The sequence below is a fragment of the Trifolium pratense genome, linkage group LG5, assembly GCF_020283565.1.
Source record: "Trifolium pratense cultivar HEN17-A07 linkage group LG5, ARS_RC_1.1, whole genome shotgun sequence".
Taxonomy (NCBI): Eukaryota; Viridiplantae; Streptophyta; class Magnoliopsida; order Fabales; family Fabaceae; genus Trifolium; species Trifolium pratense.
The window spans coordinates 14,329,053-14,396,701 of record NC_060063.1 but is presented as its reverse complement, the minus strand read 5'-3'; the positions used below and the strand labels follow the sequence as shown (position 1 = coordinate 14,396,701).

The 67,649-nt window shown below is 35.3% G+C and overlaps 1 protein-coding gene, 1 long non-coding RNA gene and 1 pseudogene across 3 annotated transcripts; 1 reads left to right on the top strand and 2 right to left on the bottom strand.

The window, feature by feature from the left end:
- Window positions 1-19,706: 19,706 nt before the first annotated feature.
- LOC123885719 (protein Brevis radix-like 4) lies at window positions 19,707-29,878 on the bottom strand. Of its 2 annotated transcripts, none has more exons than XM_045935034.1 (5): window positions 29,727-29,878; window positions 28,928-29,552; window positions 21,899-22,034; window positions 21,154-21,557; window positions 19,707-20,075 (listed from the first exon to the last, which is right to left on the bottom strand). In XM_045935034.1, the coding sequence occupies exons 2-5, from the start codon at window positions 29,383-29,385 to the stop codon at window positions 19,997-19,999; spliced, it is 1,077 nt and encodes a 358-aa protein (XP_045790990.1). In that variant the 5' UTR covers window positions 29,386-29,552; window positions 29,727-29,878; the 3' UTR covers window positions 19,707-19,996. The 2 variants fall into 2 exon arrangements, with proteins under 2 accessions (XP_045790990.1, XP_045790989.1); XM_045935033.1 differs by having other exon boundaries at window positions 28,928-29,529; window positions 29,727-29,803.
- A 5,515-nt stretch (window positions 29,879-35,393) lies between these two features.
- On the bottom strand, window positions 35,394-36,431 carry LOC123882929. The gene is made up of 2 exons (XR_006800033.1): window positions 36,394-36,431; window positions 35,394-35,762 (listed from the first exon to the last, which is right to left on the bottom strand). It is a non-coding gene; the product is annotated as an uncharacterized LOC123882929 (long non-coding RNA).
- A 28,957-nt stretch (window positions 36,432-65,388) lies between these two features.
- LOC123886083 overlaps window positions 65,389-67,649 on the top strand; it is a 6,095-nt pseudogene continuing 3,834 nt past the window's right edge.

The following is a 67,649-nucleotide window of genomic DNA, read 5'->3' as shown; positions in this document are numbered from 1 at the left end:
TTGTTCTGCTGCATCATAGCTTCCAAAATCTTAGTGGTTTCTCTCTTGGTTTTGGAAACATCCTTCTCCATTTTGGTTTTCTTAGGTCTGGTACTAGGACCAGCAGCATCAGGATTATCAGCATGTGGAGCAGAATCTTCAATGTTTTGACCAGAGGAGCAAAAGGATTTAAGTGACCCAAAGTGTGGTGGAAAGGAGGGTAAGGAATTACCAGCAGAGTACAAAGGAATTTGAAGTTGAGAAGGTTCAGGACTTGGAATTTTTAGCAAGCTCTTAAGAAAATCAGAGCTGGATTGAGAATCATAGTATGGTGGAGAGAATAGGGCTTTGTTGGTGAACCTTGGATTGGTGGACAATCCTTTAAGGACATGTGCAGCATTTTGGGAAAGGGTAGGTTGGATGTTTAATCCAAAACTTGAGTCAAAGCCAAGTGAGACATCAAGATCAACAAATGGAACAGAAATTGTTGGAGTGGGTTCCAAGCTTTGATTTGCAGAGGGAGCAAAGTTGAGAACGTTCTCAGACTGTTCTGCAGTTCCAGTGGCAGATAAATTTTTTCCAGCTTCAAAAACTTATCTCTTTCTTTTCTCACCTACATTAGGTACATCAGCTGCTTTCTTCATGTGAGACAAGTTTTTCAAATCAAACACTTTAGAGTTGTTAAAACTCTTTTCCTTCTTGAGTTCTACCTTGCATTCTCTAAAAACCTTAGTCAGATGCATTCCATAGGGTAGTGTGATTTTCTTGGATCCAGATGATGCAACTTCTATCATATTGTGAATGATCACATAAGGAAGGTTCAGCCTTTTTCCAGTTGCCAGATGATGCATAATCATTAAATCTCCATCATAAACCTTCTCTCGAGTTCCTATTCTTGGAAAGATATGGTTTTGGACCATATTGAATAACACCTTGTATTCAGTTTTTAGGTAAGAAGCAGGGGGTTGAGGTAGTTTTGCACCTTCAGCAACAAACATTTCCTGAATTAAATCCTCCTTTTTAACTTGAGCTTCAGAGTACCAAGTGTCTCCAACCAACTTGGCTCCATCAAAGGGTAGATTGAGATACTTTCCTAAGATCTCAGGAGTTAGATTGATTTCAACATTCCTAAGGGTTGACTTAATTTGATCAATCTCAGGATCAACTTTGGCATTAAAATAGAAAGCTTGGACTACTCTAGGGTATACAGTTTCTCTCATTCTAAACAGGTGAGTCCAACCCTGTGATTCAGTAAGCTTCATCACATCTATTCCCCCACTAGCAAGATCTGCAAAATCATAATACCTACAACTAGGGACAGGTTTTATATTCCAGAACAAGTCAAAATCTTCTCTTTCAGAGTAGTGAATGAGAGGGATTACCATATTTTTGGGCAGCAGTTGGGTTAGGGTTGGTTCTTCAATTTCTGGAGATTTTCCTTTTTCTCCATCAACTCCTGGGTTCTTCTCAGCTTCTTCTTCTTCAGAGCTTGAAGTTTTTCCTTTTTCAGCAACATATTTCTCCAAATGGTCAAGGAAAGATTTGCTTGGAGTTCTTGATTTGATAGGAGCAGATTTTGTGGTTTGAGTTGATTTTGTAGGTTCAATAATTTGGGATAGAGGTTTGGTGTGACGAGTAAGAGAGTTGGTTTCCAATTCTTCAGAATCACTGTCATTAACTTCGTAAATGGTGTTGTCTATGACAGGTTTCTTAGTTCCACAACCAGATAACAATCTAGCTGATCTTCTTACTTGAGGGATTTTGGTTGATTTGGATTTGGATTTTGTGTAAACAATGAGTGGTTTTGGAGCAGGGTTAGAAGATTGAGAAATTGATTTTGAACTGTCTTCTTGAGATAGTTTCATGATAGTCTCAGCAATAATTTTCTCAGTGTTTCCTAATTCCACTAAGGGATTTGATGGATTTTGTTGAAAAATCTCTGTATCAGAGTTTGGAGCGGTTGCGAGAGATTCAGAAATGGTTTCAGAGATTGGAGAAGGTGGTGGAACAGGTGGTAGTGACGGTGATTCATTTTCAGAAGTTGGTGGAGGAATGGGAACAGGAAGTCGTCCGGTGTTCTTTGTTCTAGCCATTTGCGAGAAAATGATGAAGAAAATTGTTGAAGGAAATGGATGAGTGATGGAGTAACGGTTACTAAGTGGTTTTAAGGAGAGAAGATAAGAGGGAGAGAGATTGTCTTGAGAATGCTAAGAGTGGAGTAGGTGTACTTGAGTACACTATTTGTCTTGGGACTCTAAGAAAACCTAACTAGCTCTTTCACTAATTGTACTTGTCTACTAATTAACACAGTAAATTAAAGCATGTAGGAAGTACAACCGGTTTTCATAAGTTTATAACCTTCAAATATTTAATTTTTAATTAAAAGTGAGCGAGTGTTTTTTAGACTTAAAACAAAGAACGTTCTAAGACTGTTCTTTAAACAGGGTTTCTTATTATTTTTAATTTTTCTTTAATAAAATTAAAACGTTCTTCTACTAATGGCTTAGTGAAAATGTCTGCTAATTGTAACACCCAAACCCATTGTTTATATATTTCTACCTTTAGTAAGATCTTTTTCAAAATACGCAACGGAAAATCACATTTAATTTATTGAATATTGGTTCGAGTATTACACTCCTCTATCAAAGTAATACTAATGTAATTAATTAGTAAAAATAGTGTTTATACAAATCTTTGAATCAAATAATGTATTTATTGACTATACAAAACAACCTAAATAAGGAGACTCTATATACATATAAAACCCCTTGTCCCGTGTCACAATCAGAGCGGAGCTTCACCAACGACTCGACATCGAATACCACAAAAACCTGCCAATCTGGACCCCCAACGGTCCAGCACATAACACATAAAAGAGAGTTAGATAACATACTCAAAATATACAAGTGTAAGTAAAGGGTACTTAAACACTTCTTCATAAAACATGCATAATCATACATTATACATATTCATCACTATCATTCATGCATATTCATATATCATGCATATACTTCATTTATCACCTAATCAATCATTCACAAAATACACCAAACATATAGTTTCACGTCGTCTCGGACAATACCAAAACATCAACAAATACATTGTTCAGATTATGGTCATGACGGACCCTGCGTTGTTCATTTTATAGTCATGACGGACTCTGCTCCTCACATACGGATTAACAATCAACATTTACCAAGTATGTGTCAAACATCATTTATTATAAAATGCACACATAATCCCTAATGCAATCTAATGCTTCACATTCATGTTATGTCCTCTAGACACCTCTAATGCATGTGGTACCATCGTCTTTATCAGAGTATCTCACCTCCGATATCCTTCTTTATCAAACAAATATAGTTCGATATCCTTCTTTATTGGACAAGCCAATATCCCTAAATATTCATGATGCATGCACTCAAAACTCATGAATATATTCATTAACAATTTTTTTTGGCATATAGCCCATCAACAATAACGTGGAACACTATCCAACGTCCGTCTTTATTAAGATAATCAATACCTTAATATCCGTCTTTATCGAATAACATAATTCGATATACTTCTTTATTAGAATAACATACTCTAATATCCTTCTTTATTAAGTTGATTAAAACCTTAATATACTTCTTTGACATTTTAACAACATCATCAACACAATCAACAACAATTATATTCCACACATATAATCAACAACTATCATCACAATACAATTAATCATGGTTATAAACACCTAATTGCATGTTAGGATACCTTAAATCCATGTTACAAGTGCCTAATTGCACTTAAAACAATTATCAAAAAGTTGCTGTCACAGTGCTGTTCGCTAAGCGAACAGGTAGCGAATAGGTAGCGAACAGGTAGCGAACAGGTGGCGAACACGTTCGCTGTAGCGAACAGGTAGCGAACGCAAACAGACACAAAACCTCAACTGGCGAGCAGTTGGCGAGTATCTGGCGAACACGTTCGCTGTAGCGAACAGGTGGCGAATCACACCAGAAGAACATCTGTTCTTGAGTTTTCAGAAAATGATTTTTCACTCAAAATCACCCAAAATCCCATTTTTCATGTTATAAATCCCAAATGAGTTCACATACAAGTGCAACAAACATGTTTAAGTATAAAAGGACGGCTAGTTTTCCCGATCTACATCGTTATCATCGAAAAAGCAAGGATTTAACATTTATGAGTCTAAAAGCTCAAGAACACATATAATCACTCAAAACATACAAATTCTCATTATTTAACCCATGATTTCGCTCACACTACATGGTAGAAGTATATTGAACATGTTATTAACATTGGGTTTCATTTTCTCGAAGATTAACTCTCCCAAACCAAAACGAAAATGGGGTGGAGGAAGTTCGGGTGAGGAGAAATCGACATTCTCCCCTTCCTCGAGTCACCCACGAATATGAAATCTACTCTCTTACCTGGATTCGAAGAAAACACGACGAAGCTCTCGAATCCCTAGCTCTCCTTCTCGCCCTAGCTCCTCAAGCTCTCTCACCTTTCTCTCAAGAACACAAGGACAAAAGAGAAATGAATTTCTCTTCTCCCTCTCATGGCTATATGGCGCCACACACACACACAAGGCCCATTGGGCCTCAAGCCCAATTGGCTTGGCCCAATAACACGCTAACTCGCTCTACTCGCGCGTTAACTAAAACTCTCGATAAATAACTTAAAGTTACTATCTTACTTAAAAACCACATCACCAAATAATTAAACACTTAAATAGTGAATAATAAATTTGGGTCGTTACACTAATTGATTATGAGTATCCACAAAGGTTAATTCAACTTCCTTTTTATTAACATGATCTCTAATGAAATGGTGTTTTATTTCAATATGTTTTGATCTTGAATGCTGAATAGGGTTTTTTGATAAATTGATAGCACTAGTATTATCACATAAAATTTTAATATTTGTGTACCTTAATGAGAAGTCTTCAAGTTGGTTTTTGATCCAAATCACTTGAGAGCAACAATTTGCAGCAGACACATATTCTGCTTCAGTTGTTGAAAGTGCTATGGTATTTTGTTTTCTGCAACACCAACTTACAAGTGCTTCTCCAAGAAATTGACATGCTCCACTTGTGCTTTTTCTTTCCAATTTATCCCCAGCATAGTCAGCATCACAATATGCTATGAGATCAAAATGTGAACCCTTTTTGTACCACAGACCAGTATCTGGTGTTCCCACCAAGTATCTAAAAATTCTCTTGACAGCAGTGAGATGTGATTCTTTTGGAGATGATTGAAATCTTGCACATAATCCTACTGAGAAGACAATGTCTGGTCTGCTTGCAGTCAAATAAAGGAGTGATCCAATCATTCCTCTATATTCCTTTTCAGATACATCCTTTCCTTTTTCATCTTTGTCTAGACTAGTTGATGGATGCATTGGTGTAGGCATAATTTTAGCCTCATTCATCTTAAACTTTTTGAGGAGATCTTTGACATATTTTTCTTGACTTATAAAGATTCCTTCTTCAAGTTGTTTGATTTGAAGACCCAAAAAGAATCTAAGTTCTCCCATCATACTCATCTCAAATTCACTTTGCATGAGGGTTGAGAATTCTTCACACATTGTTTCATTTGTAGCTCCAAAGATGATATCATCAACATAAACTTGAACTACTAACAGATCCTTTTTGTTTTCCTTTCTAAAAAGAGTGGTATCTATTTTTCCTCTAGAAAAACCATTGTTTAAAAGGAATGTGCTTAATCTTTCATACCATGTTCTTGGAGCTTGCTTAAGCCCATAAAGAGCTTTAGTTAGCTTAAAAACATGATCTGGTCTATGTTGGTCAATAAAACCAGGTGGTTGATGAACATAGACTTCTTCATTTAAAAATCCATTTGTTGGGTTTTTGTAAGTTGGCTACATTTTGCAAAAACATATTTTAGCCAAGTGTTGAGACATATGTGCTAACCCCAAGTGTTGTGACAAATGTTGGTACACTTTGGAACAACACCTGTCTGTGTATCTGCGGGCGCCAGCTAGCTGTTATTATTTTCTACTCAATCTTTTGAAGATCTGTTTGAAGAATTGTTTCAAGGTTTCTTACAGAGGAAGGCGCACGTGTTTAATGTGTTTCAGGAGGCAGCCAAACCCTAGGTTTATTTTCCAAAGGAATTATATTTTTGGAAAATATATTTTTGCGTTTCAAAAATATAACTATTGTTTTCAAAAATATATCACTGCTGCCGCAATTCTAGAAGCCCTAATTTTGTCTTGAAGCCCAAGTCATTCTACTACTATAAATACGAAGGCAAGCATATGGTTTCAAGCATCTAAAATCGTGTTATTACAAAGCGTGAGTTTTAGGGATTTTAGAGTGTTAATTGTGAGCCTTTCTTGTGTCTCATTGATGCAAGCTTAGGACCTGAGTTTATTGAGTTGTAAGTGTGAACTTCTCCTAAGCTATGAAGTACGGAGATTGTTCTATTGTGTTGTGTGGTTTACTCGCAAGCTTTTAAGCAAGAGTGAATCCTAGTTTCTTAGGAGTATGTCTCCACCTGTTGTGATCGTTGAATTGAATAACAACGCTGTCTGTGTTGTTAAGGTGGGAATTGGGACGGGGTCTCATATCTAGGAGTTCCTAGGTAGAAGTGTCATTGGGTAGTGATTAAGTGAGAAGTTGTAAATGGGTGAGTTTAGCTTCGAAGTAATACTGCTGATAGTGGACTTCATTCCTGGATTGGTATCCCCCAGAGTAGGCTTTAGGCTGAACTGGGTTAACAACTCTTGTGTGTTATTTACTTTACTGTTTGTATTGTTTTATGTTATTTACTCTATTCTGTAGACAAGTGTTGGCGCACCGGTAACAACATCTGTCTACAACAGACAAGTGTTGATACACCTTGATCAACACCTGTCCACTGTGTGCCAGGAATTTCACCATTTAGAAAAGCACTTTTGACATCCATTTGAAAAAGTTTTAAACATTTATGAGATGCATATGCAAGTAGTATTCTAATTGCTTCTAACCTGGCCACTGGTGCAAAAGTTTCATCATAGTCAATACCTTCTTGTTGATTATATCCTTGAGCCACAAGTCTTGCCTTGTTTCTTATAACTTTTCCTTCTTCATCAAGTTTATTCCTAAAAACCCATTTAGTACCAATGATTGAACTCTCTTGAGGTTTAGGTACTAGCTTCCAAACTTCAGTTCTTTCAAATTGCAGAAGCTCTTCTTTCATAGCTTCAATCCATGATTCATCTATGATTGCTTCATTTATGGATTTTGGTTCAATTTGAGAAATCATAGCTAAATTATTTTCTTTGTTTTGGGAAGCTCTTCTTGTTCTTACACCATCTGCTGTACTTCCAAGGATTTGATCTTGTGGATGATAATTTACCATTTTCCATGTTCTTGGAGGAGCTTGTGAGGATTCTTCTAGTTCATCAGTTTTCTTTTTCTGATTTGTAGTTTCTTCTTCCTCATCAGCAATTATGGTTGTTTGTTCTTCAAACTCATCAAACTTTACATGCATACTTTCTTCTATGGTTTGAATTCTTAAGTTATAGATTCTATATGCTTTAGAAGTTAAAGAATATCCTAAGAATATTCCTTTGTCTGATTTTGAATCAAACTTTCCCAGATTATCTCTAATGTTAAGAATGTAACAGTAACAACCAAAGATGTGAAAATATGATATGTTAGGTTTTTTGTTCTTCCAGATTTCATAAGGTGTTTTATTCAAAACTTTCCTAATAGTTACTCTATTCAAAATATAGCAAGCAGTGTTTATGGCTTCAGCCCAAAAATACTTTTCCACATTTGATTCATTTATCATAGTTCTTGCCATTTCCTGTAAAGTTCTATTTTTTCTTTCTACAACTCCATTTTGTTGTGGAGTTCTAGGACAAGAAAAATTATGAGAGATACCATTTTCATTAAAAAATGTTTCAAACAAAGTATTTTCAAATTCACCTCCATGATCACTTCTTATGGAGATAATTTTTGTTTCTCTTTCATTTTGAACTTTTAAGCAAAATTTTTTGAAAGCTTCAAAAGAGTCATCTTTATGTTTTAAAAATAACACCCATGTAAATCTGGAATAATCATCTACAATAACAAAACCATAATTCTTACCTCCAAGACTTGTGGTTCTGACTGGTCCAAACAAGTCTATGTGAAGTAGTTCAAGAGGTCTTTTGGTTGAAATAAATTCTTTTAGTTTAAAACTACTTTTTACTTGTTTTCCTCTTGCACATGATTCACATAACTTATCATTATCAAAGCTTATCTTTGGTAATCCTCTTACTAGATCAAGTTTAGAAAGTTTTGAAATGGTTTTCATACTTATATGTCCTGCCCTTTTGTGCCAAATCCACTTGTCCTTTTCAAGAGACACAAATCATGATTCATCAGGGAGTTCATCTAAGTATATGATATAAACATTTTTCTTTCTTGATCCATTGAAAAGAATTTTGTCAGAAGATGAGTGTTTGATTTCACATGTATCAGGTTTAAATATAACCTCAAAACCATTGTCACATAATTGACTAATGCTTATTAAGTTATGTTTAAGACCTTCTACATAATGGACATTTTCAATTTTAGCAGAGTTTATCTTACCAATTGTACCTTTACCTTTGATGGTAGCTGTCTCATTATTGCCAAAAGTAACTGATCCTCCTTCTTTCTTTTCAAAGGAAAGAAAGCTTTGTCTATCTCCAGTCATATGTCTGGAGCAACCACTGTCCAAGTACCATGGCTTCTTCTTGACTGTGAGAAGACATTCCTGCATTTATTTTTAGCATGTTTTTAGGTACCCATATTTTTCTGGGTCCTTGATGGTTAGTGTTATAATGATTCTTCTCATGTTGGTAAGAAGAATTCCTATATGTTTGTTTAAAGGTTGATTTTTTAAGATTGTTCTGAGAACGTTCTAAAAAATATTTCCTATGATAATTTTGTTGTCTAGATTTTCTAAAACAAAAGGGTTCAAGATGTCCTTCCTTATGACAGTATGAACATTTGTATATGGGTTTATTTGGAACAAAAAGTTTCTTGTATAATTTTTTATTGTTATAATTTTCAAAACCTAGGCCTGTTTTGCTAGAACTGCATTTTTGGGATCCTAGAATATTTTCAAAGGTTTTAGTAGACTTTACAAATTTGGTTATGTCATTTTCAAGTTTTGAAATATTTTCAATTAGTATTCTATTTTCTATTTGTATGTTAGGGTTGATTTGTTCCTTCTGATTTTCTCTAAGTTCTTCTAATTTTCTATTATGAGCAATTTCCATGTTTTTGATTATCTCTTTTAATGTCTCATTTTTAGTTTTATATTCATCCTTTTCTTTGGAAATTTTGGTTACTTCTTCCTGAAGCTGATCATATTTTTTATTTAGACTTAAGCTATCATAAAATAAATTATCAAACAGATGTTCAGTTTTTTGACAAGAAGAACAAGTTTCAGCATTTACCTCTTGTGTTTCTGATCTTGTCATAAGGCATACGTTTGCTTCTTGTTCCTCTTCTTCTTCTGGGAGTTCATCTAATTCATCCCAGGTTGCCATCATTGATTTCTTTGCAAAAGGTTTTTTGAGTTTTGGACAATCACTTTTGTAGTGTCCAAATTGATTGCATTCATAGCATTGAATTTTGCCCATGTCAACTTCAGATTTTGCACTATTTCTCTTATTTGGAAATGTTCTTCTCATTTGATTTCTTCTCATCATGAGTCTTTGAATTCTCCTTGAGAGTAGAGCAAATTCTTCTTCATTATCTTCATCAAGCAAGTCTTTGCTGAAAAGAATTTCTTTCTGCTGAAGACATTCTTTTGTTTGAGAGTCCAAAGCAATCATCTTTTTCTTTGGAGATTTATCCTCTTGAAGTATTGCTTCATGAGCTTTAAGAGAACCAATTAAGTCCTCCATTTTAACTTCAGAGAGAGTTTTTGACTCTGTGATGGCTGTTACTATATGCCTCCATTCTTTAGGTAGACATCTTAGTACCTTCCTTACTCTTTCATGTGTGGTATATGTTTTTCCAAGAGAGTTGAGTTCATTTATGATGATGGTGAATCGTCCATACATCTGATCAATGGATTCATCTTCTTTCATCTCAAATAACTCAAACTTTCTTACACCAATATTAATTCTTGTCTCCTTGACACGACTGGTTCCTTCATGGTGAGTTTTGAGAGTTTCCCACATTTCTTTAGCGTTTTTACATTGCATGATTCTATCATATTCTTCCCTGCACAAAGCACTTTTAATAAATAGTTGAGCTTTAGTATTTAAGAGTACCCTATCTGCTTCAGTGGTTGTCCATTCAGCTTGAGGCTTTGGAGTGATGGAGTCTTTTGCCAAAGGTGTGTATTCTCCATTTTCAACCACTGACCACATGTAATTGTCTTGTGATCTTAGGAACAGCTCCATTTTGTCTTTCCAATAGTAGTAGTCATTCCCTTCAAATAGTGGTGGCCTAGTTGATGATCCACCTTCTGAAATAAACTTTGCAGATTTTGACATACTTCCTTCCTGAATCTTTTTCCTCTAAGCACTTGTTAGATGCTCAACCTTTAGAGGCAGAGCTCTGATGCCAATTGAAGTAGCAAAGTTTTTCACAAGGAAGGGGGGGTTTGAATTGTGAACCTTTTTAAAATTAAACTTAAGTCACAAAATAAATGGTTAGTAATAAAATTAATTTTGTGCTCAGTGAGATCGTTCTAAGAATGATCTGTGCTGTGTAAAAACAGATGCAGAAAATAAAATTTTAAGGGAAAGAAGATAAACACAAAGAGTTATCCTGGTTCACCCCTAATCTTTGGGTTACGTCCAGTCCCCACCACCTGTGAGTTTGTCCACTAGAATCACTTAAATGTTACAGATCCAAGACTTACACATTCACCTTGATCTTGACCTAAGATCAACAACTTACCAAAGCTCCTAGAGCTTTGAACTTACCTAGTCACCTTGACCAAACAACACTCAATCAATAGTCACGTATTGACTTGAGCAATTACAATATAGATGATTTGTTTCTAAGCTTAATTTCAGACTCACTATAAAAGAGAAGCTTAGATGAAAGCACTCTAAAGAGGTTTGTACTCAGATTGTATTACAAAAGAGTGACTTCAAAAAGAATATGAGCTAAAGAGATTGAATGAGATTTTATATCACTTGAATTGCTTGAAAACTCTTGCTCTTTCCCTTGGACTTGATTGCCTTTTATAGATGCTTGCTTGAGATTGAAGCTTGGCCTTCAAGTATATCAGTTAGAGAGAAAAATAGAGCTGTTACTCAGTGCTCTATATGCAGCAGACAACTTCTGCATAATTTGCAGATTCTCTGTTCAGTCTTGGAACAGTCTTGATTTCCTTTTGGCTTTGATCCATAAGATCCAAATATGTGTGAGCTGTTACCAAGTACATATGAGTTGTTTCTTACTTCCTTCCACTGTCATGTATCAGATATAGCCGTTTGGATGCTCAGAAAAGGACTCATGACAGTTGGAAATGGTTTTGAAAAACTGTGTGCAGGATCAGTCTTGCATCAGTCTTGAAACAGTCTTGACTGCACCAGCCAAAGTGATGAACCTTCATCCTTCCTTCCTTGTGGTGTGCAGCTGTTAAATAGCTGTAAGGGCTGATCAGTAGTAGCCTTAGCTTGAGAATAAAACCAGCTGGAGTTGTACAAAGTATATAAGACAAAATTGTACTTCTATGACAAGCCATGGAAGAATGTTCCATTTGTGTACTTTGCATAAGTACAATACAACTCATAGTTCAAATCTGGTTGTTCCATTGTGATTGGTCTATGATATTATATCAGATATATTCATTGGTTGGCCAATACCACAATTGATCAAGCTCATGGTTTTCTTCATGATATATGACTAGGAAAGCATATACTTAAATTCCATCACATGTTGTTGATCCCAAAAGAGATTATCTCCTGTAGTGATTTGGTCCAAAAATCAATTGTAAAGTGCTTATTTGTTTTGTTCTTAGTTGACTTGAAAAACCAGAAAGCACTTATTCCAAAACGTGCTTATAGGCAAAACTGCAGTCTGTCTGCTAAGAATGTTCTCAGAATGGTCTTGAAACAGCTTTGCAGGATTTTTACTTTGCAAGTGGTTTGTTAGAATCTATTTAATCTTATGCCACTCAAAAGCACTTGTTAGATAACAAAATGATCAGAATCATTTAAAATATAATTAAAGATGTTTGTAATCTTTAAAACATCAAAGGTGGATTTTGCCTCAACAACCTTTAACATTTATATCTATGTGAAGACTTGATAACTCTTTATCTATGATCCGTGAGATGTGATCATCAGTCTACCAACATAATAGCCTCTATGCTTTAATGTTATCCCATTTCACTTTAAAACTTCACTACGGATGCTTTAAGAATAGTGTTCTTATGTTTAATGGATTCTCACGATTAAGTCATACTTAACGTTCCACTTAACGAACTAACTATTCTAGGGACTTTATTATTTTAACACATAAACATAATAAAGAAGAGCCTTTATTTAATAAATGAATTATTCAATATAAGTATCATGCAATCATAAATAATTGGCCTCTAGGGCTTACACCAACACCAGCAATTCCGCCCAGGCGGCAAAACAGCAGCAGGAAGGCTTTCTAATAGAAATTTTCGCCCCAGGCACTGAAATTTCCGCCTGGGGCGGCAAAACAGCAGACAGGAAGGTTTTCTAATGGAAAATTTCGCCCCAGGCACAGGAATTTCGCTTGGGGCACTAAAAATAGGAACAGTGGCTTATTTTTCTGTATTCTTCAGCTGCTTTCTTCCTTTGCAAATATCTTCAAACTAGTGCATTATTCCTCCATGAAATGGGTTACAATTCTTCTAAAAACACTTGAAATTGATCTTATTTTCATGTAATGATGCATGTCATCAGTACTTAAACACTCCTTCACAATACATGCATATTCATAATTATAAATATACATCATCATCTATCATTCAATTATAATAAGTTATATATCATTATAATCAAACATCAATCCATCGAATAACAATAAGCACACTTAGCAAAATATGTGTCACATAACAATTATCACATAAATGCACACTTATCCTAATGCATTCTAATGCTTCAACTTCATTCAATGTCACTCTAGACATATCTAATGCATGTGGTACCGTTTCGTCTTTATTAGAGTATCTCACCTCTAATATTCGTCTTTATCGGATAAATATAATCTGATATCCGTATTTATTGGAATATCCAATATACATCAACAATTCAGGAATGCATGTTTGTAATTCATGAATTCAAACTCACACAATTAACATTTTGCTCGTCATTTATTAAGTGAATATAATTCAACATACGTCTTTATTAAGATACATCTATCTTAATATACTTCCTTTACATCATCAAACAACATCAACAATCATTAACAATTGCATACAAACACAATTAATGCATGCTATCAACATACATCGATTATCACATACAATGTATTTATTTCGCATTTTAACACAATACCAAAATATAAGTCAATTGTATTAAACATGCATTATCTCCCAAAACAACCTCCGGAATTGGAATCTACGCGAAAAACTAGGTAAAATAGGTTTCGGGTGCATAAACCGTCAAAAGTCAAAAGTCAGCTCAAAAGTCAACAGTCAACACGGGACTGAATGAACCACGCCGGGGGCGTGAAGGGTTCACGCCGCGCGTAAAACAAGGCTATGCCGCGCGTAGAAATGATCACGCCGCGTGTGATAGCCAGCAGGCATTATCACGCCGCGCGTGAACAGGATCACGCCGCACGTAATGGCCCGTCAAAATTCCCAAATAATTGTGTCGGGCATGAAGGGGATCACGCCGCGCGTGATGGTTGGGGAAAAGTCATGCTGGGGACGTGAAAGGCTACGCCACGCGTGACAGATCTGGTGTTCATCATGTTCATACGAAAAATGGTTCGATACTCACTTATTTGACCCAAAAACCCCATTTTACATGTTATAAATCCCAAATAAATTTGTTTTCATGTCTACTACACATACATAAACATAAAAGAACATATTGATTCTCAGATCTACTTCAAAACATACCATAAAGTAAGAGATTCATGTATTTTACTCAAAACTCATAAAAACACAATGTTCTTACATCCAACATCTACAATTTACGTTTTTACTTCTTAAATTCGTTCATACATCATACCAAGAGTATATTAAACATGTTATGAACATAATAATCGATTTCCTTTAAGAAAATCTATCCAAAGTAAAACGAAAATAGGGTGGAGAAAGTTCGGGTACAGAGAAATTGACATTCTCCCCTTTCTCGTATCACCCACGATTACGAAACCTACTCTCATACCTGGATTCGAAGTAAACTCGAAGATTGAATCTTGAATCTCTAAGCTTTCTCTATGCCCTAGCTCCCAAGCTCTCTTCCTTCTCTCTATCTTTCCCAAAAGAACACAAGAATGAACTCTTTCCCTCTCTTCACTAGCCAAATGGGCGCCCCACACACATGGACAAGGCCTATTGGGCCTCAAGCCCAATTAACTTGGCATAACTCACATTAACTCTCACTACACGCTTAATAGCTAATATTCGATAAATAACTAAAGTTATTAACTTATTTAAAATGTCACGTCAATAAACTTTTTTTTTTAACCAAACAAACTTAATTCATATCATTAACTAATAAATGTTTAATACATAATTAAGGGAATAATCTCAAATCTATGGAAACTATCTCAAACATTGGCCGCCCTAGCAAGAGTATGAGCAACCAAATTCGTTTGTCTCATAACAAACTTAACCTCAAAGTTTACATAAGGAGATGACATAAGAAGAATAATGTCGTTCACAATTAAACTAAATTCCGAGTTGCCCCGTCTTCTCGAATGGATAGGGTCAACCAACAACTTTGAGTCACTTTCAAATTGAACTTGCTCAAATCCACGATGGATAGCCTCTTTCATAGCATGTAATAGTGTCAATGCTTCGCCTTCCACTATGGAATAAGACGACTGCTGCCATTGAGTCAAGCCAGCCACAAAATGCCCATTGGTATCGCGAAAGCAAAGACCCATAGAAGTAACACCGGACCCAACTACAAACGCAGCATCAACATTACACTTTATCCATCCCACTCCTGGTTTCTCCCACTGAACCGGCCTAGGATCCCCAACAGGAACAACGTTATGACGCTGTAGTTGGTGGACAGTAAACCACTCATTTCAGACGACGAACGCCATGCTTCCAACTTGGCTTGGGGACTGAATATTGTCATTCCAGATCTTGTCGTTTCGGTTATGCCAAATGCACCAAAATAACGATGCAACCCGTCCTATCATTGCACTATCCTCGTTCCTGCACATTCGAAATACCCTGTCTGCGACAGCCCCATGCTGGTAGGCTGCATTATGCAGCAATTGTGACAGGCCTGCGGCCGACCAACATTCACGAGTTGCTACGCATCCAAAAAACACATGAGTATCATCTTCGACGTCAATAAACATTTAATCACACTAAAACGAATAAGTTAAAATTGGGTCGTTACATTAAGCCTTGACAACAATGGTGCTGTAAGCAAGATTCGGGATGTGGAGAATTATGAATAGCTCAGGGTTTATGCATACCCAATTATTCTATTGAATATGGCTCCACTACACCGTTGCCCATTTGGTGCGCAAGATAGGGCGACAGGATATGATAAAACTATCATATCCTGTTTAAATCCGTTGTTTGATGCACCAAGAGGAAAAAATAAATATAACCTATTACTAATTCTATCTTATTGCTTCTTTGTTATTTTAATCCTTATTTTTTGGTGGGTTAGCAACCGTAGAGTTAACACACGCGTGATTTTCTATTCCTCAAAAAGACCTACTTCGACTCCCATCCTCTACCAACTCGTAGTTTTATTTTTTTCTTTCTTCAACTCCACTGTTATTCATTCTCTGTACCAAGTACCAACATCTTCTCCCAATCCTTCTTTCGTTTGCTGCAAGACCGACCCCACTTTCGTCTGCTTCTCTACAATTGATTCAATTGTCTTTTCTGCACCTTCTTTCATGTTACAATCCTCAATTAATTTGTAACATCCTCTTTTTCTCTCAACTCCACTTAATTTCATGTAACAATCCAAAATTGGTTTGCTTTGTTTTTGTTAATTAGTATTGATGTGCTTCTAATTTCTAATTAGTCTCTAATTTTGTTTTTTGGTTTCTAATTTTGTTCTTCTATTGATTGAAAACAAAAAAATATTGTGTTGTTGTAACCATGAATAAACTATAAATTGTGCTCTGTTCCTACTTTTGAATAATTTTCAATTAATTTTTGTGTTCTAGAAAAATTACATTTTTTTTTTTTTGTTATTGAAAATTTACATTTACTAAAATTGAAATCCAATCACCAGTCGGTCTCACCACTGAACTTAGTAGGGAGGATCGCGGTGCAAGAGCGATTGGGGGAAGACTTAACCACTTGATATCAGAACTGACTCTCGAACCATAATAAACAGGCGGTGAAAACAAAAAAGTATATAAACAATAACTTTATCATTTAAATATAGTAATTTATATTTTATCATGTCAATATTATGTGTGTGCCAAACACATGAAAGCATAAAATAATCGTATCATGTTTATTATCCTATGTGCACCAAACATATGACCGGATATGTGCTTATCTCGTTATTATCTTATGCTATCCTTATCCAGCTTCTTATCATATCCTACCTTTATCCTATCTTGCGCACCAAACGGGCCGTTAGTATCATATCCTGAGCTTGTTAAAAAAAAAGTATCATATCCTGAGTCTAACGTGGGTTGATTGAGTTAAAGGACACGCCAGGACATTCGATTCCTTCAGATTATAGTATGGTTATGTGTCATGGACTTCAGCTTATGTGACCAAAGTTGAGTAAGTGTTATATGACGGTTGATATGAGGCCAGCAGACTTCTTTTACCACCTTACCAATTTTCTCTTGCGTCCTACAAAATTACGAAAATATCTATGTCCGCTATTTAAGTAATGGACATTATAAAAATGAGATATTTGAGAAAAAAACACCCTTCTAACGTGAAAATTTCAAGATTTTACATGTCGCAGAAGGGTAAAATAGAAAACTATAGAAGGGCGCACGAGAAGGTGGGAGGATGGCAAAAATAATTCTTGGATTCCTATAAGGGTGAGATACTTTAAGTGGGTATGAATTGGAGTACCATGACAGTCTTAGACTCTTAGGCTATGTTTGGATTGGTGGTACAAAATGGAATGGAGCAGAATGGAGCATAATGGAATGGAGTGGAACGGAGCGGAATGGAGTAAATATACCATTCCATTGTTTGGATATATTTTATAAATATTCATTTCATTGCATACACCCCAATTTGGAGGGGAAAGAAAATTAGAAGATTGGATGGTATGGGATGGAATGAGTTCCATTGTGTTCCATTCCACTCCATTCATTTTTTGCAAATCCAAACAATGGAACTTAGTTAGTTACCACTCCATTCCATTTCATTTCATCCTTTACCACTAGAGCTGGGTATGCGGGTTAGCCCGCCCCGTTTAACCCGCCCCGCATAAACCCGCATATTAAACGGGGCGAACAAGCCCGTCGGCAAATATAAACGAGTTATAATATTAAGTCCGAGTTCGGTCCGCATAAGTCCGCGGGTTAAACGGTTAACCCGCGGACTATTACCAAAAACAATAAAAAATCACTTTTTTCAAAAAATAAACTAAATTAATAAAATATTTATATAATGAAAGCTTAAAAAAATTATATTATTAATAATTTTATGTTATAACATATAAATTGTAACTAACAAATAAAAATAAATAAAGTTTGTGATATCATTGAGTTTATCTATCTTCTGTTTGTAAGTAATGCAACTAAAATCAAATTCAACTGATTCTTATCGTCATTTTTGTATCGTCCATTTTAGTGAGAAAAACTTTCTACATGTACCCAAAAAACATAAAAAGATTAACATATTCAAGTTAACTAAATCACATCTAGGTAACCAAATTATTCAAAACATAATAGCGAAAAATACCCCCAAGAAAAATAACTTCTCATTTGGACATGTATCTTTTAAATACTAGCAAATGTATATACAGCTGAGACAAAGTAAAAGATAGTGAAAAAGAACAAAAAATTATAAGTAGAAGAACATGCTTGAATCATGATGTTTTGTGTTGTTGTCTACTTGATTAAAATTGGAGTGTGTTGTTGCTTTTTATAATTAGGGTTTAGACTAAGTTTTTTTTTGTGGTTAAAAAAGTTGAATTTGGACATGGACCAAGTTATTTATATCTGATAAATTTTGTAATTAATTATATAAAAAAAAAGAAGGCGGGTCACGGGCTAACCCGCGAACCCGCGGATTTAACCCGCATAACCCGCGGTTTAAACGGTCCAACCCACACGGGCAAAAATGTAAACGGGCCAAAAAAAATTGGTCTTAAGTCCGTGCGGGCTGCGGGTTAAACGAGTCGGCCCGCGGACCTTGGTCCGTATACCCGGCTCTATTTACCACCAATCCAAACATAGCCTTAGTTAAGATGGACATTGCTAATTTGCTATATAATTTGACAGCTTCTCTTCACACCCCCACGTTTATTTTATACCCCCAAATCTACGTTTTGTTTTTACCCCTGCAAGATATTTTGGTTTCTACGAATGGAATTTTTAAAAAGTTTGGGAACTAGAAACCGCTCGCTAGGTTGTTCGGTTTATGTTTACCGAAGTTAACTTATATAGAAACATAAGCTCACCTCTTCTCTTCGGTTACGTTTCTACTTTCAAAAAACCACCCCCAACACCTTTCACCTCCGGTGGGCAATTTTGACCCCTAATTCAACATCAAACTTCAAATCATATTTCATCAAGTAAGTTCCTTACCTTTTTTATCATTGTATGTGTTCCTCCTCACCATTAACATTTCTCTGCAATTTTTGTTCCTCCCTAAGCAAAATTCTATCTCTGAGTTTGTCTTAAATTGTTGATTATGTTGTTTAAATTGTTGATTATTGGTTAATTGTTAGATTGGTTAGATATTAGCATGAATGCATGTTGCATATTAAGTTAAATGTGAATATGAGGTTAATTTGTATTATATTGTACTCTAACTGCTTGATAAAATGTCTGCGTGAAATAAAATGAGTTTCCATATGCAAAGGATTGTTCATGGAACTACTATCAAGATTCTTCGGACCATATTTCCTAGTATCATCCTGATGTTTATTGCTATACCATCATGTTTCCATAGTTGTAAGAATTAAATGTTTGATAGAATTTTAAGTTTGAATTTATCGTAGATTATAAGTTTGTATTGATTGTGAATATTCTTTTCTATGCTTAGATATGGAACATGTCGATAGAGGTAGGCATGGCAGGAAGAGCAATGCACATTCTTCCGCTCGTAGAGAGCTTGTTGCTAATGCTCCTGTTGAGATTTTTGGGGTATAGAAGAAACGTGAGGGGTGGGAAGAGTAGATTTCATATAATTTTTCATGAGCTTAGAAGTTTGTTCCCTCCAATCAAATCAATACTGTTTGTCTCACCATATAACAGCAGGAAAAGCTGCAGGGAAAAGAAGTAAAATGAAAATAGTAGAGAAAAAGAAAGGAGGTGAAAATCATGTTTGTTCTTGATATTACACATGCAATGCAAGTTCATTTTATTTGTGCATGATAGCAGATAACTCAAAAGAACAAAACAGAAATGAGCACATGACTCATCATTCTTTGTATCCAATTTCAACAACTATATAATAATTTACAACCATTACTCATAAGTTTCAAGAAAACAATTGCTTGATTGATTCACCGGTATCTCTAACTAATATAATCTAAATAAATTTACCGCCCACATCGAAGAGAATAACTAGTAGCGATCGCATGATACCCAAAAAGATAGAAGTGCAAGTAGCACCATTCAATATCTATTGACTTAGAAAACATAGAATTTAAACAAAATTAATAAGCAACACCTCCACTTTTTGTAAACCATTAGCAGCAGATCCTTTGATAGATTTCACAAGTATTGCTCATGTACTCTGGCGCGATTCTCTTCCCACCATAGTCTAGCATGCATCTCCCCAAATTTTTCACGACTGCACCACAAATATTAATAAACATCAACAAATAAATTTCATGTTGTTTAACCCTAAATGAATAAGCTCAAATATCCATCTCGATTCCTAGATATATGACAATCTTATGAAATGGAGACCATGGGTAGCAGTAGAATGACTAACGGTTACAAACAAATTTGTCCTGTCCAGTCCCTTATTTCTTAGGGGATCAAACGCACCCTATGACTCATAGGTACTGCAAAGTAGGTGCAGTTCAGGGGTAATACAAAGCAACTAGACTATAAACCCTAATATATCACATCACAGATAATACAAAGCAACTGCAACTGTTTCTATCAACAAAAATGAAAGGAATTGTAGCTGCTCTGCAGTCGAATATGTAAGCACAATCGGACGAACTTTGTTAACAAACATCGTGTATTTATTGAAGTCAAGTTTGGCGTTAAATAGAGTCTGGTCTGATATCTAAAACTTTTACTATGTCATTAGCACTAAGCAGCATGGGATGTGAATTACTTCTATCCTACCTTCAACTTTTCTACATTTTCTTCGGTAAACATTTCTACACTATGGTCAAATCATTTCTACATTGTCATTGGCACGTTGATGCAGGAACAACCAAATGGTCAAATCATTCAGATAGTATTCAAATTTGTTTCCTAACTAAAACAATCATTAGCTAGACTTTCCATATCTCCAAACCGAATCCTAAATTAGCTAGACTCTTTTTTGTCCCAACAAATAGAAGAGTTAAGACCAAACAATTTGCTGCAGCAACAAGTATAAAGTGATTTAATTTCAATGTTTTGGCCTAGTAAAAAAATATAGCCTACACATAAATAAAAATACCATATGTAATGATACATTCTGTGAAGCACCGACACAGACACAACATTAACATGTCAACACCAGTAATGATTTGAGAAAGTGTCGGTGTTATAGATGATGCATGCAGTCAAAGATTCAAATTTATTGACTGCGTGTTGGTATGAATGCAGAGTTCCAGACAATACAAATTTATCTTTTTCTTGATATAGAGATTGAAATGCCAAAGAGAGTCTAACAAGTAATAACAGAATCGGTGCAAAAAGTATACCTGAACCTGACTCTTCTGATCTCCCTTTTACCACCTGGCAAAGATCTGATAGTAATGTACACCCCAGGTTCATCCTCCTCAACCCATTCGCTATCCGGATCACTAGCATTGCTCATCGATAAATCACCAGAGCGATCAGCTTCTCTAGAAGAGCTACTTCTTATAGAAGCAGCCATTGATGATATATCTGTCTTTGCAGCACTAATGGTTGAAACCTTTGGGGTTGAGTTCATACCATTTAAGTCATACTGATAATGTTTTGACTGCATTGAGTGTTGATCAAAGGAATCTGAAGATGAGTATCCCATTGCCATGCCTGTTGGTCGGTATAAATTGCGTGATAGTTGTTCTTTCGTCAGTGGTGGTGTCACTGGGCTGTCTGCTATAGATTCACGCTTTGAACTCTGCTTTTAATTCACACATATGTACAAATCAAAAACTGTACAACAATTTATTCTCATTCTCATAGACTAACTAAAGTTACTAACAATTTACAATTTCAAGAACTTTTTGTCAACTTCTTAATTTCACTGACTAATTTCAGTGATTGTTTTATTTTATCAGTTATAAGTTATAACTGAAAGGATTGTCCAAATGTAAAAACAATTTTCGAATTTAAACTGTGATAATGTTCTTTATGGATGAAGATTGTCTGAAATAAGCATTTTGCACAAGTAATACAGAGCAACCAATTACAAAATTTGTGCATAACAATGTATGTAATCAATCCGAGGTACGAATTTACCTCGTCTTCAGATCTTGCTGGTGTTGGAAGCGGGAAAGCTTGGCGGTTAAGCCTTTGAACATTGTAAAGTTCCATGACCTTATCATAGTTCTCTGCCCACCATCTTTGAGCTTGCCATTTGTTAAATATATCGCGACTATACATGAAATGTAAGCAATAATTAAGTTGTGAAGTCATCATATAAATCATCATAACCATAAATGGAGCACTGTTTTACATAGTATTTGATTTTTTAAAAAGAAGCGCGTAATACAACCACAATAAAAAAGAAATGAAAAACTATTTATGACAGAAAAAAATTGAAAACTGCATTGTTCCTATTGTCTACGCCACCTTGATATGTCTTACTTAGTTACTTTCTGCGAAGAATCATGGAATGATAGGAACAACGATCATAATACTTATCAGGGTCGCAGAGAACATAAAGTGCACTCATGAGGTAAAAGCTCATCGAGAATCATTTTGATTAGTAAGAGATGGTAAAATTGTGTACAATTGTATGATCAATTCCACAAACTAATTATGTAACCAATTTCTAGTAACGGAATTATTTGCTCTTAACGCTTTTCTTTGTTCTATCTAACATTGTTGCGTTCAATTGAAACAATATTTCTTCAATGTTATGAAGACAACCAAGCTGTTTTTACCGAGTATCAGTATATGAAAAACATTCTCATCATGGCCGATGATTGTAACTTCAAACAATATAAAGGTTTTAGAGATTTTCTCAACAGCATTGCAATCTATGAAGCACAGACACTCCTGCGTGTCCGACACTGACACGACACCAACACTTATGATTACATTATATTATGTCATTTTCTCAAATTTTAATCGGTGTCGACGGGTCAGTGTCATGTCTGGTGTCTGTGTCTGTGTTCTTCATAGATTGCAATGACAATTGTGGTCGCATGGGATTTGTCTGCACTTTGCTGCAAATGCAACCGTAATCGCAATTTAAAATTGTGGTATGATATGAAGTAAACTGCAAGACTCTAAATATTCAAATAATTTTGATATGTTTCCAATTTTCCATTATATCATATGATTGTGTTATTTTCTCATTGAAAATCCTTAGTTGAATTTTCAGTTTCTAGTGGTATATGACAATGATGTCAATTATGCAAGTCTAAATGCTTTTTGACAAAGAATTCTAAGATGAATAATTATTAGTAAAACACAATCATGCTTTGTGAATATGAAGTTGTTTAATGCAACCATTGACCAAACAGTAGAATTGTCTAGCCATTCAAAAGCAGGTGGGTCCAAACTTTTGATGTCAATTAGCACCAAACAAAGAAATGATTTAGTCGTTTTCATATTTAGCTTAAGTACACACTATTTCTTAAATTTGTGATCTGAAATTCAGGAGAAAAAAAATAAATAAAGAATCTCTCATGGATTGACCCACCCACCAGCAACATAATGGTAGGGATTGCACCACAAGTCATCATGTAGGACCAATATACACTAATGCCTAAGATAACATATTAATATAAATTACGGATACTCCTCAAATTAGTCATCTTCCGATGTCGGACACGCGTCAGTGTCGGACACCGACACTTATGATTAGACTAAATTATGTTATTTTCATAAATTATTATCGGTATCGACGTGTCAGTGTCGTGTACATACTTCATAGCATATTATATAAAGACAAAAATACGAAACTTAGGTAAGAGTACTAGAGCATAACTATATAAATCATAAACTTAGGGAGATTAATTAAATATAAAAAAACTGATGTGGCATCAAATAATTAGATGTTGGGTGTTATATCCCACAAAACTCTAGGCAAAGAAGTTGTTGTCTAAATTTTATCCCCCAAATATCACTAGCGATTCTATATATTTAGTATTCAAAATAGATTAAAAATCAGGCAAAATTACTCGTGTTCGTGACCTCTTAATTTAATTTCAAGTAATGATTTATTTCTTTTACAATTATATATTCTTTTTTTTTTCCAGGACATTTTATAGTTTTTTTTTTTCTTTTGATATTTGGTTGTATATAGATTTCAAGCTTCCAAATTATGGCTTTCTTACTCTCTATTGGCCAAAAGAAAACTATAAATTTGAAATTTGAAAAGTTATAAAAGATCAAATCGTTACCTAAAATTAAGTTAAGGGATAATGAAAATATTTTAGCCAATAATATTATATATAAAAGGACCAAGTTGGAGAGATATTTTTTAGTCTAAATCCCAACTTTACTATATAACCTATGCTATCTTATTTATCACTTTGTTAGGTCCCCTGTACCCACCTAGGTTCACATTTTGTCTTGTATATAGTTTTAGAGTGGAAGATTATGAGAGCACTCCAAATCAAATTGCATAATAAAAGACAAAAACTGTTATTATAGGATGACAAAGTCACATAACCTAATCCGGCATGAAGAGATTTGAAAAAAGAACAAACGAGCTTCTCCGACCAAACGACAAAACCTAATTTAAAGGTTCCTAACACAGTTAAAACCTGACCCACACAATTACTTTGGAGCTAGAATAAGTTTTTCTTTTGCAACACTTTTGAGATTGCTTTTAGCAAAGGCGTGAAACTTCAAAAAAGCTTAAGGAGAGTTGGGCCCCACAAAAGCCCTTTTGTGAATACAGGACTTGAAGGGTTTGGGACTTTGGGCTAAAAATGGGAATAGGATTTCCTGCCATTACGGCAGTAAATGATCTCAGCTGTCCGATCTAAAATCCGTGACTGAGATTGATTTTATCAGAAAATTGTGAAATACCAGAACAGTTTGATCTTGAATAAGTAGCTGAGATTTAAGATTGCGTGAAACTGTGTGAAAAATGAACAACATGAAATTTAGGTTCCATGAAATGGGGCTTCTCACGCTTCTTCACTCTACTAATCATGCGAGGTCGGTAGTGTGAAGTAATACAGTTATCGGTGATCGTATGATTGAAATCGGACGTCATCAAATAGAAGTATATTTTGATTTTTCAAAAACTAAAACTATTGATTTTAAACTTTAAGTTGTTTGATCCCATTTAGACGGTAATAGATCACTGACTATGTGATTGTACAAATTCATCAGCCGCACATCATCATTCATAGTCCTTTTCATGAATAATAAATAATTTACAATAATTATACCAAAACATGTTTGTCATCATACTGAAATGCACATTTACAAGGCCTTAATTATGGGTTTTTTTTTTTATTACCATGATATTAGTACGATGTTTATGAATCTCTATCGGGAAACCTGTGAGGCATAAAGGTGGGTTCCCCCTCCTAACTAATTTTTTTCATATGTATGAGTCAGGAATCAAATCAATAATGATATACTCAAAAGGACCAATGCAGACCAATTTATTGTTGGTTAATTATGGTGTTTCTATATCCAGAAAATCACATTTACAAGGAAATGTGAAAAGGGTATAAATTACCAAACATTTTTATCCCATCACACAATAGAAAGTTGGACCTACTGCAGTAAGTACAGCTCACATTTTTATTTTTATAAGCAATAAGGATTTTATTAATAGCTCCAACCCATGTAAAATGAAATCAGCATAGCAAGATATAAACTACCCTCCTTCTATAAACCAAAGTACAGCTCACATAGCTAAAAGACTACCAAAAAATTTAATATGTTATGACATGTTTAAATCTGCAATAACTCACTTCTTTTTATGTTTTGGTTGATAGATGAAATAACAAAACTATTTAAAACTCACACACACAAAATGGAGAAACCTTCGAACCCCGGTCATTGTGTCTGATACTAGCAATTTCGACATTTCTGTCAGTTGAACTATGATTAGTGGACGCAATAACTCACTTCTCTACTTTAAGTGTTTGAATTTTGCTACTAAATTGTTTAAAACTAAAATAAAAAAAATTGGGTACAAGATTCTTCAAGGAAAATGTGAAATAAGTGAGCATAATTGAAAAGGACAATGCAGTAGTAATCAGATATTGGTAACCTTCAAGTTCCATTTCGACCAAAAACAAAATAGATAGTTAAGGCTGTGGTTGCCTTGAAGTTCTAAAATTTATGAGAAACTTTATTCTCATAATACTGATATTTTACACTTATATGTAATGTGAAGAAAAAAAAAAATAGAATTTATATTCTAAATTTAGATTGCTTTATAGAAATAAATAGTCTCAATTGTTTGTTGAAAGATCATCATTCATCACTCACCACTTTCAAACATGCATAAAAGACAAGTAAACCTAGCATTGCAATAGTACGACTAATAAATGTTTTATACCAAGAATAGTATACTACTATACTTGAAACAAACTGTAGATGTTTAATCCATGTTTTTCATTTAAAAAAGTAAACAAACCATGTGGTGTAATTTTTTTTTTTGGTTTTTTGACAAAATGGTGTAAGATCTTAAATTTAATCCGTATCCACTTTGTTTATAATATTTATTTTATTTTATGTGGTCTTGTATATTTTGATTTTAATTTTTTTTTTTTACAATGAAGTTAATGATCGAACTCACATGCTATTTAAACCCCCACCACTAGACCAAATCTAGTGACTTTGATTTTAATTATTTTAGTAATGCGGCATATATAAATGTTGATAAACAAATAAATGTATAATAACATTTATGTACAAGGATGAAATTTTTATTCACCAGACTACTTAACAAAAAAAAAAAGAATTCATGTACAAACTCATTAGAATAGTTATCATCGCACTATATGTGCAGGAGCCCTGGTTCGAACCCGGGACACTTCAGTTATTTACCTTTAAGGTGAATTTACTAGCCACTAGGCTACTTGACAAATAAAAAAATAGTTATCATCATTATTATTCTTTGAAAAATATTATTCAAATAGTCAAATATAATTTGCTATTAGGTATCTCCTTTTGTTGGGTAAATTACATTATTTTTCTAAGGACATTACTAAATTGTACTACGCATAAAGACATAATAAGAATAGCAAAAAATAAGTTGTGCGCTTATTTAAAAATATAAAAAATTATTAATTATGTATTTAACAGAAATCATGGCCGTGTGGGGTGTAGATCAACGGATCAGATAGTTTCGTGCGTTTCCTTTTTGGTGTGTTCGTAACAACAAGCAATATCGTTTTTTCGAAATACTAAATGACATTTTTACCAAGATAATTAAAATATTTATAAAACCAATATGATTAAAATATTTATAAATGTACCCAAAAAAAAATTTTACAAAATAAGACAAATTTATGGACCTTAATTAATTTAATAAAACGACTGTCAAAAAAAATATTAATTTAATAAAACAAATCAGGATCCTTATCTAATAGAAAAGTTAAAGGAAAAACTTTTTTTAATGATATAAAGAAAAAACTTTTTGATTTTAGTATATAAATAAACTCACATTAAATGATTTTTTTTCATTTTAATAATAATAAAAAAATTTGGTCAAAAACAATTTTTTTCAGAAATAAGGAAAAGAAAAGAATAAAATGAAGTAAATAATCACAAATGGAAACAAATATCTGGAAAAAAAAAACTTACACTATATAAATAAACTCACTTTAAATAGATTATTTTTCTTCTAATAAAAAACAATATATTTCTTGATAAAAAAACAATAATCGTAAATTATTTCAGAATTAGGTAAAAGAAATAAATTAATCAGTGATATGCTATAAGTATTTTTTCGTAAAAAAACAGAAAAAAATAATCACACATGGAAACAAATATCGAAAACTTTTGTCTTTACTACAAATAAACTCGCTTTAAATATTGATTATAACAAAATAACTCGCTTTAAATATCGTACCAAAAAAAAAATCACTTTAAATAATATTTTTATTCTTTTTTTTTTGGTACATAAATAATATTTTTATTCTACTATTAAAAAATCAGAATTAGGAAAAAAGAAAGATGAGGAAAATGAAATTAGTAATCATGCATGGAAACAAATATCCGAGGTTCTTTTTGGTCAAAAAATGATATCCCAATTCTTAACTCAATTCCATTATTACTTATTAATATTTTGTAAAATAATTCCATACATGGTTTTTCTTTTACTAAGTTTCTAAAGTTGCTAGTATATAAAAAGACCAACCGCATTCACTGCAAAATAAAGACCACCCGCATCACAAAGCCTACCAACCCCTACATCTTTTTTCTTTACTTTTCAATCCTTATAAAAGAAAAAATTAAGAAGTTCGACCGAAAAATAAGAAAAAATTAAACAATAATTATTTTAAATAACAATAAAATTAGAATTTGAAGGGATTTGGATAGTATGCAGAATGTTCTAGGTTTGATCTTCTCTGACTCCATTGTACAAAAAAAAATTGAATTTGGATCATCTCTAATTTAACAAAAGAAAAATGAATGAAGAGTTAAGATTATTAAAAGATGATCAACTTGAAAAAAAAAAAAAAATTGGAGAAAATTCAAATCCATGAAATTTACATCCTCTGGAATCAAACATAAGAAATTTTCATTCATCTTCAACAACACCCTCCAATCCCAAAACGACACCGCTCGTTATCCGTTTGTCTTTCATTCATATATATAATTATCCTATATTTATTAATAAAAATGACACCAAAACAAACCATACAACACTCTAATTCAAAAAAAAAAAACTAATGACTCAATTGCATCTCACAATTTCCTAGTGATTGAATTTTATATCTTACTAATAAAAATAAAATTCAAATTAAATCTCGAACTTAATCACTAAAACATAGCGATTAATTTTTTTTTTACTATGATATTAGTATAAATTTTCACCACGTTTAGCGATGGCTAATTTCTAAAATAATTTATGAGTCGCAGAAGGTTGACTTTCCCCTCTCAAACGAGTTTTTCTCCATGCGCATCAACCAAAAATTGAACTCTGACCAAATACTTAGGAATGGAGACTATTTACCATTTAAATCAATTTATTGTTGGTTAACACAAAGACTAGGTATGAAAATATCAGGACTATTTTTTGATTTTTTTTGTTAAAGATTAGATTAAATTGGACTGTAAGAAAAAAAAAATTAAGAATAAATTGTATTTTCCACTAAAAAAAAAAGAAAGACGTACCTGAACCGTATACGCTTGAGATCATTCCCGCCACGTAAAAGCGACACAAAAGTAATCAAAACGCCAGGCTCCACCTGCGCCACCCACTCTTTCCCTTCCTCCTCCTCCAAAACCACCACTCTCCTCCCACTACCACCGCCAAACGACGACGAAGACGAACTCGGCGTTCCTTCTCCACTCGAGATCCCTTTCAACCTCGCTTCCATTTCCTTCCCCCACGTTCTCGTCCTCCTAAACTTCTCCGAGTCAGTTTCCGATTCAGAACCACCGTTCCTGAGTCGACTCGCTTGAACACATGGATTACAGTTTTTGTAAACACCTGAAGCTTTTAACGCCATGTCTTTAATTTGACACGTCAGCGATTTAACGGTTTTTGCATTGTTGTTTGATTCTGAATCGTTTTCGTTACTCACTGAGTCATCGCCGAGTTTCTTCGGACGTGCTATGCATGTAAGCATTTTGTTTCTTGTTTAGAATTCAGATCGAGATTGTGAAAATGAAACTATGGAGGTGGAAATAGTAAATGTGGAGGGTGCGGTTAAGAAAACACGAAAATCGATATACAGGTATTTGTAGGCGGCATGCGTAGCAGTGAGTGACTTCTGTTAAGAAAATCAGAGATTCTCTGAAAAATCAGAAAATAAAGAAAAAGAGGTAAAAAAAAAATAATTAGGAAATTGGGGGAACATATAGACAAGTACTAGTACATAATTTCTGAAAATAAAGTAATTAAAATAATTATAAGAAAGAAGAAAAAAAGAAGAAGAGAGATTTGATGAATTGAAAAGAAGAGAAGTACCATGTGCTTGACATTGGAGTAGTGATGGAAGAGAGAGCAATTGAATGTGTTGTTTTTTTCTCACTTTTGGTTCTTATACACTTTGGATGATGTTAACTTGTGATATGTTCTTTGTCAAAAAAAAAAAAAAACTTGTGATGATGTTAAAGTTTGACAAATGGTGTTCTTAAATGGTCTTTAAATAACATTAAAATATTTTGTAAAAAATAACATTAAAATATTGAGATTTTCTTTTTGCGCCCTCATTTTTTTCGATTTAGATTCTCTTCAATTTTTTCTTTCATGTTATCTCTCATTTTTCTATTTGATGGTTGATAAATCATAAAAAGCAAAATCAAGAGGCTCCTACACAATTTGTATGTCTGAAGATTTTTTTTCCAAAGACACATTCAATTGTGTGTAGACAATTCCTAGGCATACAAAGATCTTTGCTCATCCCCAAATGACTCGGCAACAATTTGACCAACACGAAACAAAATGCTAACTGCGCCTGGTTATATGAGTATGTATTTTTGGATATCACATCCTTACATAATCCCAACCCCACTAGGAAATCTACCGAGGTGAGGAGGAGGATCATAGGAGGAGACAAAAAGGGATTTCAGTAGAGCAGCTGACCTAGTCCCATTTGCGATTTTCTGGTTCAAAATCACCCTATTCCAAACCCAAAACCCTAATCTAAATTCATCCCTACTATTTCATCAATCCAACTTCAAAGTTACTAAATTTCAAACTCACAAGTAAGTGTTAATCCGTCTTAATATATTTTTATTGATTGTTAGTGTATTTATAGTTGTTGAGTAGGTAGTTGAATATTAGTTATTGATTAAAATAAAAGCAAATGTGGTGCAGACGAGAAACCCTCAGCAACACCTTAGATAGATTAAAATAAAAATAAAATAAAATAAATACTAGGGGGCATCAACCTAACTCAATCAAACCACATAGTCGACCCAAACAAGTATACTAACAATTCAAATCCAACAAAAGTGGCATATTAAAAAAGTGAAATAAGCTCACACGCACTACATGCACTAGCCAGCGAACCTGTGTACCGGTGCGAAACTAGATAGCAAAAAAAAGTTGTTGCGTTAGAATTCATATCTTAGAACCACGAATGAAAAGATCGCCAACACCAACTGGTTCACGTACCAACAACCCTAGTGAAAAACCGTAGGAGACATCAAGACTCTTTCGAGTCATACAGTCCAATGTCAAACAAAGAATGACGAGGATATCAAAAACAATCTGATGAATCACAAGGACTAATACATATATTAAGGTGGCACCGACGTGTTGGAGGCGAATACGAAACTTGCAAATCTCAACAAATTTGAAAGCATTCAGAGAATCAAAGAACATGAACACCCACCAAACATGACCACAACTGTTTGAAACAAAACAATTCATAACCAACATAATTGAAGGTGTCAAAGGCTAGTTAAACAGCCCCAATAGGAGTCTTTAGAGTTAATGACATTACAGTGTGAAGTGTGTGCATGGATCAACATCATGACGACTGCTTTTTGGATGTTGAAGGAGAAGAAGAAGGGGCGATGTGCCGGTGTAAGGCGGTTTAGGGAGTGGGGCAGGAGAGAGAACTATTTAGAGACTTCTAGCACAAAATAAATTTGAGCAATGATTAAGTTGTTGATTTTAGTTTGTGATTATTTAAATGTAATATTGATTAATTGTTGAATTAGTTGTTTAAGAACATGATTATTGTGATTTAAGTGTTCAATTAAATGCATGAAAGAACATTTTGTTTAATTTTTTTGTTGTTGGTTGTTTATTTTAGACATAGAAGAGAATATTGGTAGAAGAAGACAAGATAGGGAGAGCGCAACACATAGCTCGGCACATGGAAAGCATTCCGCAATCGCTCCTTCTCCTAAAAAAAGGGGTTAGGTTAGGAAAGGTGAACATTATGATGAAACTTTTGGTTCACAGGCACACGCACAAGCTTAACAAGAGTGGCCCGAGGTATCACCAGTATCCCTCGCATTACCAACCACAACCACATTTTCAATCACCACTGCAACCGCAAGAAGCACAATGGTATAGAGGAGGACCAACAAATTTGTGACTTCTCTCCCTATATGATAAACATATTTTGTTGGAACAAAATTGATTTGTTAATCTTTCTCTATGGTTTTGATTATAACAAAGTATTTAAAGGACAATTGGTGTTACTAATGATTTGCTTAAGTGTGTAGGATTTAAATAAGCAAAAGAGTATCCAAGAGAAGCAAATGTATTTAAACGCCTCTGAAGAATCCTTCTACAATTCTAAAGAACATACTCTAGAAGCAGTAGTAAGACTCTGAATGTTCTGCCTCTGAGGTCTGGGTTCTGAAGCAATGCCTCTAGGACATAAGCCTCTGAGTGGGTAGACTCTGGGTGTTGTTACCTTTTGTAAGACCATAAGTTGCCTTAAAAGGTTTGACTTGTGGAATGGATAAAGCAGAAAAGCATTCGTCTAGTCAAGTGTACTTTCCTATTTTGGCATAGACAGTTGTAGAAAGACAAAAACCGAGGAGCGGATATTAACCAAAGAGCAAAGCTTCAACATGACTGTTGCAGACAACGTCCAACAACTCTCTACAACACACAAGGCTCTATGCAATGCTTCTCATGTTGGAGTAAGCCCTAAAAGCCAATCTATTTTGATAGAATCGTCTGTTGTATGATGACTTTGATTTACATATTTAATATATATAATAAGGCATTTCTTTATTATGTTTGTTTCAAACTAATAAAGTCCCTAGAATAGCAAGTCTAATTAATGAGACATTAAGTGTGACTTAATAGTGAGACTCCATTAAACATAAGGACATTATTCTTAAAGTATTCATAGTCAAGTTTTACTGTGATGTGGGATAACAGTAAAACATATAGACTATTATGTGAGTAGACTGATGACCTCATCTCACGAGTCATGGATATGAGATATCAAGTCTTCACATAGATATAAATATTAGGAGTAATATTTATATTGGATTGACCCGCCATGAGAATACTACATAGTATGTTATGAAAAGTGTCATAAGTTATTCTCATGGTGATAATGGTGTATACCACCCTTCGACCTGAAACCACTATGGACCCTAGATGTGGAGTAGAGTACTTAGTTTCCGTTCAAACATTGTCCGCAACAGGATGACTATAAAGTCGGTTGATGGGTACTCCACAAATTATGCTGAGGGACATGAGTGACCTAGATGAAATTTGCCCCTCCTGAAGGGAAATCGTACTTATAGAAAGCAGCGGAATTTAAAATTTTTGGATTTCCTTTCTTTAGATCATTACGAACTTGGAATGAATCAGTGATAGAATTGTTACCTTGGCGAAACAGAAACAGCAAACTCTTTGCTTTGGTTAACGATCACAAGCACCACACGATGGCAGCACCTCTAGCCAGTACACACGAACAGCTTCCTTCAACCTTCAGTGCTAGCTGCTATAAGATGAAGGCTTTTAGGAGTGCGGTAGGGTTTCAGAGAACTAGGGTTATTCTCTAAAATTCGGTTGTGAAGGAGCAGTGTAACAATTGAACTACACAAGCTTCTATTTATAGAGTTTCTTGTTTGGTCAATTGGGTCACACGGTTTTGGTCTTCATAAGCCCAATAACCGCCTTTTACTAATCTCACCCTTTCTAATAAGTCTTACTTATTTCTCCCGTCTTAACTGTCCTTATGTGTGTGACCCTGTAGGTTCTTATGACGTTGGCAATAAGATTAATCTTAATATTATAAACAGTGAGCGGTATCTAGCAACACATCACTGCTACCCAAGTCACAAGAATGTCACGTGATCTGACAAACCTTTTTCCGTGATAAATATCTTGTGTATAATTACCCTTTTGCCCCTATGTCTATATTGAACACAAGGCATACACTGTGTCACCCTTGTTCGATTCAATATTGGGCCCTTAGACATTTATCCTGTTATGCAGGACGGGCATATTCCATCTAGGTCACTCATGTCCCTAAGCATGCTTTGTGAAGTACCCATTAACTGTCTTTATGGTTATCCTGTTACGGACAACGTTTGATCAGCAACAAAGTACCTGACTCTACATTTAGGGTTCATAGTGGTTTCAGGTCGGAGGGTGGTATACACCACTATCACCATGAGAGCAACTTATGACATCTTGCATAACATTATATGTAGTACTCTCATAGCGGGTCAATCCAGTATAAATATTACTCCTAATATTTATACCTATGTCAAGACTTGATAACTCCCTATCCTATGATCCATGAGATGTGATCATCAGTCTATCTTCATAATAGTCTCTATGTTTTATTATTATCCCAATTCATAATAAAACTCGACTACGGATACTTTAAGAATAGTTAAATGGATTCAACTATTCTAGGGACTTTATCATTTTGGACATACAAACATAATAAAGAAATGCCTTTTATTTATTAATAATAGATTGATACAAGCATCAAAAGTATTGGCCTCTAGGGCTTACACCAACAATCTCCCACTAGCACTAGAGCCAATCAGGCATTCCTCTAATACCCATAGATCTAGTATGTCCATCATGCTTCTGCTGAGCGAGAGGCTTTGTCAGTGGGTCTGCAATATTGTCAAGTGTAGGTACTTTGCATATTTTCACATCTCCGCGATCAACGATCTCTCGGATGAGATGATAACGCCTGAGTATGTGTTTGGATCGTTGGTGAGATCTAGGCTCCTTAGCTTGTGCGATAGCTCCATTGTTATCACAGTAGAGATCAATGGGATCCACAATGCTAGGGACTATGCCAAGTTCACTTATGAACTTCTTGATCCAAACAGCTTCCTTTGCTGCACTTGATGCGGCAATATACTCGGCCTCGGTCGTAGAATCAGCAACTGTTTCTTGCTTCAAACTTTTCCAGCTTACAGCGCCACCATTTAAGCAGAACACATAACCAGATTGCGATCTGAAGTCATCCTTATCTGTCTGGAAACTACCATCGGTATATCCAACTACCGCAAGCTCTTCCATGTTTCCAAATATCAAGAATGAATCTTTAGTCCTTCTCAAGTACTTAAGGATATTCTTGACAGCTATCCAGTGACTCTCACCGGGATCAGATTGGTACCTGCTCGTTGCACTTAAAGCATACGAGACATCTGGACGAGTACATAACATGGCATACATGATAGATACAATTGCAGACGCATATGGAATCTTATTCATGCGATCCCTTTCTTCTTTTGTTGAAGGGGATTGTGTTTTTGACAGACACAGCCCATGCTGCATAGGTATGAATCCTTTCTTGGAGTCATGCATATTAAAGCGCCTTAGCACTTTATCTATATATGTACTTTGACTTAGGCCAAGCAGTCTTTGTGATCTATCTCTATAGGTTCTTATTCCTAATATATAGGCTGCTTCACCAAGGTCCTTCATAGAAAAGCATTTCCCTAACCAAGTTTTAACTTGTTGTAAGGTAGGGACATCGTTTCCAATGAGTAATATGTCATCTACATATAAGACCAAGAAAACGATCATGCTCCCACTAACCTTCTTGTAGACATGTTACACCCCGATTTTCAAACCAAACAAAGGGCATTTTTTTTTTTTAAAAGACATCACGCTAAATAAATATTTTCAGAGTGCGCGTGAAACTCATGACAAGCTCATCATTAAATCATACAACAATTTTAATATACAATATCAAACGATTGTATTAAGGGCTTCGAAAAGCAAATGTGTACCTGAATAATTTACATACAGCGGATACATTAGGTCCATCAACCAAAAGATACGAGTTATGAACCGAATATATCACAAGGCCAAAAGGCACTAAACATGTCTGAGTATAAATGTATAAGACATACAGTCATCCAAAAATACAAACTAGGCCCTAAGCCTAACCAAAAATGTAGCCTAACCAGTGCTAACATCTACTCTCCGGCATAATCTACGAAGTCCTCGCCATCCACACGGCCCACAGTCTCGCTTGGCTCTCCGTCATCTAAGGTGGGGGATAACCCGTTCATTTATCACATACAAAGCAAGGGTCACCATCTGGAAACAGGAAATACAAATACCAAATACCAAATAGAAAGCGGCTAAACACTTATCATTTTCCTCAACACACGCATAATAAATAAAGTGCGCACATAGCCTAATGCAAACCTCTAATGAATGAGTGTGGCACCCCGTCACAGGATCGCCACGGTAACACCCCGTCACAGGATCGTTACATGCATGAATTCCGGAAAAAGGTGGATTACACCCGGCACAATCACCCAGATCAAATGCCAACTCAATTGGTGGATACTCCGAAGTACAATCACCCAGATCAAATACCGGCTCCGTTAACGGCGGTACAATCACCCAGATCAAATACCGTCTCCGTTAAAGGCGGAAGTATCACCCGGTACAATCACCCAGATCAAATACCAAAAATGTTTGCATGAGCATACGTCCCTACATATACTAATGCAACAAACATACACATATTCATAACCACATGTCAACACATATATTTCCCACGTATACGTAAGACAAATAACATCGAAAACAACCAAGCACACAAGCATAGAACCACAACAAGCATAACCAAGCACAACAAGAAAGCAGTCAAGCACAACAAGAAAGCATACCCTAATGCTATCGACGGAATTTAAATACGGAAATAAAACGGTGCCCTTACCTCGGCAATGCTTCCAACCAAAAACCACAACGTTTCACACTATCTACCGTTTCGCGTTTCCTAAAAATAACGAGCGGACAATGCATAAGTTTCTCCCAAAATATCTTAACGAAACTAAACCTATCAACAAAGGTCTAGAGGTGTCTAAGGCACTTCCTAACACTCTCGGATATTACGAAAAATTCAATTTTTGGTTCTTTAAGACACATACAACACCAAAACCATTTTTACCCAAAACTTTTTGCATGGTAATTCACCCTAGGCCACAATTGTGCCTCCCCCAAAGCCCTAACCAATTTTGAAACCTCTCCCACACTTTTCCAAAATTTCACATGACCAAAAGTTTTGAAAATGTGAACCACACCTAAAATCTCATAAAATTTTCTAAGTCTTTTGAGCATGAAAATAATTTTTCAAACATAAATCTTTGCCAAGATTTTTAACTTCTAAAAAGTCTTAAAACAACCTCAAATACACAATTAACAAAACCATTTTTCATATTATTGATCAATTAGAAATTCTCCAAAAACCCTAACCAAGAACAAATCCATGAAAAACTCACTAATCTCATGGAATCAAACAAGCTAAGCTTAAACAACACTAGTTAAGCTCTTAGAAACAATTTCCATGGATCAAAAATCTTTTATGAACTTTTCTAAAAATTTCTCATGAACCAAAATCTAACCAAACTTGGTGTTCTTGACCAACTAAAGAGAAAGGAAAGGAACTAGTTACCTTAGAGAAGAACTCTTGCAAACCTATGGATTCCAAAGAGCTTGAAATGGAATGATTTGGTGAAGGATTGAAAAATTTGGTGATGATCTAGGGCATGGAAGGGACTCACGGCCAAGCAAGAGAAAGGAGAGGTCTTTGTGATATTTTCTAAGTACAAAACAATGACCAAAGTCATCCTATGTAAAGGCATCATGATCATTCCTAGCCATAGGATCAAATAGTGCCACTAAAACAAGATTAAACCCTAACCATTGGATCGATCCAAGTCTATCCTCTTAAGATATTTTCTTTCTCTCGTGAGAACTCACGCCTCACAGACGAGTCGCATTACGCTTACGGACCAAACTCGCGAAACTAGAAAATTTAGAAACTAAACGTTCGCCTTAAACGATTTCCAAAAATTATCGCGAAACATTTTTCCCCGACTGTATTTTTCATTCCTAACTCTTAAAAATATTCTAAAGTCATAACCCAACTCAAGCCGATATATAAAGTTCCCATCTAAAATATAAACGGATTCGGAGTTAACGAAAATTCGGAACAGCGGGTAAACTATTGCTCGTTTTTTCAAAAACTAGAATAACGCGAAAAATAAAATTCCAAGGATACAAGAACATCCTCCTTCCTATAAGAAGACTAGGAAAATAAACCCCGTGCCATTCCGACACTCGAGCACAAAACAGGCACGATCTCAGCAAACTATGTCGTTATAACGACGATACTCGAACTAATAACCTTCGAACCCTAATTAACCTATCCACAACCCATGGTCTTTCAATCGAAGAACCTAAAAATCATTCCTTAGCTCAACAAACAAACTTCGGAATCGAAATCTACGCGAAAAACTAAGCCAAATAGGTTCCGGGTGCAAAAATCCCTAAAAAGTCAACAAAAGTCAACCCTCACAAACCAAGCCTGCGCGCGTTGCGCCAGAACCTACTGGATTATGGGTCTTACATTACTACCCACCAAAAAGAAGTTTCGTCCTCGAAACTAAAGGTAAGAGCAATAACCCATCTAGTTATTACTATCACCTACACAACAAAATCTCGTAGGAATAGGTGTAGCCACACAGATGCTAACACCAGGTGAAGCCACACAGATGCTATCACCACCACACTGACACGACCGTGCAAAAAACGCAACCCTCTACATAGTCACACTGGTTCCAAACTCTAGACACAAAGCTAAACATCACACAACGAGTTCCCCACTCAAAATCTAACCTTACTACGAAGGTTCACAACCTCTAGTTCCTCAAAGATCCTAGGTCGACACACGAAATTTCTAAAGTCACCTCTTAAGCCTCCACAACATAGCCAATTCAACTAGGCCCACACGGAGTGGTGACTGCTACCCTCCAAAAAGAAACACCGCAAACTCTCTACACCAAAGCTAGTAAAACTAGTCGATTCCAGTCAACATGATGCTGTCTATTATTAACAAGAGATCAAGGATGATCAGTTCCTCAATTTGTCAATAGATAGCCGACAATCATGATGGTGGTTTAGACCATCTTCACCTAACTTTAATAATGTTTTTTTTTTTTTTTTTGCCACTTGTGCTCCAGGTCCTCCGAGGCATAAGGGTCCAACAATTCCTTCGTGGTTTTCTTAATGTTTTCCTCACTTACTTACTACCCGCTAACAAATCACTAAACTTACGCGACTCTAAACTTAACCGACTGTCCTCAGACTGTTAACCCATGTACACACTTTCCCTTTGAAGATCTACTGCCGAGCTCTGATACCAAAATGTTACACCCCGATTTTCAAACCAAACAAAGGGCATATTTTTTTATTTTTTTTTTAAAAGACATCACGCTAAATAAATATTTTCAGAGTGCGCGTGAAACTCATGACAAGCTCATCATTAAATCATACAACAGTTTTAATATACAATATCAAACGATTGTATTAAGGGCTTCGAAAAGCAAATGTGTACCTGAATAATTTACATACAGCGGATACATTAAGTCCATCAACCAAAAGACACGAGTTATGAACCGAATATATCACAAGGCCAAAAGGCACTAAACATGTCTGAGTATAAATGTATAAGACATACAGTCATCCAAAAATACAAACTAGGCCCTAAGCCTAACCAAAAATGTAGCCTAACCAGTGCTAACATCTACTCTCCGGCATAATCTACGAAGTCCTCGCCATCCACACGACCCACAGTCTCGCTTGGCTCTCCGTCATCTAAGGTGGGGGATAACCCGTTCATTTATCACATACAAAGCAAGGGTCACCATCTGGAAACAGGAAATACAAATACCAAATACCAAATAGAAAGCGGCTAAACACTTATCATTTTCCTCAACACACGCATAATAAATAAAGTGCGCACATAGCCTAATGCAAACCTCTAATGAATGAGTGTGGCACCCCGTCACAGGATCGCCACGGTAACACCCCGTCACAGGATCGTTACATGCATGAATTCCGGAAAAAGGTGGATTACACCCAGCACAATCACCCAGATCAAATGCCAACTCAATTGGTGGATACTCCGGAGTACAATCACCCAGATCAAATACCGGCTCCGTTAACGGCGGTACAATCACCCAGATCAAATACCGACAATGTTTGCATGAGCATACATCCCTACATATACTAATGCAACAAACATACACATATTCATAACCACATGTCAACACATATATTTCCCACGTATACGTAAGACAAATAACATCGAAAACAACCAAGCACACAAGCATGGAACCACAACAAGCATAACCAAGCACAACAAGAAAGCAGCCAAGCACAACAAGAAAGCATACCCTAATGCTATCGACGGAATTTAAATACGGAAATAAAACGGTGCCCTTACCTCGGCAATGCTTCCAACCAAAAACCACAACGTTTCACACTATCTACCGTTTCGCGTTTCCTAAAAATAACGAGCGGACAATGCATAAGTTTCTCCCAAAATATCTTAACGAAACTAAACCTATCAACAAAGGTCTAGAGGTGTCTAAGGCACTTCCTAACACTCTCGGATATTATTTCCGAGTCCTCCCCATAGTGATTAAAAATTCCCGAAGTTAAATACACTATTTTTCACAAAACAAACACATTTTCGTTTTCAAAGCATACCATTGCTCTCTATGGTTTTAAACTTCAAAGGACACTTTCACACACTACCAAAACACTTGAAATCAACCTAAAAATTTTACGAAAATATCTCGACAAAATAATCGAGTTTTTCTTGCGTCGCAAGTTTCAAGTTTTTCTTTCCAAATACAATCCTATAATCATACTTTGACCCATCTATGATCATTTCATCAAAGCATGATCATTTTTCCCAAAATTGTGGACTTAGAAAAATTTCACAAATTTCCCCCCCACACACCTTGAGGTTCGGCCATCAAAAAACCAAATGGCACTTCCGCTCAAAATTTTTCGCTTCCGAGGGCATGGTAATATCCCATAATACCCCCGAGTCACTAATCCAAGCCCCAAAAAATTTTCCGGGCAAAGCCTCTAATTACGAAAAATTCAATTTTTGGTTCTTTAAGACACATACAACACCAAAACCATTTTACCCAAAACTTTTTGCATGGTAATTCACCCTAGGCCACAATTGTGCCTCCCCCAAAGCCCTAACCAATTTTGAAACCTCTCCCACACTTTTCCAAAATTTCACATGACCAAAAGTTTTGAAAATGTGAACCACACCTAAAATCTCATAAAATTTTCTAAGTCTTTTGAGCATGAAAATAATTTTTCAAACATAAATCTTTGCCAAGATTTTTAACTTCTAAAAAGTCTTAAAACAACCTCAAATACACAATTAACAAAACCATTTTTCATATTATTGATCAATTAGAAATTCTCCAAAAATCCTAACCAAGAACAAATCCATGAAAAACTCACTAATCTCATGGAATCAAACAAGCTAAGCTTAAACAACACTAGTTAAGCTCTTAGAAACAATTTCCATGGATCAAAAATCTTTTATGAACTTTTCTAAAAATTTCTCATGAACCAAAATCTAACCAAACTTGGTGTTCTTGACCAACTAAAGAGAAAGGAAAGGAACTAGTTACCTTAGAGAAGAACTCTTGCAAACCTATGGATTCCAAAGAGCTTGAAATGGAATGATTTGGTGAAGGATTGAAAAATTTGGTGATGATCTAGGGCATGGAAGGGACTCACGGCCAAGCAAGAGAAAGGAGAGGTCTTTGTGATATTTTCTAAGTACAAAACAATGACCAAAGTCATCCTATGTAAAGGCATCATGATCATTCCTAGCCATAGGATCAAATAGTGCCACTAAAACAAGATTAAACCCTAACCATTGGATCGATCCAAGTCTATCCTCTTAAGATATTTTCTTTCTCTCGTGAGAACTCACGCCTCACAGACGAGTCGCATTACGCTTACGGACCAAACTCGCGAAACTAGAAAATTTAGAAACTAAACGTTCGCCTTAAACGATTTCCAAAAATTATCGCGAAACATTTTTCCCCGACTGTATTTTTCATTCCTAACTCTTAAAAATATTCTAAAGTCATAACCCAACTCAAGCCGATATATAAAGTTCCCATCTAAAATATAAACGGATTCGGAGTTAACGAAAATTCGGAACAGCGGGTAAACTATTGCTCGTTTTTTCAAAAACTAGAATAACGCGAAAAATAAAATTCCAAGGATACAAGAACATCCTCCTTCCTATAAGAAGACTAGGAAAATAAACCCCGTGCCATTCCGACACTCGAGCACAAAACAGGCACGATCTCAGCAAACTATGTCGTTATAACGACGATACTCGAACTAATAACCTTCGAACCCTAATTAACCTATCCACAACCCATGGTCTTTCAATCGAAGAACCTAAAAATCATTCCTTAGCTCAACAAACAAACTTCGGAATCGAAATCTACGCGAAAAACTAAGCCAAATAGGTTCCGGGTGCAAAAATCCCTAAAAAGTCAACAAAAGTCAACCCTCACAAACCAAGCCTGCGCGCGTTGCGCCAGAACCTACAGGATTATGGGTCTTACATTACTACCCACCAAAAAGAAGTTTCGTCCTCGAAACTAAAGGTAAGAGCAATAACCCATCTAGTTATTACTATCACCTACACAACAAAATCTCGTAGGAATAGGTGTAGCCACACAGATGCTAACACCAGGTGAAGCCACACAGATGCTATCACCACCACACTGACACGACCGTGCACAAAACGCAACCCTCTACATAGTCACACTGGTTCCAAACTCTAGACACAAAGCTAAACATCACACATCGAGTTCCCCACTCAAAATCTAACCTCACTACGAAGGTTCACAACCTCTAGTTCCTCAAAGATCCTAGGTCGACACACGAAATTTCTAAAGTCACCTCTTAAGCCTCCACAACATAGCCAATTCAACTAGGCCCACACGGAGTGGTGACTGCTACCCTCCAAAAAGAAACACCGCAAACTCTCTACACCAAAGCTAGTAAAACTAGTCGATTCCAGTCAACATGATGCTGTCTATTATTAACAAGAGATCAAGGATGATCAGTTCCTCAATTTGTCAATAGATAGCCGACAATCATGATGGTGGTTTAGACCATCTTCACCTAACTTTAATAATGTTTTTTTTTTTTTTTGCCACTTGTGCTCCAGGTCCTCCGACGCATAAGGGTCCAACAATTCCTTCGTGGTTTTCTTAATGTTTTCCTCACTTACTTACTACCCGCTAACAAATCACTAAACTTACGCGACTCTAAACTTAACCGACTGTCCTCAGACTGTTAACCCATGTACACACTTTCCCTTTGAAGATCTACTGCCGAGCTCTGATACCAAAATGTTACACCCCGATTTTCAAACCAAACAAAGGGCATATTTTTTTATTTTTTTTTTAAAAGACATCACGCTAAATAAATATTTTCAGAGTGCGCGTGAAACTCATGACAAGCTCATCATTAAATCATACAACAGTTTTAATATACAATATCAAACGATTGTATTAAGGGCTTCGAAAAGCAAATGTGTACCTGAATAATTTACATACAGCGGATACATTAAGTCCATCAACCAAAAGACACGAGTTATGAACCGAATATATCACAAGGCCAAAAGGCACTAAACATGTCTGAGTATAAATGTATAAGACATACAGTCATCCAAAAATACAAACTAGGCCCTAAGCCTAACCAAAAATGTAGCCTAACCAGTGCTAACATCTACTCTCCGGCATAATCTACGAAGTCCTCGCCATCCACACGACCCACAGTCTCGCTTGGCTCTCCGTCATCTAAGGTGGGGGATAACCCGTTCATTTATCACATACAAAGCAAGGGTCACCATCTGGAAACAGGAAATACAAATACCAAATACCAAATAGAAAGCGGCTAAACACTTATCATTTTCCTCAACACACGCATAATAAATAAAGTGCGCACATAGCCTAATGCAAACCTCTAATGAATGAGTGTGGCAGCCCGTCACAGGATCGCCACGGTAACACCCCGTCACAGGATCGTTACATGCATGAATTCCGGAAAAAGGTGGATTACACCCGGCACAATCACCCAGATCAAATGCCAACTCAATTGGTGGATACTCCGGAGTACAATCACCCAGATCAAATACCGGCTCCGTTAACGGCGGTACAATCACCCAGATCAAATACCGACAATGTTTGCATGAGCATACATCCCTACATATACTAATGCAACAAACATACACATATTCATAACCACATGTCAACACATATATTTCCCACGTATACGTAAGACAAATAACATCGAAAACAACCAAGCACACAAGCATGGAACCACAACAAGCATAACCAAGCACAACAAGAAAGCAGCCAAGCACAACAAGAAAGCATACCCTAATGCTATCGACGGAATTTAAATACGGAAATAAAACGGTGCCCTTACCTCGGCAATGCTTCCAACCAAAAACCACAACGTTTCACACTATCTACCGTTTCGCGTTTCCTAAAAATAACGAGCGGACAATGCATAAGTTTCTCCCAAAATATCTTAACGAAACTAAACCTATCAACAAAGGTCTAGAGGTGTCTAAGGCACTTCCTAACACTCTCGGATATTATTTCCGAGTCCTCCCCATAGTGATTAAAAATTCCCGAAGTTAAATACACTATTTTTCACAAAACAAACACATTTTCGTTTTCAAAGCATACCATTGCTCTCTATGGTTTTAAACTTCAAAGGACACTTTCACACACTACCAAAACACTTGAAATCAACCTAAAAATTTTACGAAAATATCTCGACAAAATAATCGAGTTTTTCTTGCGTCGCAAGTTTCAAGTTTTTCTTTCCAAATACAATCCTATAATCATACTTTGACCCATCTATGATCATTTCATCAAAGCATGATCATTTTTCCCAAAATTGTGGACTTAGAAAAATTTCACAAATTTCCCCCCCACACACCTTGAGGTTCGGCCATCAAAAAACCAAATGGCACTTCCGCTCAAAATTTTTCGCTTCCGAGGGCATGGTAATATCCCATAATACCCCCGAGTCACTAATCCAAGCCCCAAAAAATTTTCCGGGCAAAGCCTCTAATTACGAAAAATTCAATTTTTGGTTCTTTAAGACACATACAACACCAAAACCATTTTACCCAAAACTTTTTGCATGGTAATTCACCCTAGGCCACAATTGTGCCTCCCCCAAAGCCCTAACCAATTTTGAAACCTCTCCCACACTTTTCCAAAATTTCACATGACCAAAAGTTTTGAAAATGTGAACCACACCTAAAATCTCATAAAATTTTCTAAGTCTTTTGAGCATGAAAATAATTTTTCAAACATAAATCTTTGCCAAGATTTTTAACTTCTAAAAAGTCTTAAAACAACCTCAAATACACAATTAACAAAACCATTTTTCATATTATTGATCAATTAGAAATTCTCCAAAAATCCTAACCAAGAACAAATCCATGAAAAACTCACTAATCTCATGGAATCAAACAAGCTAAGCTTAAACAACACTAGTTAAGCTCTTAGAAACAATTTCCATGGATCAAAAATCTTTTATGAACTTTTCTAAAAATTTCTCATGAACCAAAATCTAACCAAACTTGGTGTTCTTGACCAACTAAAGAGAAAGGAAAGGAACTAGTTACCTTAGAGAAGAACTCTTGCAAACCTATGGATTCCAAAGAGCTTGAAATGGAATGATTTGGTGAAGGATTGAAAAATTTGGTGATGATCTAGGGCATGGAAGGGACTCACGGCCAAGCAAGAGAAAGGAGAGGTCTTTGTGATATTTTCTAAGTACAAAACAATGACCAAAGTCATCCTATGTAAAGGCATCATGATCATTCCTAGCCATAGGATCAAATAGTGCCACTAAAACAAGATTAAACCCTAACCATTGGATCGATCCAAGTCTATCCTCTTAAGATATTTTCTTTCTCTCGTGAGAACTCACGCCTCACAGACGAGTCGCATTACGCTTACGGACCAAACTCGCGAAACTAGAAAATTTAGAAACTAAACGTTCGCCTTAAACGATTTCCAAAAATTATCGCGAAACATTTTTCCCCGACTGTATTTTTCATTCCTAACTCTTAAAAATATTCTAAAGTCATAACCCAACTCAAGCCGATATATAAAGTTCCCATCTAAAATATAAACGGATTCGGAGTTAACGAAAATTCGGAACAGCGGGTAAACTATTGCCCGTTTTTTCAAAAACTAGAATAACGCGAAAAATAAAATTCCAAGGATACAAGAACATCCTCCTTCCTATAAGAAGACTAGGAAAATAAACCCCGTGCCATTCCGACACTCGAGCACAAAACAGGCACGATCTCAGCAAACTATGTCGTTATAACGACGATACTCGAACTAATAACCTTCGAACCCTAATTAACCTATCCACAACCCATGGTCTTTCAATCGAAGAACCTAAAAATCATTCCTTAGCTCAAAAAACAAACTTCGGAATCGAAATCTACGCGAAAAACTAAGCCAAATAGGTTCCGGGTGCAAAAATCCCTAAAAAGTCAACAAAAGTCAACCCTCACAAACCAAGCCTGCGCGCGTTGCGCCAGAACCTACAGGATTATGGGTCTTACAAGACACAAGGTTCATCTTCATTCTTGATGAATCCATACTGTTTTACAGTTTCATCAAAACGGAGATTCCAGCTTCTGGAAGCTTGCTTTAATCCATAGATTGATCGCTGCAACTTGCATATCTTATGGTCTTCCTTTTGTATGCCAAATCCTTCAGGTTGTGTCATGTACACATCCTCAAGGAGGTTTCCATTAAGGAAAGCTGTTTTGACATCCATCTGCCATATTTCATAATCATGATATGCAGCGATAGCAAGTAAAATCCGAACAGACTTAATCATGGCAACTAGTGAAAAGGTTTCATCATAGTCAACTCCTTGAATTTGTTTGTAACCTTTAGCAACCAGTCTTGCCTTATAGGTATGTACTTTACCATCCATGTCAGTCTTCTTTTTAAAGACCCACTTGCATCCTATAGGATTAACTCCTACAGGAGGTTCCACCAAGTTCCAAACTTTATTTGTGTACATGGAGTCCATTTCAGATTTCATGGCTTCTAGCCACTTCTCAGACTCAGGGCCAGTTATAGCCTCTTGGTAGGTCACAGGCTCATCTTGATCCATGAGCAATACGTCACCTTGATCAGTTATGAGATATCCATATCTCTCTGGTTGGTTACGTATCCTGTTTGACCTCCGTTGTTCTTGTTCTACTTGAGCAGGCTGTTCTTCCACAACTACTTGTGGTTCCTGCTCATGTTCCTCCATAGGTTCTTCAATGCTTTGTGGTTCTAGAATTTCTTCAAGTTCTACTTTCCTCCCACTGATTCCTTTGGAAATAAACTCCTTTTCAAAGAAGACTCTGGTTCGAGCGACAAACACTTTGCCCTCTGAAGGATTGTAGAAGTAGTACCCTTTTGTCTCTTTAGGATACCCCACAAATAGGCATTTGTCAGATCTGGGCTCAAGCTTTGTTGAGAGTTGTCGTTTCACATAAACTTCACAACCCCAAATCTTCATGTAAGACATGTGTGGTTTCTTGCCACTCCATATCTCATATGGTGTCTTCTCAACCGTTTTAGAAGGAACGCGGTTAAGTGTATAAGCTGCTGTTAATAGAGCGTGTCCCCAAAAGGAGTTTGGAAGATCAGCATGACTCATCATAGACCGCACCATGTCCAAAAGGGTTCGGTTTCTCCTCTCAGATACACCATTCCATTGTGGTGTTCCAGGAGGAGTGAGTTGGGATAGGATCCCACACTCTTTTAGATGGTCATCAAATTCTAGGCTTAAATACTCACCTCCCCGATCTGATCGAAGGGTTTTGATTTTCTTTCCTAGTTGGTTTCGTACTTCATTTTTAAATTCTTTGAACTTTTCAAAGGATTCGGATTTGTGTTTCATTAAATACACATATCCATATCTACTGTAGTCATCAGTAAATGTGATGAAGTATTGAAAACCTCCTCTGGCAAGTGTGTTCAGTGGTCCACATACATCAGTATGTATGAGACCCAAGAGATCACTAGCCCTTTCACCTTTACCAGTGAATGGAACCTTTGTCATCTTTCCCAATAAGCAAGATCTGCATGTTTCAAAAGATTCATAATCAAATGAATCCAAGAGTCCATCTTTATGGAGCTTGGAAATGCGTTTCTCATTTATATGGCCTAAACGACAGTGCCAAAGGTATGTAGGATTTAACTCATTAGGTTTCATCCTTTTTGTATCAATGTTATATATTGGCATTTCAAGGTCAAGAATATATAATCCATTACTCATTTGTGCATTGGCATAAAAGATATCATTCAAATAAATGGAGCAACAATTGTTCTTTATTATAAATGAAAAACCAAGTTTATCCAAACAAGAAATAGAAATGATATTCCTGCTAATGGCAGGTACATAAAAACAGTTTTCTAACTGTATTATTAATCCACTAGGTAAAGTCAAAACATAAACTCCTACGGCTAATGCGGCAACTCTTGCTCCATTTCCCACTCGTAGGTCGACTTCTCCTCTAGCCAATCCTCTACTCCTTTGCAGCCCCTGCACATTGGTACAAATGTGAGAACCACATCCGGTATCTAATACCCATGTAGAAGAAGTAGATAAATTAATTTCAATAACAAAGATACCTGCTGAATTGGAACTCTCTATTCCATTCTTCTTATCTTCCAGGTACTTTGGGCAGTTCCTCTTCCAATGTCCAGTTTTGTTACAGTGGAAGCACTTACCCTCCTTTGCAATGCCACCAGTAGGCTTCAAAGCTTGAGGGGCAGACTTGGGTTTGACAACTTCTTTGCCCTTCCCTTTGTTGCCCTTTTTGTGATTTCCTTTGCCGATCATCAGGACATGATTCGACTTCCCTTTTGATTTCAAATTCTGTTCAGCCTGTCTCAACATGCTTAACAATTGTGGCAGTTTTCTCCATGTCAGACATGGTGAAATTCAGCACAAACTGATTGAAACTTTCCGGCAATGATTGCAGGATAAGATCAGTCGCGAGCTCATCTCCGAGCGGAAATCCCAATCTTGTCAAGTTCCCCACGTACCCAATCATCTTGAGCACATGTGGACTTACAGGAGATCCCTCAGATAACTTAGCTTGAAAAAGGGCTTTGGAAACCTCAAACCTCTCAATTCTAGCTTGCTCTTGGTAGAGCGTTTTCAAGTGTTCGATCATATCGAACGCATTCATTCCCTCATGTTGCTTCTGAAGCTCAGAGGTCATGGTAGCCACACTACAAAAAAAATTGGAAATTGCAACAAATGGATAGCAACAGTTTTGTAGAACTGCCGGTAATTTTAAAACAAAATTAAAATAGCAACGGTTTTGGGGAACCGCTGGTAATTTTTAAATGAACCGGCGGTTTAATTTGGTTTACCAGCGGTTTAGTTGAAAATAGAAAAATAAACCCGCGAACCATCTTTTTTTTTTTATATTTTTAATTAAACTAAAAATTAAACTAAACATTCAGAGTTCGTTCTCCTTCTAAACCTTCAGAGAAAACGAAACCTTCTGAAAACGAACCGCCTTCCTCCTCCTTCTACTTCATCGCAACCCTAACGCATAATCGTTATACTTCATCGCAACCCTAACGCAAAATCGTTCTACTTCATCGCCGCGGGTCTCCTTTTACTTCAGGTAACTCATTTGGTTTTCGTTTGTTCTGTTCTTGTTTTCTCAAAAATCATTCTCTCTTGTTCTGTTTTAATTTTCGTTTGTTCTGTTCTTGTTTTTGGGATTTTTTTATTTTGATTTTCGTTTGTTTGTTATGTTCTATTATGTTCATGCTATCTTTCTCTCTTGTTTTGATTTTTTATTTTGATTTTTTGGGACTGTTTCTTATTATTGATAATGATTAAGTGATTATTACGGGATTTTGATTTATGTTCTGTTCTTATTATGGGATTTTGATTTCTGGACTGTTGTCATTGCTATTCCAATTCTGGTTAAGTAGTTTGTAAATGTCACGGTAATCATCGTTGCGCTCTGGAGATATATTGTGGGTGTAGTTTATGGTCGCTAAATACAATTTTTTAGACACCGATGTTGGCTAATTGCGTTGAATGAGGCATGTTGCTTTGTTTGGTGTACAATAGTTTTAGAGCGAGTAGAGTGTTGCTTCTTGGCTTTCCAGTTGAGTTAATGGATTTTATAGCTGATTCTAGTGATTGTGGTTGTTTGCTTCGGTTCTCGGTAGGTTGTTCTGATAGTTTCTAGGCGGATTAGACTTTGATAAAGTGCTTATAGGGCTGTTCTTACTTTTTTTCTTACAAAAGAACCTTTATTTTTTTGAAGAGGTAGTTTTTCACACTTGCAAGAGATAGTTATATTCTCTTTTAATTGAGAAAGTTCTGTCCTTTTAGTTCTCAAGTATACAGCCACACAAGTTGTACTTAGTCACTTCAAATTAAAGCATTAATTGCCACACAACTTGTCTCCTTCACTGTCAAAACCTTGTCTCAGAAAGTAAAGAGAATTCTCACTTTGAGCACACATTCCATTATGACCTTTTACATCAATCTTTGGACAATTTAGCAACTTCTTCTGACAACTATAGTTTGAGTTCCAAAGAGAAAAAAAGTATAGGCACATTGATGTCAAAATAATTCCAAATATTTTCCCACAAAACACTGTAAATAATAAGCTTATGAGAACCAAACATGTTGCATACAACTCAAACTTCTTTTGCTTCTCTAGTAATGTGCTTCCACTGCTGCTTTCTTTCTCATGTTTTCCTTTGGTTGAAATGTTCTTTGATTGTGATACTTTTGTGCTTGAAAAAGATGAACTTTGTGTAGATAATGTTGAATATAAAGTAATTATTGTTGAGTTAAAGTGATGTTACTATTTTTTTTGTGCTTGTTGTGTAGCTTTCAAGCCTTTGGTGGCTCTATGTTTTTGTACCGTGATCTCACTAAGTACTTCTTTTGCTTATGAGTCTTTCATATATTTATTTATTTGCCTTAAAAACAATACTCAATTTTGTGACCACATATTCAAGATAGCTTAGTAATATTTTCCCTCTTCATCTACACTGTTGCAACTTTAATAGGTTTGATTCCATTGGCATCTGAAACAATATTCAAAGGGTTTAATTTTGGTTAAAGATACCATGGAACAGTTAGAAACTATAAAAGATATGTTCCTTACCAAATAATCCATTCATGAAAATATTTTATTTATTTTTTTGATAAATTCATGAAAATATAATTAGTAATTATAGTATTCAAAATATGTTATTATGATTCATGAAAATATAATTAGTAATTATAGTATTCAAAAGATATGTTCCTTAACAAATAATCCATTTATGATTCTTGACTTTATTCACTAATAGAACACAAGCATAATGCGACAATAATGTGTTTGCTTTATTTTGTTTCTGCTGCTGTTGGGTTTGTTCCTCTTGCTGTTTGCGTGTTGGGCATAATATAGGGGATGGGTGGTTCGTTGTTTTTGCGTGTAGTGCTTTTCATTTCTTAGGTTCCTTGCTTTGTTGCGGCTGAAGGGTGTTTTTATCCCCTGGTGCTGCTGTTATTTGTATCTTTTGGCCTAAGTGTACAACTTGTACTTATTAGTGCCTCTTAATAAATTTTTTGATGCGATCCGCTATTAATTAATAACACTAAGTGTTATTAAATATTCGGTATAGCGCCGGTAAATATTCTAATTATGTTAATTCTGAATTGATAATAATAGTTCTGAAGCAATGGATACGACTTGGATTACACAACCACGAAATACGCCAGAGTATGCTAAAGGACTTAATGGATTCCTTGATTTTGCCTTTAAAAATCGTCCAAATGGAATGGCAAAATGTCCCTGTAAAAAATGCGGTTTCAAAACACCGCAAAGTAGAAGTGTGATGTATGATCACTTAAGAGCGACACCATTTCCAGTGGGATACACTGATTGGTGCTATCACGGTGAGGTCGCGATAGGAGAAAATAGTAATGGTTCATCTAGTAATCCTACAAATGCAGTTCATGACATTACAAATGGAGAAGATCCTATCCAGAACATGCTTAACGATGCTTTTGGAGTTGATAGGAATCATGCAAATGAAGTGCCTATTGCATCGAATGTCGATATTGAAATAGATGAAGATGTGACACCGGACGCGACTCGGGAGGGGAATGAAGCAAAAGAGTTTTATGAATTAGCAAAAGAGGGGGAACAACCTTTGTATGAAGGGTGTAAAAAATATTCAAAGTTGGCTTTTTTGGTGAAGTTGTATCATATCAAATGCTTGTGTGGAATGAGTGATAAGTCCATGACAATGATTTTAGAACTCTTGCAAGATGCATTTGAACATGCAAAGATTCCAAGCTCATTTTATGAGGCGAAGAAAACAATCACGAAACTTGGTTTGAACTATGTAAAGATTCCTGCTTGTCCGAAGGATTGTATGCTTTACTGGGGAAATAAAGAAGATGAGGAGAGGGAAACTTGTAAAGTTTGTCACACTTCCAGATGGAAATCAAGTATAAAATCTAAGGAGCGTGAGACAGGAAACGCTGACAACAGTTTGAAGAAAATCCCTGCAAAAGTTCTTCGTTATTTTCCATTAAAACCTCGATTACAAAGACTATTTTTGTCTTCAAAGACATCGGAGGATATGAGATGGCATGCTTTAAGTAATAACAATGATGAAATGATGAGGCATCCTAGAGATTCTGAAGCATGGAAACGATTTGACTCGACACACCCTTGGTTTGCATCGGATGCACGAAATGTCCGTCTTGCATTAGCTACTGATGGGTTTAATCCCTTTGGCATTATGAGTTCAAACTACAGTGTCTGGCCCGTAATTCTCATTCCATACAATACTCCTCCATGGGTGTGCATGAAGCAGACATCTTTTATAATGTCGATGATAATTCCTGGAAAAAATGCTCCAGGAAATAACATAGATGTCTACTTACAACCTTTAATGAAAGAGCTGCAAGATTTATGGACAACCGGTGTAGATGCTTATGATTCTTTCAAGCATGAGATGTTCAAATTACATGCAGCTTTGATGTGGACAATAAGCGATTTTCCTGGTCTAGGTAATCTCTCTGGGTGGAACACGTACACTGGATATGCTTGTCCAACTTGTAACAAAGACTTTAAACCTTGCCGTCTTAAAAATGGCAAAAAATGGTGTTTTATGGGCCATCGTCGGTTTCTTGATCGGAGACATCGATTTAGATTGAACCGAATTCGCTTTAATGGTGAGCAAGAATTGCGCGATCCATCAAGAATGTTATCTGGTTCAGAAATTCTTGAACAAATTTGTGACATTAACGTCACATTTGGCAGAAGTGTAGAGAAGAAAAAGATTAGAAAAAGGTCACAACTTGAAGATGGTCCAAAGTGGAACAAGAAAAGCATATTTTTTGAACTTCCATATTGGAAAGATAATTGTTTGCGCCACAATCTTGACATGATGCACATTGAAAAGAATGTATGTGAAAATATCATATTTACTTTGCTAAATGATAGTGGAAAAAGTAAAGATAATCTTAATGCTCGAAAAGACCTTAAACTCATGGAGATAAGACCTGACCTCTGGCCAAATGAAAGTGGAAAATATGCGTTAGCTGTATATGCAATGACCATCAGCCCATAGGAGAGGCAGGTGGACTGTTATCAGGATATATTGGCTTTCTTGCTAGTAGTGATGAATTGCTTCCTATAATGTATCCAAAATGGCCCAAAGTTCCGTTGGCAAAGAAAGACTTAATTTATGATAACAACATAAAGGTATAAACTGAAATTACATTGAATATATGTTTAATTTAGAAACATCTTTCAATTTTTTGTCGTCTATTTCAATTTATATATGTTTAATTTAGAAACATCTTTCAATTTGTTTCCGTTGAAGGCTAAATTTGTTGTAAGTGATACAAACAAGTTTCATAAGAAGTGGATTTATACAAGCTTGGGAAAGAGGTGGAGGGAACGTCGGTGCTTTCTATTCAATAAGTATTATGATTGGGCTCTTACTGTTGAACAAAACATAGAGCAATTTCCACCTGAAGTTACAAAAGATCATTGGGCCATGTATTTGAATTATAGATTGTCTCCGGATACTATGGTAATAACAATAATTTGAATTATTTTACACTTGTTCCTAATATATTGTATATTGATTGTTAAAATTGTTTTCTAATATAGGCGAAAGCAGACAAAAATGCTCTAAATCGCCAAAAGCAACGTATTCCCCATACGTTAGGCACAAGGTCACTAGCAAGAACACGAGATATTATGGTACAATTAAATTATTTCATATAAGAATTATTACATAATTATTACAATGTATAATTATATAACTATTTTACTTCATTTTAGGAACAAAGAGATGGACGGTCTTACAGTAGAGGAGACATGTATGAAATCTCTCACACGAAGAGGAACGGATCATATGTTAATGATGAGGCTCGACAAAAAAATGTAAGAAATTGTATTATATATGTTTACTGATTTTTGCTCTATATAAGTGTTCAACCATAGGTCAGAAGATTTATATTATATATGTCTGGGTGCCTGCTGCTTAGTGTTGGTTACTTTAAAATGTTGTTTCGGTGGCTGACTTGTTTTTTCCCAATTTTAAATAAATAAAGGGAAAGAAACAATATTATGTGACTTTTCTATCCTATATATAATTTCAAGTCAAATTGAGTTTTAGGCATTTCTTATGCATGACTTTTGGTAAGTCCAATAAACTATAAGTTTGTTTGGACTAGTTTATAAGTTTGTTTGAAAAAAAGTGTAGAAGTTAGATTCTATGTATTTTGTATTCTATCCAGATTCTTGTGGTTGGACTCCAATTTTGATAAATAACACTGTATTTGTAGGAAGAGTTACAAAAAGAAAGGCAGACATCATCTGATAATGAGGCTTTTGTGACCGTGTTTGGAAAAGAGCATCATGGTTATGTTCGAGGAATGGGACTTGGTCCAACACCATCTCAAATTAATGGTTCTAGTTCTCGTCCTTCAGTATCAACTTCTTCATCGACTGCTGATGCCAAAATAGCTAAGATGCAAAGCGAAATTGATGTGCTAACTAAAGAAGTTGCTGAAGTTAATGAGCTTAAAGCTAAAGTTGCTGAATTTGATGCAATGAAGGAACAATTTGCTCTTATTATGGCTAATATGCAAAACCAGGTAAGACAATATTTGTGTGCCTTACATATATATATATATAATGTGAATATATTGACATTGACTTGTTGTTATTGTTATATTATACCTTTTTTAATAAGTTTTTTTTTTTTTAATTTATTTCATGTTCAAAGTCACATGATATTAATTTGAAGTGCGTTTTTTTATGTATAATATATATAATATATATGTTGATACTACAATACTTTTGTTTTTAACTATACTTTAAATTTTGTTTTCAGGGGTATAACATAGGATCGCCGTTTGAAGTACGACGCTCTTTTGAGTCTAGTCATAATGTTGAGGGTAATCAAGCAACTCCAGACGATTCAACTTAGATATATAATTTTTGTTTAGGCGTGTTGAACTTTTGATGTCACGCTTTTCTATTTGTTTTAATTTGGATGTACTAGGTGCATGTGTTGTGACCTTCGTTTTTGTTTTTTGTTATGTACTATTTAGGTTGCATGTGTCAATGCAAACTTTAGATGTATTGCGCATGTATTGTGACCTTTAGTTCCATGTGTCGTTGTGAACACCTTATTTTTGAATCAAATGAATGTTATTTTGTTTATGAATTTATTTACATTGCAAGAATTATTATAGTAGTTCAATATTTAAAAATACTACGTTTGAATATTAGTCGATGATTAAAAAAACAGGGTAAAAAATTGTCCTACAAAAAAAAATATATAAAAAAATTGTCCTCAAAGAAATCATAAAATATTTTAAAAGAAATATATTATAGCGGCGGTTTCAAACTGCTGCAAAAACAAAAAAATAAAAAATCAAATAGCAACGGTTTCAAAACTGCTGCAAAAACAAAAAAAATAAAAAATCAAATAGCAACGGTTTCAAACCGTTGCAAAACTGGCTAAAATTTGTGTTTTGTGTTTCGCTTATTGCAACGGTTTTAGAACCGTTGCAACACATACTGTGGCCGTTTGTGTAACGGTTTTTCAAACCGTTGCTATTTGAGCTACCAACGCTCAAATCTGCAACAGTTTGGCAACTGTTGCTAAAAATGCTGCAACATTTAAAAAATGTTGCTAAATCGTCCCAAAACTGTTGCTAAACACATTTTTTCTTGTAGTGCCAGCATGAGACACTTTGCATCCAAGGCATCATCAAGACGCTTCTGATAAGCATCCCTTTGGGCCTTAGGAGCATTTGGGGCAGGTTCCTCCTCAGGATCAGGGTGGGGTTCCTCAATAGCATACAGCTTTTTCTCGTGCATGAGGACTATCCTCAAGTTACGGTGCCAATCAAGAAAATTTGTCCCAGACAGTTTCTCTTTATCAAGGATTGATCGCAAAATGTTGTTAGAAGTGTTAGTTGTCATGGTAATCTACATTTAAAGAAGTGAAAAATATAAGTATCATTAACATATTCAATTAGGCCTTTAATTAAATACGCTCCCACTATTTTATTCAAAACAAATGACCCTCATCATTTGATTCGGAAAATCCCGTTGGAAGATCTTCTAGTGGATCGAGATCCATATTTCACTATGTCTTGAGGCAGCGTTGGCTGATCACCCAAAACATAGCTATTTAGGTAGGAACTCCTTCCAATTGTATCTTATACAATTCTCGAATATTTCAATTGGGTGAATAACTCCTTATTCTAATCCATCTTATGGATCATTCCCAATTCTTGCTTCTAAACATATATAATCTCATTATATTTTAGCTTAGTTAAGTTCGACCCGATATTTTAGAAATTGGATATTACTTTTATCCCATCGCGCCTTACTAATCTAAAACATGCACTTCGCGTTGGACGAACCCACAATATTTGACACTAGTCTTGACGAGTTCTAAAATACGGAAAGCATAAACTTAATATTAACCTTGAGGGAATTTTAATTAGTTTGATCTCACCTCACCACGTCTTATATATCACATATATTCGCACTCCAATCATTCAAGCATGCATAACAATTATACAAAGTAAAAGTGACATGATTATGGCCCCTAACGCAATGATTTTCTCAAGCCAATGAGAAAATCTTAAACTAACCCTAGGAACGACCTTGCTTCTCCAAGCTTGACTTCCATGGTTGCTTTAACGTCACCTGTCCTATTGTCTCCTTGTCATTCTAATTACATTACATAAATAAGAAACTTGTTTTACATACGAGGGATTGGATGAGAAGAGAATGTACATATAGAATAGAAGAGAGAGGCACGACACGCAGGCCGTATTTTTAAAATTCCAAAATTTAAAATAAAAGACTAAGGCCATAATCATTTACCAAAACAATAACAATAACAACAAACATACTTCATTATTATTATTATTATTATTATTATTATTATTATTATTATTATTATTATTATTATTATTATTATTATTATTATTATTATTATTAGCACTTCATAATTAAATAAATAAAATTAAAACTTGGCATTATTAGATTTCAAGTAAATTAAAAGGTTAGCAAATCAAATATTTGCTAAAATAATATCTTTTAAAACAATTTTAAAGATAATCTCGATCTTTTAATTTAAAAGGAAATCTTGTCCATATTCTTGGCTTTATTATTTCCAAAACAAATAAAGCTAAAATTATGCAAATCTTTTATATAAATTCAAAAGATCATATCTGATATTGAAACTATTTCAAATCATAATCTTTTAAACTTAAAATTAAATCTGGTCCAAATTTTGGCTTTATTATTTCCAAAACAAATAAAGCTAAAATTATGCAAATCTTTTATATAAATTCAAAAGATCATATCTGATATTGAAACTATTTCAAATCATAATCTTTTAAATTTAAAAGGAAATCTTGCAAACCCTAATCGGTACCTCATAACGGCACAACACTTGCACCATAATGAGCCCTAATGTGACTGAGCGTTCATCCTCTCAATAGTACGGTGATTGTGTAATCGTCATGGTGATTTAGTGGATGCTTCACCAGATACGGTTCCGAAGTATCAAACACTAATCATCACAACATATACCAAGCACATGACTATTTAATTAGATGATTGTTCATCATATCAACATTTGATATAATCACATCACAATTATATATATCATATATATATATTCATGACCGATTGATCATGTTACTACCATAGCAACATTTAATATTATCATATTAGAATTATATATATCGTATATATAAATATAGGACCCATTAATCATGTTACTATTTGTACAGATAATCACCCATTCGTGATGCTTCACCAGATACGGTTCCGAAGCTCAACAAAATTGGATCATCATTAACAAACCAAACACAATTTACTTGATTATTTAATTGATTCAAATATGTTTTAACAGAATCGCAATTTAATCATAAACATGTTTAAACAATTTAAACATAAGTAAACAAAACAATCCGATTCAAGGTTTCGTAATTGGCTCTGATACCACTGAAGGGAAATCGTACTTATAGAAAGCAGCGGAATTTAAAATTTTTGGATTTCCTTTCCTTAGATCATTACGAACTTGGAATGAATCAGTGATAGAATTGTTACCTTGGCGAAACAGAAACAGCAAACTCTTTGCTTTGGTTAACGATCACAAGCACCACACGATGGCAGCACCTCTAGCCGGTACACACGAACAGCTTCCTTCAACCTTCAGTGCTAGCTGCTATAAGATGAAGGCTTTTGGGAGTGCGGTAGGGTTTCAGAGAACTAGGGTTATTCTCTAAAATTCGATTGTGAAGGAGCAGTGTAACAATTAAACTACACAACCTTCTATTTATAGAGTTTCTTGTGTGGTCAATTGGGTCACACGGTTTTGGTCTTCATAAGCCCAATAACCGCCTTTTACTAATCGCACCCTTTCTAATAAGTCTTACTTATTTCTCCCGTCTTAACTGTCCTTATGTGTGTGACCCTGTAGGTTCTTATGACGTTGGCAATAATATTAATCTTAATATTATAAACAGTGAGCGGTATCTAGCAACACATCACTGCTACCCAAGTCACAAGAATGTCACGTGATCTGACAAACCTTTTTCCGTGATAAATATCTTGTGTATAATTACCCTTTTGCCCCTATGTCTATATTGAACACAAGGCATACACTGTGTCACCCTTGTTCGATTCAATATTGGGCCCTTAGACATTTATCCTGTTATGCAGGACGGGCAAATTCCATCTAGGTCACTCATGTCCCTAAGCATGCTTTGTGAAGTACCCATTAACTGTCTTTATGGTTATCCTGTTACGGACAACGTTTGATCAGCAACAAAGTACCTGACTCTACATTTAGGGTCCATAGTGGTTTCAGGTCGGAGGGTGGTATACACCACTATCACCATGAGAGCAACTTATGACATCTTGCATAACATTATATGTAGTACTCTCATAGCGGGTCAATCCAGTATAAATATTACTCCTAATATTTATACCTATGTCAAGACTTGATAACTCCTTATCCTATGATCCATGAGATGTGATCATCAGTCTATCTTCATAATAGTCTCTATGTTTTATTATTATTATCCCAATTCATAATAAAACTCGACAACGGATACTTTAAGAATAGTTAAATGGATTCAACTATTCTAGGGACTTTATCATTTTGGACATACAAACATAATAAAGAAATGCCTTTTATTTATTAATAATAGATTGATACAAGCATCAAAAGTATTGGCCTCTAGGGCTTACACCAACACCTCCTACATAACAGGAGCAATATTTGTAGGCCTCTTGATGGAATATGACTGATAAAATGCGTGGCCACTCCGAACTAAGTCAATATGAGATATTGAGCTTATTCGTTGCTCAGTATATTCTGGGATCAAGAAATAAGATATTGAACCATACAAGGGTGACACGATCTATGCCTTGTGTTCAATATAAATATAAGGGCATAGGGGTAATTATACACACGATCGTTATCACGGAAAGGTTTCGTCAAATCACATGACATTCTCGTCACTTGGGTAGTAGTGATGTGTTGCTAGACACCGCTCACTGTTTATTATAATATTAAATATGTAATTTAATAGTATTGTCAACGTTACGAGAACCTATAGGGTCACACACAAAGGACAGATAGACGAGAGAAATAAATAAGTAAGACTTATTTATAAAATAATACGTATGACTTATTAGTAATTAAATAATTAAGTATGACTTATTATTTAATTTATGAAAATAGAGAAATGCGGTCCACTGTAAGGTACGGTGCAGTGCATGGCTTGATGACCACACAAGTGGTTCTATAAATAGAACCCGTGTGATGAAGTTTGGTAAGCTTTAACCTAATTCAAAAAGTGAATCCTAGCCGTCGCTCTCTAAACCCTATTCTCTCTGAATCTCTGGTGGAATTGGCTAGCACCAGTCATCGGAGAAGTTCTGCTCGTGTGGACTGAGTAGATGCATCGCTACTTTGCTTTGCTCGTGATCAGAAACAGTTTCTACTTCAAAGGTTATGCACTTCAAGAGGTAAACACATAAACTTGTGGTTTTGTGTTATTTGATTTGTGATTAGGGATTGTTTCGCTAAGAGGATTAATTTTTGAAAATCCCTCTTAAATCCCTTCATCTCCAACGAATACATTTCTTCAACGGTTTCATTCTCAATGCATATTTAAAGAAGACATCAGTTTGAAGAACAACACAAGACTTACCACCTCTGAACGTGCAAAAGCTCTGCCAAATTTGAAAGTTGTTGAAACCCTAGTTAGAATTCAAAAAGTTGTATTTTAGAATTAATTGTTCTTTAAAATCTTGAAATTGTGCTGTAAATTGAGAGCACCTCTGATTGTATATCAAGTGATCATTTTGTAATCTATCTTAACATGGTTACGTTAGAAGAAGTCTCTTGCAGCTGTGCTTGAGCAAATGAAGTACTAAGCTAGAGAGCTTAGGCAAGGAAATCTTATATAGTGGTTTGGGCAAGGAAGTCATAGGTTGTGAATCTGGGAAAGGAAGTCCCAAGTAATGTACTTGGGCAACGAAGTCCTTAGCAAAGTCTAGGGGCAATTGTAATCAGTAGTGATTATAGTGAACTTCAGACTGGACTAATCTCGTTAGTGGGAGGAACCAGAATAAAATCCTTGTGTGTTTCTTCTCTCTCTCTCTCTCTCTCTCTCTCTCTCTCTCTCTCTCTCTCTCTCTCTCTCTCTCTCTCTCTCTCTCTCTCTCTCTCTCTCTCTCTCTCTCTCTCTCTCTCTCTCTCTCTCTCTCTCTCTCTCTCTCTATCTATCTATCTCTCTTATCTGTGTTTGATTATCCGCCGCATACTCTGTTATTTATCCATCAAACACTTGCTCTTTCAAAAAAGAAAAAAAAACACAATTCAACCCCCCCCCCCCCCCCCCCCCCCCCCCCCCCCCCCCCCCTCTTGTGTTTTTCTCACCTTCATATTTCACTCCAATTATGGAACGGACATGTGATTTCAAATTTATCTTTATAAAATGAAATTTTATTTTTTTAATATTCATAGTTATGTTTTCGTTTATATTTCTCAGATACGTAAGAGAACGTTAAAGTGCATAACCAGTGAAAAATAGATGATAAACTATAGCATCATTGATCAAGGCCTCGACACAACAAAGACAAGGAGATGACATTGTTGAGACATAATCCTATTTTGATGTTTTCAAGATAACAAACATCCTTAATTAAATTTTAATTTGATTATGAACATTGTGTGATCTAACAAGTATTTTTGAGTGATTTAATTTAAGATAGGTGCAATGGATTAAATTCATTATGTTTCACTCATAAGAAAAGAATCAAACACGTTTTTAACAAATCTTCTCAGTAGAATGGTCTCCCAAGTTCACGTGTTCATTGGATAATCACTTATTTAAATCAACTTGGTACAAGACAAGAATGAACTTTACATGAGACTTATTTAAAGAATCACAACAGTGCAAATAAGTCATTTTAGACAAGGAATCAATATTGATTCATGGACTTACTCTTAGAAGTGCCTTTAAGGAATATTAACTTCACATCTCATGCCAAAGGCTTTATGTTCTTCAAGAACATCATTAAGATTTTAAAGATTTTAATCTAGACCAACGAGAGTGCAACAAAAAGAACATACAGCTCGCTTAGAAGCCACCAGCTGGTCAAGTACATTTGTTATGACAAGGGTTGCTACATTCTTCCATACAAGTGTCCTTACTTTACTATGCATGCGTACTTGTAAGGACTTGATGAATAGTAGCAACTCTATGTTTCTGTTTGAGTTTTACAGTTGCAAGATAACTTGCAATAGCTCATTAAGCACGTTGGTATTATCTACACCAGTGGAGAGAATTAATGGTCTCTAATGTTTTAGAGAATGGTCTCCCAAATTTTTACACACAAGATACAAACTTATCCTAAGTTGGCTAATCTTTTCTCCACACATGGGCAACAACTTTACAACGGATATATGATCAGAAACAACTCACTATAATTAGCACAAAGAATATCTTTGCCATCTTTGCATTCCCACTGTCAGAGACCATTGGAAAAATGATCTCCTAGAAGCACTTAAAGGACAAATTTCTTTGGACTGGATTGTTTCTCTCACAACGGTTATTTCTACACTCACAATGTTTATGTTTGATGCACAAGCAACAAAGGAACATCTCCATCTATAAATATCACGTTTGGTTCAACTTGAAGAACAAGAGTTTCAAGCACAAAAACATTCATACTTATTTTTATCTCACAAACAATCAAGCTCTTCTTTTTCACTCATACTCCAAGTTTTCTATAAAAATAGGATCTATATTTCATTGAGTATTTTGAGTGTATTTTATTTGTAAGCTTCACAACCAGTTTAGGTTTGTTTATGCTTAGATCCAAGAACTCTTGCTAATCTTTGTAAATATCATACTCGAGTCAATTTGTGATAATTGTTTGAGGGTACCTTGGTAAGGTAGATCAGCTTGTGATAGCTGGAGAAACAGTGATCTTGGTATAGATTCTAGAAGAACTTTTGATCTTGGTTTAGATCAAAGAAAGGATTGTAATCTTGGTCTAGATTATAGTAGATAATCTCACAAAAGTGGGGACTGGAGTAGCTCATCATACTATTAAGGGGTGAACCAGATTAAGTTAAGTGTGTTTGATCATCTCTTTCTCAACTCTTTTATTTGAGCAAACACTTACACACAAATCACTTGTCAATTTATATTTGTATTTTGTTGAGCACGTTCTCAGAAACATTCTAGCAGTTTATTGTTGAAGTTTGTTATTGTGTTAACATAACTTAATTTGTAGTTAAATTATTAAAAGGTCACAATTCAAACCCTTTTTTTTTTAATAAACCTTGTTACTTCAGGCATCCTAAGATTAGTAGCTTCTAGTTTCTAGTAGGTCAGCTTATCAAAAGGTCTTGTGCATATTCCCCCATTCATGGTAGAATGCTTAAACTTCTCAAATGAATAGAGTTAAAGATTTTGACATGGTTTGTGAGTTTATGGGAGCAAAGTAAGTAAATGTTACATATTAGTTTAAGAAGATCAAATCTCCACATCTAATATATTATTTGTTCAACAAATTTTCTATGAGAATTTTGCTTAAGGTGAAGCTGCTGAGCAAGAGGGGAGGTTGGATGAAGAGAATAGGAAATACAAGGATCGTACCATTAGAGCTTTTTTTTTCTTTTTTGTTTTTCGTCTGTTGTACCATATTCAGGAACAAAATTCGGAATCATGTAGATGTCGTCCACCTACGGTACTTCTAGGATCTCAATACAGTCAATCACTGGAATTAGATGTTACGACTATAACATGCCTTTATAAATATCTAGATGATGCGTCTGAGGCTGATATATCGCAAATGGGTGAATACTTGTCATTAATTCAGGTAACATTTGAATAAAACTCGTGTACTATTAAGTTAAAACTTTAGTCGTGGCAATGAATTTTAAGTATGTGGGAGGTCGAACAAAACTATGATTAGACACAACCACAATTGGCAAAGTACATTTTTGGAAAAGTTCATAGTGATCCATGTGCATATAAGGCCGACTCTGATTGAATGGAAATGGAGAATCATGTCTTCTCACCATACGATGACCATTGTCATAAACAACCTTTAGTGGATGATTGCTAGTTCTCTAGTTAGTTTAGGTGTGGTGCCATTAGAGCAAACCACAATTGGTTTTTTTTTCCTCTCATTTTTATTAATTAAATATGACTATAATCATGTGTTTGATAAAATGAACACCAACAACTATATATACACGATACTCCTCAATATATTTTGTAAATAATACATATATCTTTCATTTTTCATATATTAAATATGACTCTTGCAGTCATATATGTCATGAGAGAACACATATTATATATAATTAAAATATAAAGTGATCGTAAATTTAACTCATATTAATAAGCCATATATTTATTATGAGTCAGGATCCGTTGACACCAACTAGTTTGACACCAAATGTTACACCTCTCAATAACGTTTTAACCGATATAAATTTTATAAAATCCACCGTTGGATTGAAAGTTTACATCATATAGATCATTTGTGTAAAATTTCAGACAAATCCAAAATCATTTGATATGCTATTGAGACACATAAAGATTAACGGCATTTAAAAAAATACAAAAACCGTTAATTTTGATGTATCTCAATAACATATCAAATGATTTTGGATTTATTTGAAATTTTACACAAATGATCTATATGATGTAAACTTTCAATCCAACGGTGGATTTTATAAAATTTATATCGGTTAAAACGTTATTGAGAGGTGTAACATTTGGTGTCAAACTAGTTGGTGTCAACGGATCCTGACTCATTTATTATATATCAAATAACTTATTATACTCATCTCTCGCTTTTTTTCATCTATTCTCCCGGAATGGACGGACGTTTGGCCTAATCCAATTGTTCGTGTTCTTCCCAGAGATGTTTCTGACCATTGTCCCTTGATCCTTAGTTATGATACTACCAATTGGGGTCCAAAACCGTTCCGGTTTAACAATTTTTGGCTTGAAAATAAGAATTTCAAAGCTATGGTAGCCAAAGTGTGGCGTGATCAAACCTTCTCGGGTTTGATGGGTTTTGTCCTTAAGGAGCGGCTTAAAGGTCTTAAATCTGCTATCAAAGAGTGGAAACTTGATATGTATGGCAAACTAGAGGAGAAGAAGAAGGAATTGGTTGCGGGTATTCTGGCACTTGATAATAAAAGTGAAGTTGTTGGGCTTACACAATTGGAAGTGGCTTCTAGGAAGAAGATGTTTGAAGATCTTTGGGCTATCCTCAAGAGTATTGACGCCTCTATTTTCCACTGATCTCGGTCCAAATGGTTGAAAGCGGGTGACGCCAACACTGCATATTTCCATTCGTGTATGAAGGCTAGGAGGAAGACGAATGGTCTGGTTGTGCTCGGGACCCCGACTGGTTGGGCAGAGGGACCGGTTCAAGTACGTGCTGCCACGGCTGATTTTTATCGAGCACACTTTGTCGGCATGGATTGGGTTCGACCAACGCTTAATGGACTGGTTTTTTCAACAGTTTCTGAAAGTCAGAATGTCGATTTAATTGCACCTTTTACGGGAGAGGAGATTGAGGAAATGATTAGTTCGTGTGATGGCACCAAAAGTCCAAGGGCCGACGGATTCAACTTTGCATTTATTAATTTTTTTTTGCGATTTGATGAAGTTTGAAGTAAGAATCATGTTTGATCAATTTCACGGTAATGCTTGCCTCCTGAAAAGTCTTTTCTCGTACTTTATAACTCTTATCCCCAAGGTTAGGTCCCTGTTTTCCTTGGGAGAGTTTAGGCATATCTCCCTACTTAGTTGCTGATGACAGCCAGTCATTTGTTAATTTTAATTATAATTATATAGTTTTTTAGTTAATTTTTAGGAGTATTTCATGGTCAAAGAGAAGAATATTTGAAGAAAATGACTTAGCAAGAAGTTTGAAGACTAAAGGCAAAAAGAAGAAAACGACTTAGAAAAAGTATCAAGTTTGTTGAACTAAATCACGCCTCAAGCTACTGTTTTTCTCGCGTCTCGGCACAATTTCATCGTGGCGCGATTTTGCACTTGGATTTGGATGTGACGTCATCAACATGTCAGCATGATGAAATCTTGCCCATTAATCACACGCCACCTATGCAACTAAGCACACAATTCATATGGATGGATTACACTTGTTACAGGGCATGATTTATTCCATCCTAAGCATATAAATAGGGCTTTATTAACAAAAGGAAGGATTCAGACTTGGAGAAAAAGAGGATTAAGGCTTGACCAAAGGAGAGAAGAATTCCTAGTCTTATTTATTATGAGTACACTGTTATGTCAATTATTATTATGAGTAACTAATCTCATCAGATTAGGGATTTTAGATGATTCTCTGTAGAACTATTTGAACCATGTAACTAAGTGTTCTTATTTATGCAATCAAAACCAATAGTTATTCAGTTAATTTCGTGTTTAATGCTTTTCTTTATTTGGCCAATATCGAATTGATTTCAAGAAATAATTCACTACTGATAATATTAGTTTCGCCTAAGGAATTAGGGTACTTTATTAGATAAAAGGGATCATGAGACAAGGAATTGGACTTAATCTATTTTGTTAAATTATCGAAACTATTAGAGTTTGGTTGTTGAGAATTAGAACCTAGAGTACCAAATAGGAATACAGAGAGGATTCGAAACAATCCCTAATTGTTTCTCTCCATTAAAAAGTCTTCGTCAATTTATTGCAATCTTTAGTTTATTGTCTCATAATCAAATATATGCCAAGCATACCCCCCTTATATACGTCCTAAATACGATTCAATTGTTTTGTCGAGATTGAAACAATCCCTGCGGATACGAACTTTATAAATTTTATTACCTAACGATAAGTTAGTACACTTGCTAATTTTGTCATCAAGTTTTTGGCGCCGTTGCCGGGGATTGTTGATTAATTTTGACAAGACAATTTATTTTACTTAGGATTTTTTTTTCTTCTATTATTTTTATTTTATTTTTGTATATATACAATTTTCTCTTTATGTCTTATTTAGTTTGCTTTGCTGCTGAAAATTTTCTCCAAGTTTTGTAGTAATGAAATGGATTGATAACAGATTGGTTGATTCCGAAGAAATAGCTATCATTTATTATCAACTATGTTTACTATCAAGGATTTCAAGATTGAAGGTGAGAAGTGATTTTTGTGGGGCTACTCATCACAATCATTATTGTGAGGAGTCTTGTTTAAAGGACGAAGAACATCAAGCGATTAAGATTGATTTCAACTCTCAACTCGAAAAGATTTTGGATGATTTTTTGAGGTCAAATCAAGGTTTATTTGATGGATTTGAAGTTGAATGTGGTAATCTTGTTGAAAAGGCAAATGAGTGTGAGAAGTTGGTTGAGATGGAGATGAAACATCATGCTATTGGAGAAGAAGAAAAATTGAAAAACGAGAAGAATGACATGAGAAGAGTGAATCGTGTTGATCTCTATGTAACATTTGAGTCTCAACCAATGGAGTTTAAAGAGAAAATCTTTTGCAAAAGAAGCCTCATTCTTCTCCGAGGTGGGAGAGTGCTTTTTCCAAAAGCTTAATTGGTGGAAGATGGGAGCATTTGCATCTCTATGCTAAGTTCATGGAGTTCTTAACCTACAAGAGGAAGAAGAAGGATGATGTGTTCTTGCTATCATTTAGGCCACCCTAATAGTGGTTAAGGAGTCGAGCTAATGACTATAAAGAAGCGCTTAATGGGAGGCAACCCATCAGATATGTTTTTATTTTAGTTTTTAGTCTTTAATTTTTATAAAAAAACAAAAAAAAGGTAGAAAAACAGACATACAAAAAAAAAAAGAGTTAGTTATGTATGTCGTCTACTGACAATCCCCTGTGTTTCATCCTTTTGTTACTTTGTTTATTATCAAGTTGAATGTTGTTATGTCTTTT

Excerpts from the sequence above, each read along its gene's own strand:
- LOC123885719 (XM_045935034.1), bottom strand. The coding sequence starts at position 29,385 with ATGCTTACATGCATAGCACGTCCGAAGAAACTCGGCGATGACTCAGTG. Across the intron at positions 22,035-28,927 it reads CTCAAGCGTATACGGTTCAG|TCGCGATATATTTAACAAAT; the intron begins GTACGTCTTTCT and ends TTTCATGTATAG. Across the intron at positions 21,558-21,898 it reads CAGCAAGATCTGAAGACGAG|AGTTCAAAGCGTGAATCTAT; the intron begins GTAAATTCGTAC and ends AATTAAAAGCAG.